This window comes from Salmo trutta, chromosome 4, assembly GCF_901001165.1.
Source record: "Salmo trutta chromosome 4, fSalTru1.1, whole genome shotgun sequence".
Classification (NCBI taxonomy): domain Eukaryota; kingdom Metazoa; phylum Chordata; class Actinopteri; order Salmoniformes; family Salmonidae; genus Salmo; species Salmo trutta.
In genome coordinates, this window is record NC_042960.1 from 5,310,425 (window position 1) to 5,382,513 (window position 72,089).

A 72,089-nucleotide genomic window follows, 5' to 3' on the forward strand; every position below is an offset into this window, starting at 1 on the left:
CAACTGAACTGACATCATATTCATTAAGTCCCAACACATATTTTCAACTGGTTGGATTACAGAAATATGGTTCCGTTTCCCATCTTTTGATGTCACCAGACTCTCTATGTTAACAAAGGGATTTTCAATAGTCACATCGGTAGAGTAGAGAGAGGAAAAAGGGGGAAGGTATTTATGGGGGTCATAAACCTCCCCCAACAGGCCAGCGTCATGACACTTATTTACATAAGTATTCAGACCCTTTGCTATGAGACTTGAAATTGAGCTCAGGTTTATCCTTTTTCCAATGATAATTCTTGAGATGTCTACAACTTGATTGGAGTCCACACCTGTGGTAAATTCAATTGATTGGACATGACACACGTCTATATAAGGTCCCACATATGGCAGTGCATGTCAGAGCAAAAACCAAGCCATGAGGTCAAAATAGTTGTCCGTAGAGCTCAGAGACAGGATTGTGACGAGGAACAGATCTGGGGAAGGGTACCAACACATTTCTGCAGCTTTGAGGGTCCCCAAGAACAGTGGCCTCCATCATTAAAATCAAATTGTATTTGCACACATGCACCAAACAGGACCTTACAGTGACCTTACAGTGAAATTCTTACAAGCACTTAACCAACAATACAGTCAAGAAAAAAAAGTGTTAATAAGTAAAAAATAAAAGTAACAAATAATTAAAGAGCAGCCGTTATCAGGATATGACCCAGATGCAGGCACGGGAGGCGAACAGTACAGTTCTCAGATGATTAGAAACACGGGAAAGCAAAGGGCAGGTCGAGGGCAGGCAGAGGTTTGTGTTCAGGTCAGAGACAGGCAGGTACAGGACGGCAGGCAGGCTCTAGGTCAGGGTCGGCAGAGGTTCATAATCAGGTCAGAGACAGGCAGGTACAAGACGGTAGGCAGGCTCTGGGTTAGGGTCGGCAGAGGTTCATAATCAGGTCAGAGACAGGCAGGTACAGGACGGTAGGTAGGCTCGGGGTCAGGGTCGGCAGAGGTTCATAATCAGGTCAGAGACAGGCAGGTACAGGACGGTAGGCAGGCTCGGGGTTAGGGTCGGCAGAGGTTCGTAATCAGGTCAGAGTCAGGCAGGTACAGGACGGTAGGTAGGCTCGGGGTCAGGGTCGGCAGAGGTTCATAATCAGGTCAGAGACAGGCAGGTACAAGACGGTAGGCAGGCTCTGGGTCAGGGTCGGCAGAGATTCATAATCAGGTCAGAGACAGGCAGGTACAGGACGGTAGGCAGGCTCGAGGTTAGAGTCGGCAGAGGTTCATAATCAGGTCAGAGACAGGCAGGTACAGGACGGTAGGTAGGCTCGGGGTCAGGGTCGGCAGAGGTTCGTAATCAGGTCAGAGTCAGGCAGGTACAGGACGGTAGGCAGGCTCGGGGTTAGGGTCGGCAGAGGTTCGTAATCAGGTCAGAGACAGGCAGGTACAGGACGGTAGGCAGGCACTTTTTCAAGGTCACATAGCTGAAACACTTTCACTCAAAGATTAATTCACGAAATTAAACCCCAAATCTCATCACATTATGGTAACTAGAGATTTTCTTGAAAATAAGGGAGAGCCGCACACTCTAGGAGCTGTCGTGTCTCGGGATACCATTAAACTGAAGACATGTTTATCAATTAACTCCCTGTAATTATTATCACGCGATTAAACTGATTAATCGTTTAATTGTAATTAACTAGGAGATCGGGGCACCAAGGAAAATATTCAGATTACAAAGTTATAATTTTCCTAATATAACTTTCCTATATTATAATATAGGCCGATTATCTTCTGGTTTAAATGGCGTATTTTACCTCTCGTCCAGTCTCATTCCAAACGTCGTAAATTGTTGTATCTGCACGAACCCAGTCTTTACTAAAATCATCCATACATCAATTGTCTTAAAATCATTTATTTACTACACTAAGTAATTAACAGAAAACATATAAACAGTAATTATCGTCACAAAGGATTGGTATACTAATGTGCCCTAATGGCTAACAAGCATGGCTGGTCTGTTAGACAATGGGTCATAAACGGTCAGCTGAGGAGGTACACAGAGTTCATTAATATTAACAATTGACAATTGAACGCTCACTCATTCGGGAACAATTGCAATCAATCTATATTTGTGTCATCAGTGTGTCATCGGGATCCTTGTTGAAGAGTTCTGTTCTGTTGGGGAGTTTTGTCCGCGTTCTCTCTCTCTCTCTCTCTCTCTCTCTCTCTCTCGGTTAGAATGGATCTTTCAGAGCAACATTCATTAATGTCTTCATAGAATGGATGTTTCGTTGGTCTTCGCGTTCGATGATATAATTTACTTAGCTGCAGACTAATAATTAATATCAAAGACTTGTTCTTATTCTGTCGGTCTCGATAGTCTAAAAGTTAACCACGTGGTGTAGTTCACTTTCAGTAGAGGAGTTGATGGTAAAACCTACTGGCCAACTCACTAATGGAGTGGAGGCCTGGTCTGAAGAAAGTAAATCAGGGTGGGGGGTTTTATAGGTGACCCTAGAACAGGCTTGTCAAATGACGCCTGGTCCTGTCTGTGTCCCTGGGGGGTGTGCCGATGACTGAGTTAAGCTTGGTACAGAAATCCAATTCTATCACATTAACATCAGTACATAGCATCTCAATGTATTACAAATAGCTTTATCCTTATTAATACATTTTATACAACCATTATGATGCAAGTCTCATCGCTGAGGCTATTATATAAACAGTTTTATGGTAATATGGCTATATTATCTTCTGAGTATCACAAAATTGTACCAAGTGGACCAGTTCGTAGCTGGATTCTTCACCAATCTTCCATACCTTCTCCAGAACATAAAATGTCGTTCGGTTCTCCAATTCTATGAGTTGGAAGAATTTCCTTTGTCTCTCTATGAAACATGTGGTAGGAGATTCTCCTCTTAGAGTTTTTACAACCCTTTCACACAGGGCCTGGGTGGTTGGGGAAGGTAGGTTGGGGATGGTACAAAGGGGAGGGGGTCAAATGTCCTCCCTGTACCCAAAGAGGCCAACGTCATGACAGAGCTCAGATGCAAAAATGTAATATCCAACATTTCGACAGCCAACCTGTCTTCATCAGGGTATGATCACAAACACTGCGAGATGACTCGTTTATATAGTGTCAAAAGACACACAGGTGTCTGTAATCATGGCCAAGTGTGGCCTAATATCATGGGTTAATTCTCAAATATAACAATGGCATACAAAGAACAGCATACAAAAAAACAAATGGATAACATACGATCATAGATTCGTTTTAGACTACACAAGCTTACAAACAATTACAATGGCAAAGTCACAATAATGGCTTAAGATCAAAGTCTATGTTGAGACCGAAGGGTGCAAGGGTCTTTAAATTAAAGATCCAGGCATCCTCTCGTTTTAACAATAAATTATCAAGGTCACCCTCCAGGATCTCCATCTGAGAATGTCTGAGCCCTTTTCCAGAGATTCCATAATAGAAATATACCATGGCTTGCCTATTAAAGTTGTGCACACAACGAGGAATGAGGAGAGAGAGAGAGATTGGGAAGAGGAGACTGTTTAGACTGAGTTGAACACACATGGCTTCACCTTTCTTGTGCAACTGTCAAATAGAGACTACCAGAAGTCTCTGGTCATGCGGTCCATGACAGTCAAAGAACTGCCTCGCTAGTGGGACGCTTTTTTCAGTTAGAGGCGCATGACAAGATTTGTTTTTGTTTTCTGTTGGAAATGATAAAGTACGACATGCAGGTCAGGAAGGTCAGCATTGGGGTTAAGAGGTCGCAACTGTTTTGGTACCTGAACAGTCAGTCCTGTGTTTACTGAGGACATGCCCAGACCTATTTACTGAATAATGAGAAGACTTGAGGGGAATGCTAGTTATCATGCCGGTGGCCCACAGCAGGATTTCACCACTCTGGTGAGGGAACTCTGTTTCTGACTTTTTCAGCTACTGACAGTTAGCACCTACAGCAATCATTACACGGAGGAGCATGCACCAATTTGTAAGTCGCTCTGGATAAGAGCGTCTGCTAAATGACTTAAATGTAAATGTAAATGTGAGTAGTTTGTTTATTCTCCTCTCTTTATCCTATGCACCCTTCATGGAATGGAGGGCAGACAAGGTGCTTGTATACTTCAGGGGAATTATTCTGACACATTCCAACAGTATGCAACATATGAGAGGATGTTTACAAGGAAAAACAGAGGAGGAATTGTGTGTCACTTCCACCCTCTTATTTACGCTGCTTGTGGAAAACAAAAAACCCATTTGACAATCCTCCTGAGAGATCTTGAGATTTCATGATACACAGAAGATTGTATTTGTTCAGCTTGCTGTAGACCAGACACCCTGAAATATTTAATCCCCTAAAACCTTAAAACCAAACCACGTTCAGGTGTCTTGGTTAATGCTCTCCAGTGGACCATTCTGGAGGAGAGTGCTTTCGCCCGATTGACCACGTCCTAGTCTCTTTGAATGAATGGCTCAGATTAACATTCTCATTTACGAGGTTTTCAGTGCCGATGAATGACAGAGCCTTTGGTTGGTCTGGAGAGGCAGGCCCATTGATGCCCATAGTGATTTATGAATGATGAAGTGCAGGGCCAGCCACTATCAGAGGTACAAAACACTGCTCTTAATAGAAAAGCACTTCAAATCAAACTTTGTCACATGCGCCAAATACAACAAGTGTAGACTTTACTGTGAAATTATTACTTACAAGCCCTTAACCAACAGTGCAGTTCAAGAATAGTTAAGAAAATATTTACCAAGTAGACTAAAATAAAAAGTAATAATAAAAAGTAACACAATAAGAATAACCGTAACGAGGCTATATACAGGGGGCACCAGTACCGAGTCAGTGTGCGGCGGTACAGGCTAGTTGAGGTAATATGTAGGTGGGGGCGAAGTGACTTGTCATAGATAACTATCAAACAACAAGTAGAAGCAGTGTACAAAAGGGAGGGGGGTCAATGTAAATTGTCCGGTGGCGATTTTATGAATTGTTCAGTAGTCTTATGGTTTGGGGGTTGAAGCTGTTGAGGAGCCTTTTGGACCTAGACTTGGCACTCCGGTACCACTAGCCGTGTGATAGCAGAGAGAACGGTCTATAACTTGGGTGATTGGAGTTTGACAATTTAATGGGTTTTCCTCTGACACCGCCTATTACATAGGTCCTGGATGGCAGGAAGCTTGGCCCCAAGCCGTTCGCACTACCCTCTGTTGCGCCTTACGGTCAGATGCTGAGCAGTTACCATACCAGGCGGTGATGCAACTGCTCAGAATGCACTCGATGGTGCAGCTGTAGAACCTTTTGAGGATCTGGGGACCCATGCCAAATCTTTTCAGTCTCCTGAGGGGGAATAGGTTTTGTCGTGCCCCTTCACGGCTGTCTTGGTGAGCTTGGACCATGTTAGTTTGTTGGTGATGCGGACGCCAAGGAACTTGAAGCTCTCAACCTGCTACACTACAGCCCCGTCGATGAGAATGGGGGCGTGCTCAGTTCTCCTTTTCCTGTAGTCCACAATCATCTCCTTTGTCTTGATCACATTGAGGGAGTGGTTGTTGTCCTTGCACCACACCTATAGGCTGTCTCATTATTGTCGGTGGTCAGGCCTACCACTGTTGTGTCATCTGCAAACTTAATGATGGTGTTGGAGTCGTGCCTGGCCGTGCAGTCATGAGTGAACAGGGAGTACAGGAGGGGACTGAGGACGCACCCCTGAGGGTCCCCCGTGTTGAGGATCAGCGTGGCGGATGTGTTGTTACCTACCCTCACCACCTGGGGGCTGCCCATCAGGAAGTCCAGGATCCAGTTGCAGAGGGAGGTGTTTAGTCCCAGGGTCCTTAGCTTAGTGATGAGCTTTGAGGGCACTATGGTGTTGAACGCTGAGCTGTAGTCAATGAATAGCATTCTCACATAGGCGTTCTGTTTGTCCAGGTGGAAAAGGGAAGTGTGGAGTGCAATAGAGATTGCATCATCTGTGGATCTGTTGGTGCAGTATGCAAATTGGAGTGGGTCTAGGGTTTCTGGGATGATGGTGTTGATGTGAGCCATGACCAGCATTTCAAAGCATTTCATGGCTACAGATGTGAGTGCTACGGCTCGGTAGTCATTTAGGCAGGTTACCTAAGTGTTCTTGGGCACAGGGTCTATGGTGGTCTGCTTGAAATATGTTGGTATTACAGACTCAGACAGGGAGAGGTTGAAAATGTCAGTGAAGACACTTGCCAGTTGGTCAGCGCTTGCTCAGAGTACACGTCCTGGTAATCCGTCTCCCCAGCGGCCTTGTGAATGTTGACCTGTTTAAAGGTCTTACTCACATTGGCTGCGGAGAGCTGATGGAACAGCTGATGCTCTCATGCATGTTTTGGTGTTACTTGCCTCGAATCAAGCATAGAAGTTATTTAGCCCATCTGGTAGGCTCATGTCACTGGCAAGCGCTAAGCTGTGCTTCCCTTTGTAGTCTGTAATAGTTTGCAAGCCCTGCCACATCCGATGAGTGTTGGAACCGGTGTAGTACGATTCGATCTTAGATTGACTCTTTGCCTGTTTGATGGTTCGTCGCAGGGCATAGCGAGATTTCTTATAAGCTTCCAGGTTCTGCTCCTTGAAAGTGGCAGCTCTACCCTTAACTCAGTGTGAATGTTGCCTGTAATCCATGGCTTCTGGTTGGGGTATGTACATACAGTCACTGTGGGGACGACGTCCTCGATGCACTTATTGATAAAGACAGTGACTGATGTGGTGTACTCCTCAATGCCATCGGAAGAATCCCAGAACATATGCAGTCTGTGCTAGCAAAACATTCCTGTAGTTTAGCATCTGCTTCATCTGACCACTTTTTTATAGACCGAGTCACTGATGCTTCCCGCTTTAATTTTTGCTTGTAAGCAGGAATCAAGAGTATAGAGTTATGGTCAGAAATGGAGGGCGAGGGAGAGCTTGGTGCACCTCTGTGTGTGGAGTAAAGGTGGTCTAGAATTTTTTTCCCTCTGGTTGCACATTTAACATGGTGATAGAAATTAGGTAAAACTGATTGAAGTTTCCCTACATTAAAGTCCCTGGCCACTAGGAGCGCAGCCTCTGGATGAGCGTTTTTTGAGTGCGGTTTTAGTGCCAGCCTTAGTCTGTGGTGGTATGTAGACAGCTACAAAAAATACAGATGAAAACTCTCTAGGTAGATAGTGTGGTCTACAGCTTATCATGAGATACTCTGGCGAGCAAAACATTGAGACTTCCTTAAATATCGTGCACCAGCTATTGTTTACAAATATGCATAGGCCCCCGCCCCGTGTCTTACCAGAGGCTGCTGTTCTGTCCTGCCGATAGTGTATAACCCGCCATCTGTTTGTTCTTAATGTCGTCGTTCAGCCACTACTCGGTGAAACATAAGATATTACAGTTTTTAATGTCCCATTGGTAGGATATACGTGCTTTCAGTTCGTCCAATTTATTTTCCAGCGATTGAACGTTAGCTAACAGTGCGGCTGGCAAAAGCAGATTAGCCACTCGTCGCCTGATCCTCACAAGGCATCCTGATCTCTTTCTGTGAAACCTACGTTTCCTTTTCCAGCGAATCACAGGGATCTGGGCCTGGTCGGGTGTCTGTAGTATATGCCTCATGTCCAACTCATTGAAGAAGAACTCCTCGTCCAATTTGAGGTGAGTAATCCCTGTTTTGATGTCCAGAAGCTCTTTTCGGTCATAAGAGACGGTAGCACCAACATTATGTACAAAACAAGTTCCGAACAGCACGAAATAACAAACAAAATAGCACGGTTGGTTAAGAGCCGATAAGGCTCTTTTGGTTGTTGCTGAGTATCATTAGTCACAACGGTTAGTGCAGGCAACAGACGAGGGTTTAGCCTATTGTTGTACACTGTTCTCCCTATTATAATTCTATGTACAAACATTTTCCAACATTACCATGGGTGGACGAACTGAATGTGGCAATTTTCTGAATGAATCAAACCAGCAATTTCTTTCTTTCGTAAAGGCTCTCCAAACTGTTTTTTTATGATAATCCTTGAGATTTCTACAACTTGACTGGAGTCCACCTGTGGTAAATTCAATTGATTGTACATGATTCGGCACACACCTGGCACACACCTGTCTATATATAGGTCCCACAGTTGACAGTGCATGTCAGAGCAAAAACCAAGCCATGAGGTCGAAGGAATTGTCCATAGAGCTCCGAGACAGGATTGTGTCAAGGTACAGATCTGGGGAAGGCTACCAAAAAATATCTGTAGCATTGAAGGTCCCCAAGAACACAGTGGCCTCCATCATTCTTAAATGCAAGAAGTTTGGAACCACCTAGACTCTTCCTTGAGCAGGCGGCGAAGCCAAACTGAGCAATCGGGGGAGAAGGGCCTTGGTCAGGGAGGTTTAACCTACAGTGTTAAAACAAAACCCCCTAAAATACTGTAACACTACATGGCATTCCCTAACACTGAGTAAGTGTAACAGCATCAGCAATAATAAAGTGGTTATTTATGTCAGAATATGAAACACCCAACACTTTTGCTGTGTACTGGGACAAACCGAGCCAGGCTGTACTGAGATGGCCTGGTTACATTGTTGGAACCAGTTTGGTTCGGGTCGGTATGATAAAGGTGACTTTAAACAAGCAGGAAATGAGAGTATAACTTCATCATTTTATGCATTTATTTTTTATTTAATACATGAGATGGACAGGGCTTCAACCAAAATGAGATGTGGCAAATATCACAAGAAGAATGGAAACAAACAATTATTAGCTTTTAAATGTAAACGAGAGTCACGCCTATTGTTCTCTCATATTATTCTGACACTTGTTTAATGTTCATCAACATTTCAGTGTCACATCATTTAGCAGGAGAGCTCATTTTCACCAACAGTCCCTGTAGTCCGTAGTTATATGGCACCAGAAATGAGTCCGTAAGAAAGACCCTGTATTTCTTAACATCCATTAACACATACAAATTTAATAATAACATCAACAAGTTTTCTTTGTCCGTGAGAGGGACACCATGTGGAGGTGTGTGTTGGTTTAACACAGTTAACACTTCTGATACAGCAATAACATTCTGACTGAACCCATAGTGGGATTTCCCTTTATCTGATTGAATTAAGACATTCGTTTATTGAAGCCCCAAACATGATCATGCTCAATAAAACATTTTATAGATTGAAACATGTTTACTAGCGCATGTTTCCAGAATCATTGGGTCATGTTCATCAGGGCACTCAATGGAAAACATTTTAAAAAGCTGCACAAAGGACAACAAAAATAAACCTTATTGGAAAAGTCCAGGTAAGTCCTCAGTTTTCTTCCAATTAGTGCCTAATGAACTGGACCCTGGTCTAGGCCCTTGGATTATCTAAATAGCCACGCTGTTCTCCACCACAGCAGGGTCCATGTAGGTGTAAGGCACTGGTAGCCCAGAGTTCCTGGCATTGACGGTCTCGCTGAAGTCCTTCAGCTCCGTCTGGAATTTCTGAATCATCCTGCAGGGTGGTATCTCGTTGAAGTGCTCCTCTGGGTACTGGCCAAGGGTCACCTGCATATGGAGAATAATTGAAGTTAGCAAAATATTGCAAGTTACAATATCATTAACATTAACCTGTTGGGGATAGAGGGCAGTATTTGCACGGCCGGATAAAAAACGTACCCGATTTAATCTGGTTACTACTCCTGCCCAGTAACTAGAATATGCATATAATTGTTTGATTTGGATAGAAAACACCCCAAAGTTTCTAAAACTGTTTGAATGGGGTCTGTGAGTATAACAGAACTCATATGGCAGGCCAAAACCTGAGAAGATTCCAAACAGGAAGCGCCCTCTCTGACCATTTCTTGGCCTTCTTTGTCATCTCTTTCCAAAACAGAGGATCTCTGCTGTAACGTGACACTTTCTAAGGCTCCCATAGGCTCTCAGAAGGCGCCAGAACGTTGAATGATGACTCTGCAGTTACTGGCTGAAAAACAGTAGCGCATTTGGATAGTGGTCGATCTGAGAACAATGAGACAGGTGCGCGCATGCACATGAAGAGTCCATTTTACTTTCTCAGTCTTTGAACGAAAACAACGACTCCCGGTCGGAATATTATCGCTATTTTATGTGAAAAATCGAATTAAAATTGATTTTAAACAGCGTTTGACATGCTTCGAAGTACGGTAATGGAATATTTTGAATTTTTTTGTCACGATATGCGCCGGCGCGTCACCCTTCGGATAGTGTCTTGAACGCACGAACAAAACGCCGCTATTTGGATATAACTATGGATTATTTGGAACCAAACCAACATTTGTTATTGAAGTAGAAGTCCTGGGAGTGCATTCTGACGAAGAACAGCAAAAGTAATCCAATGTTTCTTATAGTAAATCTGAGTTTGGTGAGTACCAAACTTGGTGGGTGTCAAAATAGCTAGCCTGTGATGGCCGGGCTATCTACTCAGAATATTGCAAAATGTGTTTTCACCGAAAAGCTATTTTAAAATCAGACACAAACGTCCCAGGCTAAAAAGCACACGTAAATAGGATATTTTGTAGCTAAATATAGTATTTTGGGCCTAGATGATATTGATAATAGTTCATGAAAGATGGCAGACTCACAAAGTCACTGGATTGCTTGCTAAGGAGCCACATAGTGGACATGCCCTGTGCTGTTGTGCCGACATCTGGGAAAGTCTTCAGCATGGTGCTCTCAGTAGACTGCCCCTTAGTGGTGGGAGGAGGCTGTTGCAGGGAGATGGGGGTGTTGGGCATCCAGCCACCATAGTCATACTGTAACATGAAGAAGAATGACTGATTATTACTGACATCCAATATGGTGGTATTGTGAAATGATGATATGATAGTGACAAGGAATTACAGCAAAAACCTTGCAACATTTTTACAAATATGTCTCTTCCTAAATGGTAGATGAGGCAGATAATGTCAGGAGTGCTTAGATTTAGATTAATAACAGACTTGAAAAAACAGTATGGGCTATGCTACACCCACCTGTCCAGAGTTGACAGCAGAATGTTGGCCTGAGCAGGTGAAGATCACCACGGTGACAAACTTGACGACCTCTGGCACAGTGGAGAAAGACTGAGGGATTCCTGGACAGAAAGATAAGAACCGAGAGAGGTGTGTGATGAATGGAGTTATGCCAGGGGAGCTGGGTGGACTGTTACTATAGGACAGTCACGTCCATGGAAATTGTGAGTTATGCCCAGGGAAGTTATGGTCCAGAAACAAAAAAAACATACTGGTAAAAACAAGACATTTCACCATACGTCATTACCACCCCCCCCCCCCCCCCCCCCCCCTATTACCCTGTACATCATCACCTGTGCATTCTTGGGCCAAGAAGCCATGGTCAAAGATATCCTTGATCCAGTTCTGTAGTTCCTTGTCTTCCCGGACCTCTGAATCACTCTTGTAATAGAAACCAATCACTCCCTCTACAAACCTATACCGAAGACGACAACGAAAGAACGAGGAAGAAGAAGATATCATATCTATGTAGAGCTATGCTTTCACTGTAGATTCTACCAGCGGATGATACTGTACTACCACCATGTAGGTCTGCTCTGTCGTAGCCTACCTGTAGATGATGTGCCACAGCTTGAGTCCATCATCCCTGTAGTAGTTGTTGGGGATTGACTCCAGACCTCGTGCAGTGATGTCTTCCGGCACACAGAGGGAGGTGTAGGTCAATGAGGCCACAGATCTCCTCAGGATCTCAATCATCCCCTCTCCGCCCGAAGCAGCAAACTACAACGTCACTTAAAGTTACTTGATTGCATAATTCTGTAACATCATAATGTACTTTAACTAAGCTGCAATATTACACTGGTTCTATGAGAGATAGTGAACCTACCAGCAAATATGTTGACCCGGAGGGCCAAATGACCATACTTGGGGGTACTGTAGGTTCACTAAAAGAAATACAACCGCACGTACCTGTATGCTGACTCTGACACAACTTCCATGGGTGTGTGATTCCTAATATGGACACCACACACTTCTATGGAAACAGTCCACTCAGTAGCCTACCTGAGTGAAAACTCCTTCATCAGCTATTAGAAATGCCCGGGCCAAGAGGTTGATCTGGAGGGAGTAGCGGGTGTGTGGAATCAGAAGCTAAAACAGTAAACCAGGGTGGAGAGAAGGATGGATGGTCAACAATCCCAAGAGAGAAACTGGCATTAGTAAGGACAGTCTGGAGGACCACATTGGAAATAAGTGTATTATACTTTCATGTGTCATTATCCTCTGTCATGGTCCAAACACACCAAGACAGTCGGGAAGAGGGCACGACAATGCCTATTCCCCCTCAAGATTTGCCATGGGTCCTCAGATCCTCAAAAAGTTTTAAAGCTGCACGATCGAGAGCATCCTGACCGGTTGCATCACCGCCTGGTATGGCAACTGCTCGGCATCCGACTGTAAGGCGCTACACAGGGTAGTGCGTACGGCCCAGTACATCACTGGGGCCAAGCTTCCTGCCATCCAGGACCTCTATACTAGGCGGTGTCAGACGAAGGCCCCAAAAATTGTCAAAGACTCCAGTCACCCAAGTCATAGACTGTTCTCTCTGCTACCGCACGGCAAGCGGTACCGGAGCACCAGGTCTAGGTCCAAAAGGCTCATTAACAGCTTCTACCCACAAGCCATAAGATTGCTGAACGATCAATTAAATGGCCAGCCGGACTATTTATATTGATCCCACCCCTCACTTTACCACGGCCTACATGTACAAATTACCTCAATTACCTCGATTAACCTGTATCCCCGCACATTGACTCGGTACCGGTATCGCGTGTATATAGCCTCGTTATTGTTATTTTATTGTGTTATTTTTTTTTACTTTAGTTTATTTAGTAAATATTTTCTTAACTCTATTTACTTAAAACTGCATTGTTGGTAAGTAAGCATTTCACAGTAAGGTCTACAGCTGTTGTATTCAGCACATGTGACAAATAAAATAGTATTTTATTTGATCCTCGGAGCACTATACTTTTCAACTGGACATGCTATGCTATATTTTGTTATTCTATGCTATATTATGCTATATTATGTTATGTTATTCTATGCTATATTCTGTTATGCCATATTCTGTTATGTTATGCTATGATATATTATCTTATCTTATGCTATATCATGTTATGCTATTCTATGCTATGTTATGCTATACTATATTATGTAATGCTATGCTATATTATGTTATGCTATGTTATGCTATGATATGTTATGCTATATTATGTTATGTTATGCTATATTATGTTATGCTATGCTATATTATGTTATGTTATGCTCAGTGGAGGCTGCTGAGGGGAGGACGGCTCATAGTAAAGGCTGGAATGGAGTGAATGGCATCAAACACATGGAAGCCATGTGTTTGATAACATTCCACTCCAGCCATTACCACGAGCCCATCCTACCCAATTAGGGTGCCACCAACCTCCTGGGGTTATGCTATGCTGTGCTGTGTTATGTACCTTGTAGAGGGGGTGCACCATGGGAATGTTGCGCAGCAGTGCTATGGCGAACACCTCAGCCAGGAGGTGAGTGCGCAGCAGGTGGACGTTGAGCTGGTGCTCTTGAAAGTCAGCGCTCCTCACAAAGATCTTGGCCAGGAGCCAGTCATACTCAGAGTCAGTAGGAAGGAAGATGGGGTTGTCTTTTGCAGGCTTCTGCTTCAGCTGTGGAGAGAGAGAGTGTTAGGGACCTCATAGATGGCTACCAGCAACATTATCCCTGTTTAATGGAAAAATACAAATAATAACAATAGCGGATTCCTTTTTGGGGCTACATAGAACCCTTTTTTGAAGGTTCTATAAATAACCATGAACATAAGGTTATAAATGGAATGTTAATGGTGCTATAAAGAACCCTGTCCTAAGGTTCTATAAATAACTATAAAATAAATGTTCTATATAGCACCAAAATGGGTTCTGCTATCGTTACAAACCTTTTTGGTTCAGGGCTTGACATTGACATTTTTACTTGTCCAAAAGCTCAAGACACAAAAAATGGTCTGTAACACCATTTGTACATCATTGTATGATGCAAGGAACCACTTTACAAAATGAAATGCATTACTATATTTTTTTACCAAAGAGAATCAGACAAACATGGAGGCTACACTCTGTCTATTGGCTTCTTTGCATATTCAATCCAGTCTCAAAGTACAACACTGCCCCTTTAAGGCTCTCCTGGAGGATGGTTGGACACAGTGATGCCAACTTAGCAATTTTGTTGCTAGATTTAGCAACTTTTCAGACTACCTGGCAACTTTTTTTTCAAACAGCACCTAGCAACAAATTTAGCAACTTTTAAAAATGTATTTGGAACTTTTAGCAACTTTTGAAAAGTGACTCAAACGCTAATATGCACGCATTTCCCCTCTAAATGACACAAAAACGATTTTCACTGTCACACTCAGTTACAACACACGTGCCTGGCTGCAAGTGCATTGTGCGTGACGTCAGCAGCAGGCGCTCAGTTCATGCACAGGCAGCAGCAATTTCAGTAAATTGCAAATGTGGGGTTATTTTTTGGTTTTATGCTCCTGCAGATATTGAATGTGCAACTATAATTATGGTTTATAAAATATCAGAACTTAAACAGGACAGCATAATGGGTAGACAAAGAGAACATTGTGTAACAAGGTGTAGGCACCTGACTTAGTGATAGGAGGTTGTGAAACCCATCACAAGGGGAGCATGTGAGGAACAGATAGAGTGGAGAAATGACTGTATAAGTAAATCACTGGAAATTGAGTGGTTGCTGACTCTTGAGTATACACTAAGAAGATAAGATCCAACACCTGGCAACATGTGATGCGCCAGGAGGCTTGGACCAGCCTGTGCGCCTGCGATAGGCTGAGTAAGTCTAAACCACGCTCAGCCTTTACTCTGATAGTTCCCGCTCAGAGCGGACCCATCTCTGTCAGAGTATTAAAGAAGAACTTTGTGCTTAAACAGTGAGTTCTCTGTATACCCTGCGAGGTGGTGCAGTGAGCCCGTATATACGAACATCATATTTACCATTTGTACTATCATTCTATTTACTTAAAGATGAATTAAATAATCATTGCAAAACTAAGTTGCATGGTTTGTTTATATCGTAATACCAGATTCGATTGACGCAACCCAACACAAATCATTGTTGGCTGACTGCAGTAGCAGTAGTACGGGTTCGACTAGCCAAACCCAATGAATATAGTTGGTCGCGTATGTTTGATCTTGAACAGAACTTACAATATCAATCAACATGTCTCAATCAAAATTGTTCAGCCAGAAGTACAGAAAAGAGTGGGAGTCTGTACCTGAACAAACGTCAAATTATATTTTTTGCCGAGATGGCCAGTCAATTTGAGTAACGTTATTGTGTATTCTACGTAATGACGCAGTTTTACGTTATCAGGCAATGACATCACAACGTCATTTAGCAACTTTTAGCAACAAATCAACCTGCCACTAGCAACTTACCCTGAAAATGTGTTGGCAACACTGGTTGGACACCCTTGGTAGTCTATAAAATGTTGCAACATTACAATACAACCATATAGCCTACTTGATATGTCTTTATAATTAAGGGCTTCCCGTCATCACTGGGATGATACAAAATATGTCTACGGTTCAAAAGACTGACAGATTCAAAATGCATACAACCACTACACATGAAAAATGTAAAAATGCAATAGGCTGACGCAACAGATCAGACCGTTTGGCTTAAAATGTTGCTACATTTGTTTAACTTTTTTTTAAATTCATATTATAAGCTCAACAATGCGCACATGGCTGTAGGCTAATGTTATTGGCATTGTTGAATTTGAATTCATAATAGCAAGCTAGGACTGATGGTTTGGTTAGCTAAACTAGCGAGTCTTTTTGGTTACCCGGGCAACCAGTGTCACTATCTAGTAAACTTGCTAGCTATTTCAGTGGATTTTGTTCTCATTTATCCCTGCAAATGAACACATTTCTAGCAGTAAATGTGCTAAATTATAGCCAAGGTATAAAAGGGATAATCAACTCGGGGCTCTACGCGTACTCTGGAAAATTATGTAACTCTGTGGAAGGTTAGTTCCACTCTGCCAGCGCGTTGTGGAACACCTCATTATTGATTATTTTCCAGAGAGCACATAGTCGTTGATTATCCCTTATGTATTTCACAAGACACTTTCACTGGCCATAGTCACATTTAACATGTAATGGCATAATAACACAACAGATAAACTGGAATGACACTCTCACTCGAAAGGAGCCTTGAGCAAACCACACCCCCCAAAATAATTATGAGCTGCTGCCCCCCCCCACACACATTTGAATTATCACAAAAAGAGGAAAGAACCCTTTTCTGAATCCAAAGAAGCATTGAAGGACTCAAAGGTTTCACATAAAACCATCACCCTTCCCAAAGAACCCTTGATGAACCATAAGTGTGTAGCGCATTAATTAAAATCATTTGAAGACAATATCAAACATATTTTCTTTGGGTGCTGTCAGATACAGTGGAGGCTGGTGGAGGGAAACATGGGGAGGACGGGCTCGTCATAATGTTTGGAACGTAAAGAAGGGAACGGTAGTAATGAGCCCGTACTCTCCATTTCTACCTCCACCAGCCTCCACGGGTAAATGGGCTCTCTAAAGGAGATTGAAACATGATGGGTTTACAGACTCTCTCACTTGTAATGGTCTCTGTGACTGTAGTCTTCACTTCAACGTTAGTTAGGTCAACCTTACCTGGATGGCGATGGGAATCAGTTTGTCATCAGGGGTTCTGTAGAGCAGGACCAGAGGAGCCGCCATGTACTGTTTTTTCTTATTGATCACGTTTGCCTTTAATCCATCCAGGTTCTTGTAGTCAAGCAGGAATATGTTGCCGCTCTGTTTGGGATTGGATGACATGGGAGAATAAATCCAAAAGTTACAATGCAACAGGTTAGGATTACGGTTCACTTTCTTGATATTTTGGAATGGGACAGATATTGTAGCTCTGTGTTTTACTAGGATTATCCCAAAAAATATCCAATAAAGTTGTTTGTTTGATTACTTTCTTGAATTTTAGGGTTACCATCCCCTCATAAAAACATAAATTAAAGTAATACTGGGATGTTTTTCATTTTTTTCCGTAACCAGGTTTCCATCCAACATTTTTGAAGTACATGTCAGATAGAAAATGTCACGACAGGCCTGCAGGAAACAGAACGTTAGTCTGTAAACTTTCAGCATGTCAACAAAACAAAATATGCTAGACAAGTTGGGATATTTTTGTGTCTGTAAAATGTATTATGCGAGAAATGGTGGTGGAATGGCACTTTTATGTGCAAAAATTGATATAATAACCATCATATCTAAGTAAACTTGGAGTCACATGATGATATGTTGTGTGGTCCTCTCACTACGACTCAGGAAAACATGCAGTTAATTAGGCTACAGATGAAATAAGTTATGATGAACTTCACAGGGTGGTGAAAGTGCACAGTGATGAGCTTGAAGCTCCTTTCCAAGAAATTTTATGTGCACTACGTCATCACACAGCCTTATATCCGCAACAGGTCAATTTGATGGAAACATCTATGGTGGGGAAATATGCATATAGTTTTTATGCGGGTTTGAGAATATTTGCATGAAAATCTGTCACCAATTGGATGGAAACCTAGCTATTGAGAAACATACTGGACGGACCTCCACAAAAGTCATCTGGTGGTCCAAAAAGGAATCTGGTACATGCCTCTGATGGTCCAAGAAAGTGGACGTCTAGACATCCAACAAATATCTAAGATATTCACCTAGGTCCAAGAGGACTGCCCCTAGTCCAGCGCCACCCATAAAATAAGTGGTACTGCAATAATTTAGGCAACTTTTAACAATTCATTTATTTTACCAAAGAGTCCCATTTTGATATACTGTATAGTACCTGCAATTCCCTTAGGAGGCTGGACGATCCACGAAGAGAGGGCTTGACCATGTCTTCTGTGACAGGGAAATTTGCCGGCAACACCGAGCAGCGACGGATCAACATGGGGTTGCAGCCGTTCAGATACTGGTACCCGAAAAACTCATCTTCCTTCCAGTGCTCCTGTGCGTAGTCTGGAAGGAGGAAATTCTGGGTCATATTAATTAGTGCACACCGTAGCAAAACCTTTTGCAACAGAAATAAAAATCAAGAGTTTCTTATTGGACAGGTATTCCCTCCCTGTTTAAGTCTGTTTTCTTCCAGATAATGCCTAGTAATCCAGGGTCGTTTTCAGTATATACAGCACCAGTCAAAAGTTTGAAGCTGGTTGAGAGAATGCCAAGAGTGTGCAAAGCTGTCATCATGCCAAAGGGTTGCTACTGTGAAGAATCTCAAATATAAAATATTTGTTTAAAACCTGTTGGGGATAGGGGACAGTATTGAGAATTTTGAAAAAAATATGTGCCCATTTTTAACTGCCTCCTACACCAACTCAGAAGCTAGGATATGCATATTATTAACATTTTTGGATAGAAAACACTCTGAATTTTCAAAAACGGTTTGAATGGTGTCTGTAAGTATAACAGAACTCATATGGCAGTTAAAACCCTGAGACAATTTCTAACAGGAAGTGTGTATCTGATGTGTTGAATTACATTTAAGCCTATGCCATTGAAACACACAGGGACGTATTAATCATTGAGCACTTCCTACGCCATCCACTAGATGTCACCAGTCTTTACAAAGTGGTTTGAGTCTTCTACTGTGAAAACTGACCGAACAAGAGACTTGGAACGTTGGTCATAAGCGGATGGCCGATACTGCTGTGGCGCGCGAGTGCATGTTTGGGTACTCTCGTTCCAAAACATTTTAAAAGAGAATGCAATTGTCCGCCTTGAATATTATTGAAGTTCTGATTGCAAAAGGCCCTAATGGTTTATGCTATACAACGTTTGACATGTTTGAACGAACGTAAATATTTTTTTTCCCTCTTTGATGAAGACAAGTCCGGCGGGCGTCGTTCATGTTTTTGAGTAGCCTACAGGACGCGCTAACGACACGGAGCTTTTTGGACATAAATTATGAGCTTTTTCGAACAAAACTACATTTGTTATGGACCTGGGATTCCTGGAAGTGCCTTCTGATGAAGATAATCAAAGGTAAGGGATTATTTACATAGTATTTTTGATTTTAGATGACTCCAAGATGGCGCCTAGTCTGTATCGCAAAGCCTATTTTTCTGGGCGCAGTGCTCAGATTATTGCAAAGTGTGATTTCCCAGTAAGGTTATTTTTAAATCTGTAAATGTGGTTTCGTTCACGAGATGTTAATCTATAATTCTTTGAATGACAATATAATATTTTACCAATGTTTTCGAATAGTAATTATTTAATTTGTTGTGCTGATTGACTGGCGGTATTGGAGGGAAAATATTTCCTCAACATCAACGCCATAGTAAAACGCTGTTTTTGGATATAAATATGAACTTGATAGAACAAAAAATGCATGTATTGTCTAACATAATGTCCTAGGAGTGTCATCTGATGAAGATTGTCAAAGGTTAGTGCATCATTTTAGCTGGTTTTCTGCTTTTGGTGACGCCTGTCTTTGCATTGACAAAACATTACACACAGCTATTTTCAATGTACTGTCCTAACATAATCTAACTTTATGCTTTCGCCGTAAAGCCTTTTTGAAATCAGACAACGTGGTTAGATTAAAGAGATGTTTATCTTTCAAAGGGTGTAAGATAGTTGTATGTTTGAGAAATTTGAATTATGACATTTAATTGTTTTCAAATTTGGCGGAGTTGATATTTCACCTGCTGTTGATAAGGTGTACCAGGCGTGGGACGCTTGCGGTTAATACTTTTTTGGTTACTACATGATTCCATATGTGTTATTTCATAGTTTTGATGTCTTCACTATTATTCTACAATGTAGACCTTGGATGAGTAGGTGTGTCCAAACTTTTGACTGGTACTGTATGTATATTTTTATTGGACAAATTCAAGTAGTATTACTTCCCCCTTTCACTTTGTTTAAAAATGTTTACCATCTAATAAACAGGCCCCTGGAGTTAATACTGCAAATGCACCTATGAAATGCACTCACCTGAGATGACAGTTCTATTGAGGCAGACTTTGCTGATTTCATCAATGTTTTTCCAGTTCTTCTTGCTGTCAGAATACCCCATCAGTTTCAGCTCAGTTATCCTACAGAATGGGAGACAAGGAACTATGTCAAGGTGAGCCAATAGAGTTTCACAGAGCAAATGTAAAACTCAACAATACAAATGAATAGAATACTTCGAAGAGCTTTAATGATCAGCTGCAGGAAGTACTATCTGAACTGTCCTTAGAGGATGAATTATGCCCGACGTACGCAACGCAATTAGCTACGCAAAAATGGCTGTCCTGCATAGTCGCAAAAATATGCAAGTGTGTGCAACCCAAAATGTTAAAATCGCCACGTACTGGACAAAGGAAAAAAGCTCAAATCCGCACTAAACTATTTGTACGTTTTAATGTAATTATCAGCAGGAGAGGTCAGAGCAATCAGACACATTTGGGTGACAGCCTTCATCAGCGTTTGGAGAAAAATAGGCATTCACACATAGTTATAAATGATGAAACATTGTAGTATATTTTTTCACAGTCATAATTTACATTCATTATTTACATACATTGTTCTATTATTTTTAACAACTTCTAGTGCCTAAAAATACATTAAAACGTAAAGAATATTTTAGTGAATGAGGGTTTTGGGGGGTTTTCCCCCCAGTGTATGCCTTTTGAACCCGGCACCCAACAACTTTTTGTTACTACAGACTTTCGAGTTGAGCACCCCAATTCCTCATTCTGCCACTTATCACATAGGGAAGCCATTATGAGTAGCACATTGCATTCTCGTGTTGTGTACTGAAGTTGGGTATACATTTGGCTTCGGTGAGGAACTCACCCGGTGGCGGCGGTGAAGAGGAACTGGGAGGCCTTGGTGAACGAGAATTGGATCTCGCTGGGAAGATCTAGAGGGTTGTCTGCCTTCATGCTGCCAGGGAAACCCTCCTTGTAGGTATCCCAGCTGAGTAGGAGGAGGAGCAGGAGGAGCAGGAGAAAGAGGAGGAGCAGGAAATAAATGGAGGTTGGTCAGATATAATGGACAGACTGGGCAGCTAGGACGAAAGACCACAGCACCTACCAGTACTGCTCAGTTCTCGTCTTCATCTCCTTTTCCCTGCTGTACCTGGCAAGATGATTAGTTTCATCACAGAGTCTTTTAGCTGAAAAATATAAAAAATAATAAATTAAGTTAATCACACTTGTTATTGCACTAATCCTTCAGAACCAGTGTTGCATGTATTACTGTATGTACGGTGGCCCTAGGAGGCAAAGTAGCTTTTAAAACTTAGTGACATCGTACACACACAAAGAAAATGCCTCCCCCTCACAACGGCTGAAAGTATCCACTTTTTTTCCATGCATTACTCATTCTAACATGTCCGCATGTGATGCTGTTTCATAACGTCACACCGTGCTGACCTGTGCCCTCTCTGAACAGGTGCACCTCCGTGTCCATAATCCAACAGTAGATAGGGAACTGGCATGTGCCTTTCTCTGGCGTCGTTACGACAACCTTGGACGGGAACCAGGTGTCCTGGGGGAAGAGTGGGAGGGGCTGTTTGTCCAGCTCTATCAGCACCAGCTTGCCGAGGGAGGAGGGGCACACCACTTCGAATTCAGAAGATGCCTGCAGAGAGAGCAGGGGAGAGAGAGAGAGAGAGAGAGAGATGGAGGGAATGAGAGAATGAGATAGAGGGAGGGAGTGAGAGAAAAAGGGAGGGGCAGAGAGAGAAGATGAGAGAAGAGAGAGCGAGAGAGAGCGGAATCTGGACTGTGTGAGAAAGCAAGTAACAAAGGCAAATATAACTAATCCTGTAGTACCAGTATTATTACGTAAGGGTCCAACATAAAGGCAACAAAGTCTTCACGTCATATACACTATATGTGTATGAACATATTGGTTGCTTTTGGGTGTGTTTTGAGTACAGTAATTGAAAAATGCAAATGTTAAGTCTAATTGAAGCTAGAATAATTTGTTGCTACATCCATTTTTAGAATTATAAATTATATATACTCAGATTCTTGAAGAATATAATTTATAATTGCTTAGTTCAACTGTCGTACCCAATCAGAACCCAAAATATAAGCTTGTTTTACTCCAATGTTTGTAAACAATGTAAATGTAAACAAACACTAAGCTATAGCTGTCACGTCCTGACCATAGAAAGCTGTTATTTTCAATGGTAGAGTAGGTCAGGGCGTGACAGGTTTTTTTTCTAGTTTATATTTTCTATGTTGTTATGTTCTAGTTTTTGTATTTCTATGTTGGGCTTTTTTGGGATGATCTCCAATTTGAGGCAGCTGGTCATCGTTGTTTCTAATTGGAGATCATACTTAAGTAGTTTTTCCCACCTGGGTTTGTGGGAGATTGTTTTTGAGTTAGTGTATGGTGCACCTCTTCGTCACAGTTTGTTGTTTTTGTTCTTTTGTTTATTTGTGTATCTTGCATAGTTTCACAGTTCAATAAAATATGTGGAACGATACACACGCTGCACTTTCCTCCGCTCCTTCTGACGAACGACGTGACAATAGCCACAAAACATGGATAAAAGTATACATTTTTTCTATGAGTTTGAGAATGGTGACATTTCTACAAGCCCATCCCTCAGATATTTACTACAACAGAGGTGGGGTGCCTCTTTGTTATTGTTTCAATTAAGGATTCTAGCTTTAAAGATAAATATCTCTTAGTACTGATAGGAGCATGACTGACTTACCGTGTCTTGATAGAAGCCTCCCCTCAAGCTAGCGAGCCACGTGCGCTTACTCTCTCCTTTTTCGCCAACCAGCTTGATGAAGACGTTGTTCATCGTGGTGGCAGTTGCGATGTTGTGTGTGTGCACAGTCACCTTGTATTTTGCCATTTTGACTCTGAAAAACACTACGATAGGCTTACCTGCACACACCAAGACTGCACAGCAAACAACATTTCATTCAATGTAGACGGTGCAAACATTTCTGAATATATTAAGACTTGCATGATATCTATTGACCCATTTTAATATAACAAAATCATTTTTTTGAGGGTATTCTTGCTTGAATAACAAACTTGCAAAGCCACAGTTATTGCATACACACAGCATGTGGGGGGACATTTTTCACAAGCAAATGGCAGTGAGCGAATTAACCATAGACAGGAGGAATATGCTTATTCAATGTACATATTATCCAATATACCCATTGCATTGTGTGCATTGCATTCATGGCTCAGTACACTGATCTCTGGTTAAATAATAGCCTCCTCATTCTACACATAGTTGAAGAAAATAAAACATGAAATCACGCTGCACATCAAGTTTAACTGTGTTTTTTGCACACATCTGTGCTCTTTTGCTTGATGAAAATGTCTCCCATATTATAAAAAATAAAACATTCAGAGTTCCCTTACCTGATTGGTTGATAGTTTGTAGTACCCTGTTAACTGTGCCTTAACATGCATGTAATGATCCCCTTCCCTACTGCTTGTTTTATACCTGGCTGGAGGTGTGTGCAGAACCCTGTGTACATATCTGGGTGTTACTTCCCTCCATTGATCTTGCTCATCCTGCATGATAAATTCTGGCACTGTTGATAGCGAAGCGTTGCCCATTCACCTATTGTAAATACACAGTAGAAGTGTTGAATCTGCTTGTAAAGGTTGAGCCATGGTTGAAAGGGTGTTGTAATGCCACTTTACAAGTTCTGAGGGCATGTGGTTAAATGTTTGCTCAGCACTGCAATGCAAGTTACATGTGGGAAATTGCATTGTTGTCACAGACTATGTTTAGGTGGACTGCAAAATATCCAAACAGGATTTCACAAGTCTTGTATAGTCACTATATGGAGTTAGTACTATATCTACTATACTGTACAGTATCTCAAGGACATCCTCCAAATCCTTCCTACTCACACTGATGATGCAACTTCCATTGTGCTTCTTTGGCAGGACACATACGGTCAATATGTATCACTAACTTGCATCTTATCGCATATCCTTCTTGGCAAATTCCAAAGAATAGTTGAGGCCAGAGGAGGCTGGTGGGAGGAACTATAGAAGGAACGGCTCATCGTAATGGCTGGAATGGAATCAATGGCTCATTTATCACAATACCCACTGATAATGCCAAATACTTGAATGACTTTTTCATTGGCAAGATAAACAAACTTAGGGATGACATGTCAGCAACAAACGCTGACACTACACATCCAAGTATATCTGACCAAATTATGAAAGACAAGAATTGTACTTTTGAATTCGGTAAAGTCAGTGCGGAAGAGGTGAAAAAATGATTGTTGTCTCTCAACAATGACAAGCTGGATGGAAAATTACTGAGGATAATAGCGGATGATATTGCCACTCCTATTTGCCACATCTTCAAACTACTAGAAAGTGTGTGCCCTCAAGACTGGATGTAAGCTAAAGTCATTCCGCTACCCAAGAATAGTAAAGCCCCCTTTATTAGCTCAAATAACTTACCAATCAGCCTGCTACCAACCCTTTGTAAACTTCTGGGAAAAATGGTGTTTGACCAGATACAATGCTATTTCACAATAATCAAATTGACAACAGACTTTCAGCACGCATATAGAGAAGGACACTCAATAAGCACAGCACTTACACAAATGACTGACGATTGGCTGAGAGAAATTGATGATAAAATGATTGTGGGGGCTGTCTTGTTAGAGTTCAGTGCAGCTTTTGACATTATTGATCATAGTCTGCTGCTGGAAAAACTGATGTGTTATGGCTTTACACCCCCCTTCTGTAATGTGGATAAAGAGTTACTTGTCTAACAGAACACAGAAGGTGTTCTTTAATGGAAGCCTCTCAAACACAATTCAGGTAAAAGCAGGAATTTCCCAGGGCAGCTGTTTAGGCTCCTTCCTTTTTTCAATCTTTACTTACGACATGCCACTGGCTTTGAGTAAGGCCAGTGTGTCTATGTATGCGGATGACTCAACACTATACATGTATATTCTGGTTAGAGCCAGTTTGCGCTGTTTTGTGAAGGGAGTAGTACATTTACATTTAAGTCATTTAGCAGACGCTCTTATCCAGAGTGACACAGCGTTGTATGAGATCTTCAGTTTCTTGGCAATTTCTCACATGGAATAGCCTTCATTTCTCAGAACAATAATAGACTGACAAGTTTCAGAAGAAAGGGCTTTGTTTCTGGCCATTCTGAGCCTTTAATCGAACCCACAAATGCTGATGCTCCAGATACCCAACTAGTCTAAAGGCCAGTTTTATAGTTTTTTTAATCAGAACAACAGTTTTCAGCTGTGCTAACATAATTGCATCTCTGCGTACTTAGAGAACATGCAGTTGTCTAGTTTCTGCAATGTGCATCTGATACTGGCCCTGATGTAGGTATCATCTGATACTGGCCCTGATGTAGGTATCATCTGATACAGGCTCTGATGTAGGTATCATCTGATACAGGCCCTAATCTAGGTATCATATATGCATAGTCCCTTCACCCCCAACTACATGTACAGATTACCTCAACCAGCCTGTACCCCCGTACACTGACTTGGTACTGGTGCCCCCTGTATATAGCCTCGTTATTCTTATTGTTACTTTTTATTATTACTTTTTATTTTAGTCTACTTGGTAAATATTTTCTTATCTCTTCTTGAACTGCACTGTTGGTTAAGGGCTTGTAAGTAAGCATTTCACGGTAAAGTCTACACTTGTTGTATTCGGCGCATGTGACAAATAAAGTTTGATTTGATCTGACACAGGTTCTTATCTAGGTATCATCTGATACAGGCTCTTATCTAGGTATCATCTGATACAGGTTCTTATCCAGGTACCATCTGATACAGGCCCTGATGTAGGTAAGGGTAAAACTTGTTGCTTCAACGTAATAAAGAGCAACACGCTGTTGAAAATACGCTCTAATACCACATCTATGGCATCACATAGTATCCAAGATGGTGTAGCAGTCAGATGTCTTTTGTCCTCGTCTTGTCGTGTCCCGTGTATATATATTTTTATATATTTTTTCTTTGCATTAATTTTTTTATATTTTTCTTAACCTCAACTTCAACATACTCTCCTGCAATCCGCCTAACCCAATGTGGTATGGATCTGATATTTTCTTTACTTTTGAACCGGAAACCCCAGCAGAAGCTACCCAGCTAACTAGCTACTAGCTAGTAGTGAGCTAGTCACTGCTAGCGGTCATCAGCTACCTTTAGCCCGGACAACTCTCGCCAGTCTGCACAGCGCGACTCAAACCAAAGCAAATCAGACTTATTTTTCTCCACATCTCCAGATTCCTACCGCAAGCTCTGAACCTTTTCCCCTGGATCATCGCAGCTAGCTAGCTGCTATCCGAGTGGCCACTCCTGGCTAACGTCTCTGTCCCGAAGTAAGAACCAATTAGCCTGGAGCTAGCCTTTGCTAGGCCCACGACCCGGCTAGCCAGAGGCCCATCAGCCGCTCCTTGGGCTACAATACCTATTTTGTCAATTGGCCTGGACCCCTGCCGACCCATCACGACTGGACTACCGACGGTTTTTCAACTGGCTCCTCCATCGCAACGTCCACTGAATGCCCATCGTGGCCCGCTAGCTGTCTAGAGCATATCGGACTGTTAGCTTAAGAGGCCCATCGAACAAATTCTTTGGCCACTATACATATTTTGCTAATTGGCCTGGACCCTTTTACCACATGTAGCCATGCTGATCCACAACGACTGGTCTGCTGACGTAACAGCACGAGGGGCTACAACAGACTTCTTCCGTCGCTACGTCCCTCTAAGGTTCTTCTGCTATCCCCGGCCCACTAGCTGCCTGAATCGCAGTGTCTCCGGCCCGCCGAGCCACTCACCTTCTGCCCCCAGCTGTGCCCTGGACACCATATGTGAATTGATTGCCCCCCATCTATCTTCAGAGCTCATGCTGTTAGGTGACCTAAACTGGGACATGCTTAACACCCCGGCCATCCCACAATCTAAGTTTGATGCCCTCAATGTCACACAAATTGTCAATGAACCTACCAGGTACAACCCCAAATCCGTAAACACGGGCAACCTCATAGATATCATCCTAACAAACCTGCCCTCCAAATACTCCTCTGCTGTCTTCAAACAGGATCTCAGCGATCTCTGCCTCATTGCCTGCATCCGTAATGGGTCTGTGGTCAAACAACCAACCCTCATCACTGTCAAATGCTCCCTAAAACACTTCAGCGAGCAGGCCTTTCTAATCGACCTAGCCCGGGTATCCTGGAAGGATATTGACCTCATTCCATCGGTAGAGGATGCCTGGTTATTCTTTAAAAGTGCTTTCCTCACCATCTTAAGCATCTCCAATCCAAAATTAAATCTAGAATCAGCTTCCTATTTCACAACAAAGCCTCCTTCACTCATGCTGCCAAACATACCCTCGTAAAACTGACTATCCTACCGATCCTCGACTTCGGCGATGTCATTTACAAAATAGCCTCCAACACTCTACTCAGCAAATTGAATGCAGTCTATCACAGTGCCATCCGTTTTGTCATCAAAGCTCCATATACTACCCACCACAGCGACCTGTATGCTCTCGTTTGTTGGCCCTCGCTTCATATTCGTCACCAAACCCACTGGCTCCAGGTCATCTATAAGTCTTTTCTAGGTAAAGCCCCGCCTTATCTCAGCTCACTGGTCACCATAGTAGCACCCACCCGTAGCACGCGCTCCAGCAGGTATATTTCACTGGTCACCCCCAAAGCCAATTCTTCCTTCGGCCACCTTTCCTTCCAGTTCTCTGCTGCCAATGACTGGAACGAACTGCAAAAATCACTGAAGCTGTAGACTCATATGTCCCTCACTAGCTTTAAGCACCAGCTGTCAGAGCAGCTCACAGATCACTGCACCTGTACATAGCCCATCTGTAAATAGCCCATCCAACTACCTCATCCCCATACTGTTATTTATTTGATTTATTTGGTCCTTTGCACCTCAGTATCTCTACTTGCACACTCATCTTCTGCACATCTATCACTCCAGTGTTTAATTGCAAAATTGTAATTATTTCGCCACTATGTTCTATTTATTGCCTTACCTCCCTTATCCTACTTCATTTGCACACACTGTATATAGACCTTTTCTATTGTATTATTGACTGTATGTTTGTTTATTCCATGTGTAACTCTGTGTTGTTGTTTGTGTCGCAGTGCTTTGCTTTATCTTGGCCAGGTCGCAGTTGTAAATGAGAACCTGTTCTCAACTGGCCTACCTGGTTAAATAAAGGTGAAATAAAACATCTGGCAAATTAAGTTGTTCCCAGACTCTGGTTACAGTAGTTTAGGTGCTTTGCAACACATCCAGTCTTGTCCAGTTGTCTACAGTAGGTACAGTATCTAGTGTAGCTCGAGGACAACCTCCAAATTCTTTCAAATAACACAGACGATTCTACTGTGGTGTTTCCTTTAGCAAGTTGAATTTGTTTGCTAGCGTTGATCAATGGCTGAGAGAAGAACAAACATGGCGCAGACTAACAAGCAAGGTGAAATAGTAACCAAACATCACACCTTGGAGTATAACATTACAGCCAAAACACTGGAATTGTTTCAGGGAAGCTTGGTAAATAAGGAAAGATACATTAATGTCTGGCCTTGACGTCACAGAGACCCGAGGATGCCGTTAACATTTAGAAACAGCCCCTGGCCCTGTATCAATAGGACAGGGACGAAGCAAAAACACGCTGTGCATTAACAACCTTTCTTTACAATTGCTAAAAGAGCCTATACTTATTCCAATAAGTGGATCAAATATGAGAAGATGTGGACATATGAGACGGTTCTATTCCACCAATAAAGCTATGTTTAGAGGTTTCTGTGCACTATATATATGGAACAGGGTGGCATTTCAGACCAACTGGACCAGCTGGCGTTCTGTGTAACTGAGACATCAAAGACAGTGCTGATTGAACCAAATAATGAAAAACAGATATTATATTCCTGAATGCCCTTCTAGCCAATCGGAAACGAGTATTCAACAATGCTGTGGTATAAACATCTCTATTATGACATGTCTCTATGGGTGGAACATCGTATTTCTGTGTTCTTCACTCCTGAGGCTAGGTAGCAGCAGGCTTGTGTCTCTGTATATATAAACTGTTATATTTACAGTCATGTTTTCATGCTTGTTTTGATTGTAAACAGACTTTTCAGTTAGTAGGTACAAAACAATATTTATCAGACATTAATGATATAGAAGATGACTAAAGACCTACCTATGTGTTATACATCTCCAATCTCACTGAGCCATGTATAGGTTGCATTCCAAATGGAACCCATTCCCTACATACCGTAGCACATTTCTTTTCACCAGAACCCTATGGGAATATGGTACCATTTTGAACTGACCCATAGACTGGGAGAGAAGGCACACTAAGCAGTAAACAAACATTCATCACTAATGCATTAGGGTCTGTGGACGTTGCAGTCCTTCTACAAACAGCATTTCTCACACACACACACACAGACACACTCACAAAACATTCCCATGTTTGCCTGCCAGGTCAAACACATTTCTCATGGCTACATCTTCTATCTTCTCGACCAGAATGAATCGCAGGTGCTTTAATTCCCTCACCACTAAACCTTGTGGGGACACAACATTCAGTCCCATTCAAAATCCTATTTTCCATAAACCCAAACCATAACCCATACTCTTACCATAACCCAAAACCCTAAACCTAACCCTAAAACGAACCCTAGCTCCTAACCCTGAACATAATTCTAACCCTAAAACTAATTCTAACCTTAACCCTAAACCCCATAGAAATAGCATTTCACCTAACTACTTGACCATGGTTACTGATCAAAACCTTTGAAAAACCTTGACAAAGTACAGGCCCAGTGAGCACAGCCTTGCTATTGAGAAGGGGAGACACAGGAAAACCTGGCTCCCTGTAGAGGAAAGGCTGTGCAACCACTGCAACATAGCAGAACCTGAGAGCGAGCTGCATTTCCTGACAAAATGTAAAAAATATAAAACAATTAGAGAGAGTGTGTCATTTCCCCAAATTTGAAACCCTTATTCAAGGTTTCAAAGACCTCTCTGATGAGAATAGGCTACCCGTCCTGTTGGGGGAGGACACAGAGAGCTGTGGGTTGGCAGCGCACTACATTGCTGGCTGCCATAAGATGAGGGACAGTGTCTGACAGACCAACCAACCTGCAAATGTCCACTATGCTTATTATTATTGTTCAATGTATGGTTATTTTGATCCTTGATTATTGTTGTTACTGTTGTCCCGTTAACAAAATTGATTATTATTATTTTTATTCTGTTAATACTGAAAATCTCCAAAGTAAGCTTTGGCAATATGTACATTGTTACATCATGCCAATAAAGCAAATTGAATTGAAATGAGAAAGAGATGATAGAGAGAGAGAGAGAGAGAGAGAGAAAGAAAGACAGAAAGAGAGAGAGAGGGAGAGAAAGGAAGATGTGTTGAGAGAGGGAGGAAAAGGAAAGGAAAACAGGGAGCGAGAGAGGGGGAGAGAAAGAGGGAACGATAGCGAGAAAGTTTGAATCAGAGAGCAAGAGGGAGGGAAACTCACAACAACAAGACTGAAGCAGCACACACATTCTAAGGAAGCATTTAAGCGAGGCTCCAAACAGGACAGTCCAAAGCTCCCTCCCTTTAATCATGTCGTGATGCCCGAGAAACCAGTCTGTGACTAAAGCACACACAACATCCATGCATGGTTAAATCCCAAATGAATACACCGCCGAGGTAAAGGACAAAAAAAAGAGAGATGGATACAAAGAGGAAGGGAAGGTTATGAAGGAGAAGAGTTTGCCTTTCACGCTATCCAGGTGGATGTGGGCTCTGGTGGGGGAAGATAAGATGACAGGAAACGGAGCGAGGAGGTAGGAGTACAGTGGAAGTGGCGTCAGGTAGACAGGGCCGCTCAGTAGGGCCTTCATCTAGAGTAACAAGGCCATATTCCTGTGTATCCGTCTGTAGCACTGGGCTTTATCCTCCCTGCTCTGCAAATTGACTGAGACATCTAAGAGCTACTGTGAGGCAGAGTCTCACAACAGACGTCGTTGTGCCAAAATATGTATTCCGTTGTGGGATGAGGCTTTATCCACTTGTTAGGATCATCAATATAGCGGTCTGAGTTGTTGAGATGTGTCGACTTTGCTGTTGTCTGCTTGCTGTATAGCACAACTCCAATTTCTGGCCCCAACATTCAGGCGATGAAGGAAAATTATATGTAACAACTTAGAACTTATTGCATGAAAAACTAAATGTGACTTTGAATAGTCATCGTAGACAGGTTGTTTTCCTATTGGCTGCAAAGGCTGGAAGATGCCTGTGCAGACTGGGAGCTGTCTTTGCAGAAACACCAGTGTAGATGGGTAGGTCGACTTTATCATGGCAGTTTATCTCTCCTCTGACCTTGAGCCACACGTCACATACACCCCGGACTGACTAGGCTGTCTGTGGTATTTCTTCTAAATGGATTACTCTACCCCCTGTCAGTCAGTCTGCCTGCCTGTCTGTCACTATCTCTGTTTGTTACCATCTGTATCAGTCTGTCTCACTGGTCTGGTCTCTCTTTTACAGGAGGTCAGATACACAGTCAACACAGAGCGTTTGGTAAGTATCTGGTTCACAGGCTAAGTTCATTCAGGTTGCCCATTCATTTCAATATGAATACATGTCTTACTTACTGCAGAGTAAGTATGGTCTCTCACCTTTTCAAACTGCTCATTAAAAAGGGGATGAGGGCCGATAGACCCCACAAATAATTAACTCATTCTCTCTTTTTGGAAGTACATACCTGCCGTAACGGAAGTAAATGATGAAGAAACTTCATATTTGGTGACCATCAAACATATTTTGGCATAACGCTTGCAGAGCTGGTTAATGGGAGTTTGAATCTGAGCTTTCTGGGTGTTAGAGAGGTCTCCAATGCACAGATACTGGTTCATGTGACGCTGTGCGCTGACCTAAGGAGTTGTGACATCCCAGATATCCCCTCTTAAAGCCCTCTGATCACTGTGTGGATCTGAGAGGATCCGATCAGAACTATACCCCCTGAACTGGGGCTTCCAACTGGGGCTTCCCAGGCAAGAAGGCCAACCTTTGAAGGAGGCCAACTGTCATCTTGGGCCAACTGCCAAGAAGAGATGCAAGGTGATGCAACAGAATGCCACATGAATCATATCTAAACCTGCAGTACATGTAGCCTAATACATTGTTCATAATAAGGAGTTCAGGTGTACTATTCTGATTTGATGGATTATACTGAGGTGAATTATACTAAATATGGATTATACCAAGGGGAATTAAACTAAAGATGGATTATATCGAGGTGAATTAAACTAAAGATGGATTATATCGAGGTGAATTAAACTAAATATGGATTATAGCGAGGGGAATTAAAGTAAAGATGGATTATAGCGAGGGGAATTAAACTAAATATGGATTATAGCGAGGTGAATTAAACTAAAGATGGATTATATCGAGGTGAATTAAACTAAATATGGATTATAGCGAGGGGAATTAAAGTAAAGATGGATTATAGCGAGGGGAATTAAAGTAAAGATGGATTATAGCGAGGGGAATTAAAGTAAAGATGGATTATACCGAGGGGAATTAAAGATGAATTATACCGAGGGAAATTAAAGTAAAGATGGATTATACCGAGGGGAATTAAAGTAAAGATGGATTATACCGAGGGGAATTAAAGTGAAGATGGATTATACCGAGGGGAATTAAAGTAAAGATGGATTATACCGAGGGAAATTAAACTAAATATGGATTATACCGAGGGGAATTAAAATAAATATGGATTATACCGATGGGAATTAAACTAAATATGGATTATACCGAGGGGAATTAAAGTAAAGATGCTGTCTATGTACATGAGGTTTGAGAAGCAATTGGGTTCTATAAGAAATACATATGAATACCAAAAACCCATAACAGTAAGAATGGTCATTTATAGCAATGTGACTATCAATTATTCCATACAGCGAAAAACAGAACCAAATCATACGTTTATGCTTCATTTGGAAAAATGGTGATGCACTTCAATTACAGTTCACAAATATGCTGAGAAGTTTGAATCCTAAACAGTCTGGCTTGTTGAACTTTTAGTTGGAATAAATTAAATTGCTCATTGTGCAAGTTAACCATCCTAGCTGCAGACACAGTGTGTGTGTGTGTATGTGTGTGCGTAGGGTGCACATGCATACATGTGTGTTTGAGCGTGTGCAGATGCATGCACTTGTGAATCAGGTTTCCCTTGTAAAAGAGAAATTGGTCTCAATGGGACTTTCCTGCATGAATAAAGGTTCAATGTGTGTGCATTTGCGTTCATGCATGCATGTCTGTGTATCCCTAAACACGTGTGTGTTTTCTCTCACCATGGCGTGGCTGATGACCACGATGACACGTCCCTTGAAGCGCTGGAGGGTGCCGGTGGCGGGACACTGCACCAGCTCCCCGTCCGGAGAGAATGCCGTGCTGTAGGGGATGCTGATGCTGCCCGAGATGTGGCCTCTGCCGAAGCTGAACACCCTGGGTTAAGAGTCAACAAATGTACACCAGTCTATGTAAAGTCTTTATGGTCTTAAAGTGTCTTATTAGATGGCTGATGAAGTCAGGATCATTATGAGATGGTAATACATTGAGATTATCTCAGATGTCCTCAATATCTTAGGGTGACCAATAAGTCATTAGAAGAGGACAATACATGCTTATGTCAAACAATGCATTATAACCATAGTTTGGGGGTGGGGGTGCTGGCTGGGCCACTGCATAATATCGTCTCTTAAAGGCCCAGTCCGTTATTTTACAGTCGTTTTTGATCATTCAAATTAATGCTGTTTGTTTTTCAAAGGAAGGAGTAGGCCTTTAATGCAGAAAGCTAGATACATTATTATTGTTGTTTTTCAAATGGAGTAGGTCTTTATTGCAGACAAAGTGCCAGACAGCTTCCTCGTCTATAGTTTGAGAGCCATTGCAAAACATAGTCATTGCTCCTGGTTGTTTTTACAACTTCAACTGTCTTATGAATTTCATTTAAATCAGAACGCCCATTTTCTGGATGCAAGAGTAGAGTCAGCAAACTATAATTTCTGTGACTTATACTGAACAAAAATATAAATGCAACAATTTCAAAGATTTTACTGAGTTAAGGTTCATATAAGGACAAGCCCAAATCTATGGATTCACGTGACTGGGCAGGGGCGCAGCAATGGGTGGGCCTTGGAGGGTATAAGCCCACTCACTTGGCAGCCAGGCCCACCTATTGGTGAGCCAGGCCTAGTCAATCAGAAATAGTTTTTCCCAACAAAAGGGCTTCATTACAGACAGAAAAACTCCTCAGTGGGTGGGCCGTATATGGAGGTCCTGGGCTGGCGTGGTTACACGTGGTCTGCGGTTGAGAGGCCGGTTAGACGTATTGCCAAATTCTCTAAAATGATATTCGAGGCAGCTTATGGTAGTGAAATTAACAATTAAGTTCTCTAGCAACAGCTCTGGTGGACATTTCTGCATTCAGCATTCCAATTGCATGCTCCCTCAAAACTTGAGACATCTGTGGTATTATGTTGTCTGACAAAACTGCACATTTTAAAATGGTCTTTTATTCTTCCCAGCACAAGGTGCATCTGTGTAATGATCATGCTGTTAAATCATCTTCTTGATATGCCACACCTATCAGGTGGATGGATTATCGTGGCAAATAAGAAATGCTCACTAACAGGGATGTAAACAAATTTGTGCACCAAATTTGAGAGAAATACGTTTTTTTAGTATGGAAAATTTCTGGGATCTTTTATTTCAGCTCATGAAACATGGGACCAAGACTTTACATGTTGCACTTATATTTGTGTTCAGTGTAATATTTAAGTGAGTTCAACAGAGTTCAACAGTGGTTGTTGTGGTTGTTGGCAGTTTGAGCTTTCTTTTACAAAATGTCCGACACTCCATAAACATCAAGGGATGCATTAATCACCTGAATTAGTTTCCTGGTTCCCCATGGTCTTTTGAGGTAAATCATCATTATTTGAACGAGTAGGTGGCTTGTAAACATTTAATGAGGCTCTTGTGAAAGACGTGTGAAGAACCAATGAAATGCGTTCAGTAATTGTAATATATTGTCTGAAATGTAAATAAGACAAGCTGTCATATCTCATCTCTCGTCACGGTTTTGAACAGCAGGCCCTGTTGCGTGTCGTCGACATCCACTGAAGTGCTGCATGGGTAGAGACAAATGCAGAAGAGCCGGGCCTCTTGCAAAGGTAGCTGAGCTGTCTCTACGGCGATTGGTCCAATACAGGTTCCTGGACCACCCACCAAGAGGACTAGTGGGCCTGTGGAATGCTTTATACTGATTGCATGTCTGTCTATGTCCACCCGCCCCCCATCTCATCTCCTCCTGTGGCCGGCTCACAGCTGGGATGGTGGTGGGGGTGGTGGGGTGGGGGGCGCTAGTGTCATCACTACCTGGGAGAGTGAGAGGGTGTGTGTGTGCTTCTATCACAGGAGGCTTCTGAGGGAAGGACGGCTCATAATAATGGCTGGAATGGAGCAAATGAAACAGCATCAAACACAGTCAATACCATTCAATTTATTCTGTTCCAGGCATTACGATGAGCCCGTCCTCCCCATTTAAGGTTCCACCAACCTCCGGTGATGCCAATACCTAAGACCTTTTTTCTGGTCAGTTCAGTTGGTCATGGATCCTATTCATGACTCATACATGGGCAGGAGCCATCAGACCAGATCAATGGAACAACTGATAGATTACAGCTGAGCAATAGAACGGAGATGTTTGAATTTCTAAACGGTATGCGAGTGTACAAACACAGTCCATGTACATCCCTAACAAATCCTCCACCTGTATCCAAAGAAACCTCTAGATGAACATACAACAGGCAACATGTTAACTTTCCTGCTTGGATAAGCCCCCGCTCCAATAGGACAACAGTGTTGGTTATGCTGTTGCCCACAGTGTATCAGTGTTTGCAGATCAGGTCAAACAGTGGCGTGCCACAGTACCAGGATGTGTCTATATTTGCGGTGATCAGCTCTGTGACAGACTGACAGACACCTGGCAGAGGGCCAGCACACACAGAGATGTGTGGCTGTGTGTGGTGATAGGCTTCAGTGACATTGAAAGACTAGAGCAAGGTGACTCAGTGCTGTACAGTCGTGGTCAAACGTTTTGAGAATGACACAAATATACATTTTCACAAAGTCTGCTGCCTCGGTGTCTTTAGATATTTTTGTCAGATGTTACTATGGAATACTGAAGTATAATTACAAGCATTTCATAAGTGTCAAAGGCTTTTATTGACAATTACATGAAGTTGATTCAAAAAGTCAATATTTGCAGTGTTGACCCTTCTTTTTCAAGACCTCTGCAATCCGCCCTGGCATGCTGTCAATTAACTTCTGGGCCACATCCTGACTGATGGCAGCCCATTCTTGCATAATCAATGCTTGGAGTTTGTCAGAATTTGTGGGTTTTTGTTTGTCCACCCGCATTTTGAGGATTGACCACAAGTTCTCAATGGGATTAAGGTCTGGGGAGTTTCCTGGCCATGGACCCAAAATATCGATGTTTTGTTCCCCGAGCTACTTAGTTATCACTTTTGCCTTATGGCAAGGTGCTCCATCATGCTGGAATAGGCATTGTTTGTCACCAAACTGTTCCTGGATGGTTGGGAGAAGTTGCTCTCAGAGGATGTGTTGGTACCATTCTTTATTCATGGCTGTGTTCTTAGGCAAAATTGTGAGTGAGCCCACTCCCTTGGCTGAGAAGCAACCCCACACATGAATGGTCTCAGAATGCTTTACTGTTGGCATGAGACAGGACTGATGGTAGCGCTCACCTTGTCTTCTCCGGAAAGCCTTTTTCCGGATGCCCCAAACAATCGGAAAGGGGATTCATCTGAGAAAATGACTTCACTTCAGTCCTCAGCAGTCCAATCCCTGTACCTTTTGCAGAATATCAGTCTGTCCCTGATGTTTTTCCTGGAGAGAAGTGGCTTCTTTGCTGCCCTTCTTGACACCAGGCCATCCTCCAAAAGTCTTCGCCTTACTGTGCGTGCAGATGCACTCACACCTGCCTGCTGCCATTCCTGAGCAAGCTCTGTACTGGTGGTGCCCAGATCCCACAGCTGAATCAACTTTAGGAGACGGTCCTGGCGCTTGCTGGACTTTCTTGGGCGCACCGAAGCCTTCTTCACAACAATTGAACCGCTCTCCTTGAAGTTCTTGATGATCCGATAAATGATTGATTTAGGTGCAAATTACTGGCAGCAATATCCTTGCCTGTGAAGCCCTTTTTGTGCAAAGCAATGATGACGGCACGTGTTTCCTTGCAGATAACCATGGTTGACAGAGGAAGAACAATGATTCCAAGCACCACCCTTCTTTTGAAGCTTCCAGTCTGTTATTCGAACTCAGTCAGCATGACAGAGTGATCTCCAGCCTTGTCCTCGTCAACACTCACACCTGTGTTAACGAGAGAATCACTGACATGATGTCAGCTGGTCCTTTTGTGGCAGGGCTGAAATGCAGTGGAAATGTTTTTTGGGGGATTCAGTTCATTTGCATGGCAAAGAGGGACATTGCAATTCATCTGATCACTCTTCATAACATTCTGGAGTATATGCAAATTGCCATCATACAAACTGAGGCAGCAGACATTGTGAAAATGTATATTTGTGTCATTCTCAAAACCTTTGGCCACGACTGTAGGGTTGGCCTACTGTTTGGATGGGTCTGTGTCAAGGGAGTGTTCGTATGTGTGTGTGCACACATGCATGCGTGTATGAGTAGTTACATGTATGTATGTATATGGGTGTGTGTTTGCGGTTGGAGAGGGTGTGTATTTGCTTGAGCGACATGGAGACCTGGAAACTTCCAGATGGAAAGAAGAAGAGGGAGAGCCTGGCGGACTGATGACAGACTGTGGGTGGGTAGCATAGCGATGCCACACACTACAACGACAACTATCAATCATCTGGTTGCTTTAACCTCCCAAACACATATGCCAATACACTGTAGATCAAACAAGCTCAAATGTTGCTCGCCTGTCACTGACATTGGCTGTGATTGGCTGTGACCTGAAACTGAGCAACTGGCTTCAACAGAAAACAGGAGGAGCCTACACGTTACTGTGAAAACATATTTTGGAGTTCCATGTGTGTTTAATGTGGTGTTAGTGACAAGCCTCTGAACTTTCCTCACTTTGTCATTCTGTCAGGTATCCCATATCACTTTACCCTGAGGCCTGATACTGTACCTCCAGAAGACAACCTGAGGCCTGATACCTCCAGAAGACAACCAACCTGAGGCATGATACCTCCAGAAGACAACCTGAGACCTGATACTTCCAGAAGACAAACTGAGGCCTGATACCTCCAGAAGACAAACTGAGGCCTGATACTTCCAGAAGACAACCTGAGACCTGATACCTCCAGAAGACAAACTGAGGCCTGATACTTCCAGAAGACAACCAACCTGGGGTTTGACACCTCCAGAAGACAACCAACCTGAGGCCTGATACTTCCAGAAGACAACCAACCTAAGGCCTGATACCTCCAGAAGACAACCAACCTGGGTTCTGATACCTCCAGAAGACAACCAACCTGAGGCCGAATACCCCCAGATAATATTGCGCTATACTGTATCGCTCCTTTATCAAATAGACATCCAGGAGGATTTCAATGAAGGAAAAATAATACTGACAGAAAAAATAGAAATGTGCACTTCATAGATACAAACCACAGTAGACCAAACCACCTGTGGCGCATACAACCCCTTCTCCCTTCACAAAACACATACCCACCTCGGCCCAGCCAACCCACACCCACCCAGTCACACAACAACGATAAAATGGGTGAAATGGGTAGTTTGGGGGTGCTGCGATTTTCTTCGTCCATGGGGGGAGGGTTTTATGGCCCGTGCTGCAGACGGCTATATTGGTCCGCTAATACAGGACTATTAAAGGCCCAGTACACTACTTTTGTGATCTTTTTTATATAATAATAATTAATAATAAATATATGTGATTTTTATTCTGATTTTTCAGGGGGTGCTCTAGCACCCTCGGCACCTCTACTTCCCGCGGCTATGATTATAACCACATCATAATTCCTTCATTAAGTCTATTAGCATTCAGTAGTGATACCGTGAGCTCCAATACAGTGTTTAAATCCCTGCATACCACTACGGGTATGAACATCTGTATAGTGCTGTTCAGCTAAACTGTTACCTAATTTCACAAGTTCACTTTTAACTTCTTGAAGGTTCTGCAAGTGTTTTACATGTATCCTGTGCACTGTATTTTTTAAAATAAATAATGTTGATTCAAAGCACAATTTTATGGCAACCAGCAGCAATAGGATTCTGAGTAAAAAAAAAAAAATGTTGTTGAGCAAACTCAACCAAAACTTTGTGTGAAAGTTTTGTTGAAAAAAACTCACAATCGTATTGCAGCTGGTTGCCTTACAATTGTATGTCAAATCATTATATATAAATATTTTTTACAGTTTTGGGATAGGGAGACAGAAACTGTTTCCAATCCCTCATCCTGATAAAAGTCTGTTTAACACTGCTACAGTAATAGAACATGACTGAGTGGAGGGAAATGTCCCACAGCCTGCAGTTTCACTGTTATGGGCCTAAAACCGTGCAACTGGATATGATTTGGGGCTCTGATACGGTGATGAATCTCAGGCTCCGAATGCGGTCGGTTCAAATTTACAGGGCAATACATCTCCAGGCCATGTGTTCAAAGTCTGTCTATTATAAAATACAGGGATCTACAGTGGACTAGGCCTGTCGAGGGCTAGCTAACACACCAAGGCCATGGTAGCTTGCTTGCTCCAATCAGATTCATTGCAGTCATCACTTAAAATGTCTGTGCGCAATTGGGTGTAAATATGCTTGATGTCCACAATTTGGAAAATGACTGAAAGTGATGCTAAAGAAATGTTTAAATCAATAATTTCTCCACCTCTGTTTACTCATACATAATGAATACTACAAGACAATACAAGATCACTGATTAAAAAATACCTTCTGGGTAAGTGCAATCATGGACACAGAACACTATACAGTGCATCACAGTATACAGTGCATCACCCCCCCAGAGTGTAATAATTTAATGTGTGCATGTCATTGTCTGTCTGAGGTGAACTTGACACAGGGGGTCTGTCTTGGTCTGTCAGCCTAACAGAGTCTACCAGAAGTTTCTATTATGAGACAGCAGCTGCTCTGGCTGCCAAAGACAGTCTCCAGAAATAGGAGGGAGGAGGAGGAGGAGAGGAAATATCAGGAGCCAGGCAAATTAAAGTAATAACTCAATCTCAGGGTCAGGGGGTTGGGTGAATGGGAGGAGGACATGGAGGATGGGAACTGGAAGCGTGCTTAAATTGACATAATGAGGGGAAAGAAAGAAATCAAAAGACAATACGTCTGTTAATTAAGCTCTGCTGAGTTCCAGGCAGCTCACGCTGAGGGAACAGTGTTAGCTATCTGCTGAGTGCCAGGCAGCTCGCGCTGAGGGAACAGTGTTAGCTATCTGCTGAGCGCCAGGCAGCTCACGCTGATGGAACAGTGTTAGCTATCTGCTGAGTGCCAGGCAGCTCACACTGAGGGAACAGTGTTAGCTGAGTGCCAGGCAGCTCGCGCTGAGGGAACAGTGTTAGCTATCTGCTGAGTGCCAGGCAGCTCACGCTGAGGGAACAGTGTTAGCTATCTGCTGAGTGCCAGGCAGCTCACGCTGAGGGAACAGTGTTAGATATCTGCTTAGTGCCAGGCAGCTCGCGCTGAGGGAACAGTGTGAGCTGAGTGCCAGGCAGCTCGCGCTGAGGGAACAGTGTTAGCTATCTGCTGAGTGCCAGGCAGCTCGCGCTGAGGTAACAGTGTTAGCTATCTGCTGAGTGCCAGGCAGCTCGTGCTGAGGGAACAGTGTTAGCTATCTGCTGAGTGCCAGGCAGCTCACGCTGAGGGAACAGTGTTAGCTGAGTGCCAGGCAGCTCGCGCTGAGGGAACAGTGTTAGCTATCTGCTGAGTGCCAGGCAGCTCACGCTGAGGGAACAGTGTTAGCTATCTGCTGAGTGCCAGGCAGCTCGCGCTGAGGGAACAGTGTTAGCTATCTGCTGAGTGCCAGGCAGCTCGCGCTGAGGTAACAGTGTTAGCTATCTGCTGAGTGCCAGGCAGCTTGTGCTGAGGAAACAGTGAAAGCTAGGCGCAAGCGAGCCAGAGAGAAGAACAAAAAACATACTTGTATAATTTAATAATCATTCTCTGGCTTGCTCCGTTTCCGAGTGTAGTTATCGACATTATTGCTACATCATTTTAAGACGAATGGTGCTCAACTGCTTTCCTGAAGCACTTTAGGCCACGTACTAAATTATTCCTGGGAAGAGAGAGGCCATTATACACACTGACATATTTCCCTTTAGTCGATTTAACTTGACTTACTGAATCTGTGCTCTAGAACTCCTAAATGTAAGGTAGTCTACACAACTGTTGTTTAAAACAGCTGTGCACTAACTCCTTAAAAAGGTAGTCTGAAATCTGGGACTCTGTTCAATTATCATTTACATTCTTCAATATATCCAGGCATGGAAACCGACCACTAGTAAAACACTGGATTGGTGTAATCAGTTGAATAACTTTGTGACCAACTGGAGACCCAACACTGTATTTTATCTCACAATCATCACAATGCAGGGTAGCCAGCTCTAAGTGGCCCAAATTCTTCTTTGTTATTCTGGGTCAGGAGCCCTGGGGACCGCTGTCTATCAGGACTCTATAGAATGGGGAGGACTTAGTCTGAGGGAGGACGGTTGCCAGGTATTCTACCACTAATCCCCCCCCTGATTAATGGAGCTTTAACTTCCCCCCAAAACAATTATCATTCCACTGACCTCCGACAATGACTCTTGAGAGAGTGGCTCACTTTTAAGATGAAAGAGTATTGGTTACTTTGCTATGGAAAGTCTACTCCTTATAAACTGAACAGCTGTCAGGGAAATAGAACTAGAAGAATACAAACAGTCCATCTGTGCAGACAAACTGTGTTTTTGTTTTGTGATATTGCACTTTTATGAATAGCCAAAATGGATTACTGGGTTATTGATTCTGGCAACCCATTTTAATCTAAGGGATTTATCAGGTGTATCCACCAGGGAGTGTGTGTGTGCGCTGAGTGTGTGTCAGGCTGTGTCATGCACACACACACACACACACACACACACACACACACACACACACGCACACACAATAATGAATCAATAATTGAGCCGCACCCGCTGAGGGACCAAATCACATCCCACTTAAGGAGTCTGACTTTTCTTTCCTCCAAGAAAGGTAAAGAAACGTAAATAACTCTATGTAATTATAACCAGAGGTTAAGTTGGACTTCTAATCAGATCTAGCCCCCTGCACATTCACATCTAACCCCCTGCACATTCACTGTCCTTATTTTCTTAGCACACTCTTATCCAGGGTAACTTTGTCCATTGGCTGTCAAATGTGCCAGACGTGTTCACACCCAGTGATAGGGCTGGAGGTTTTTCTAGAAGAATTACTTCAAGGACTTCAACAATGTTACCTTGTACAAGGTCAATTCACAACCCAGAAAGTCTCACTTTAGTAATAGATTCCCATGACTGAACGGCAGATGAAAGCAGCTTCTCCAATCAGCAGAGCAAATTAGTCCATCTCACACTTCTGATATATGAATTTCACAGGTATTCTCCACCCTGTAACAAAAAATACCAAATGTTTTTCAGTTAACCCATAAACCTCCCACACAACTTGAGTAACTTTAGCCCACAAAAGTAGTTTTTGCTAGTAGGTGGCTAACAGGATAGCAGGTAGCTAACAGGATAGCAGGTGGCTAACAGGATAGCAGGTGGCTAACAGGATAGCAGGTGGCTAACAAGATAGCAGGTGGCTAACATGAGGTGGCTAACAGGCTATGGGGTAGCTAATATGCAGGCAGAATGGATTCTCCTCAGGTCCAGACCGTGGGGCCCCTCAGGGATGTGTACTTAGTCCCCTCCTGTATTCCCTGTTCACCCACGACTGCGTGGCCAAACACGACTCCAACACCATCATTAAGTTTGCTGATGACACAACAGTGGTAGGCCTGATCACCAACAACGACGAACAGAAAGAACAGGCCCATTGGGCACAGACGTCAGTTCAACATCTAGTTTTGATTTACACTAACCTTGAATTCAACAACAACTGTCACCATGTCATTGGATAGATGTTAAAGGTTGATTGAATTATACTTTTTTTAATCCTTAGGTTGATGACTTTTTGCAAATCCAATCTGTTTTCCACAATGAATCAATGTAATAACAATGATTTTTGGGGGGGTTGAAATTACATGGAAAGAACATTGATTTAACCAGTTTTATCCCAGTGGGGTGTTTCATTAAATCACCAGGTAGTTTTGATGTAGTGAACAACATGGGCACAAACTGGTTGAATCAACTTTGTTTCTGCGTCATTTCAACAAAGGATGTCACTATCACATAATTGTATTTAAAAAATATTAGCAATGTAAAGGAACATTTGGATTTTGTCTTTTCTCACTCAACTTTTAACCTAAATCCAATTACAAGGTTCACATTTTGTGGGGTTTCACGTTGAATTCTCACAACTCAATCAAATGTAAATGAGAACTAAACGTTGAACTGACGTCTGTGTTTTTTGGAGCTGGTGTTCACCAAATGTCTCCTTCTTCCCTCTGGCCTCGGAGAAGAACTGGACATTTGGTCAAGCAAGAATTTTACATTGGATAATATTTGAAAGAGCAAGATTTGAAAGGGATGCTCATAATACTAGAGAGTGAGTGAGTGTGAAGGTAAGTTATTTGATATTAAAATACAGGACATACGGTGGTTTAGAGCAGGAATGAGAGTGGCGTAACAAAAACATCTGAAATGTATCTAAGCTCATGATTTTCTTTGTATTGACAGGTTTTTTTTAATTGAGACGAGCTTAAAGTTCTTTGCTGACCATCATTTTCACTTGTCTGACCGCTTGCATGATGATGAGTTTCTCACACGACTGGCCTATCTGGGTGATGTTTTTTTATCTGAATCTAGGATTACAGAAACACTGCACAAATATATTCAATGTCCGGAACAAAATTGAGGCTATGATTAAGAAGTTGGAGCTCTTCTCTGTCTGCATTAACAAGGACAACACGCAAGTCTTTCCATCATTGTATGATTTTTTGTGTGCAAATGAACTCAAGCTTATGGACAATGTCAAATGTGATATAGCAAAGCACCTGAGTGAGTTGGGTGCGCAATTACGCAGGTACTTTCCTGAAACAGTTGACATTCCTTTCATGCCCTGCCTCCAGTCCACTTACCGATATCTGAACAAGAGAGCCTCATCGAAATTGCAACCAGCGGTTCTGTGAAAATCGAATTTAAATCAGAAGCCACTGCCAGACTTCTGGTTTGGGCTGCGCTCAGAGTATCCTGCCTTGGCAAATCCCGCTGTTAAGACACTGATGCACTTTGCAACCACGTACCTATGTGAGAGTGGATTCTCGGCCCTCACTAGCATGAAAACTAAATACAGGCTGTGTGTACACTGTGTGTGGAAAATGATTAAAGACAGACTCTCTCCAATACAACCCAACATTGCAGAGTTATGCGCATCCTTTCAAGCACACCCTTCTCATTAACCTGTGGTGAGTTATTCACAATTTTTGATGAGCAAATAAGGATTTATATGTAAGAAATATAAAGAATAAAGAGCAAAATTAATGATTATTATTATTTGTGCCCTGGTCCTATAAGAGATCTTTGGCACTAAGAGCCGTGTTGTGACAACTCATTCTTATGTTTAATAAGTATATGGTATAGTGTGTGTGGCAGGCTTACAATGATGGCAAAAAACAACATTTGAGAGTGCGCTGACCCTGGTGCTAGAATGGGTACGCAGCTGGAGGTTGAATGTTTGAAGGGGACTATAAAAAGTTTGGGAACCACTGCTTTAGACCATGCGTACACACAGTTTCTAGTGGGAATATGATGACACGCTTATTCATAACAAACGAGACAGGTAAATGCAATTATAAGATGCAATCATTTGCCATTAATGAGAAGAGCGAGGATATTTTTTTGCGTCTTTGTATTCTAAAATAGTTAGAAATAGGCAACTATTTCCTATTTCATTTCCATGAGTTCCTCACCTTTTCTGACTGTGATGGCTACTCAAGTATAGGCAGTTAGCTCATGCTAGCTAGATAGCCAGTTAACTCATGCTAGCTAGCTCCTGAAGTTGTATTTTTCCTTGTGGTAAAACATTACTGGATATTGTTGTACTTTTAGTTATTACTGGAGTCACCATCTTAACATGATGGAGATAGGCACAGCTTGGCAGGCTTGCTAGCATTGGCATAGACCTATTCTTATGAGATACTTAATTTGTATGCTCTAACTCTGCCATGGCTCGTTGGCCAAAGCCTATGGGGATATGAATGATTTTTTTTCTAGGGTTTTGGATAAATTCAGAAAGAAAAGTTCAGTGGTAAACACAGGCTTACGAGATCTTATACGTTTTGTTCTATGAGATCTTCAGCTGTCATCATTTTGAAGCATTTAGGTAATAAAAAACAAGCACATATAGCACTTAAAGGCTTCATAATTCATAAAGGTCATGGTAACCAGGTCAACTCTGAGCAGTTGTTTTGGGCCCTGTACAGGGCCCAGTGAGTTTGTGGGGTACCCCCCCCCCCCCAAAAAATATATATAAATCAGAAAATAGATAGTGACATATCATTTGAAAGCTATAAGCGATGTCTTTTCAGAAATCAAACTCAAATCTTGCTGCTGGCAATGTCATAAGAACCCCAGTCCCCCTCATTAAGGCCATAAATAATGCAGTATGGACATTCTCATGGAGTATGCAATGTAGGTCAAGTCACCAAAAGTACAAGCATTTAGTATGAATGGAAAGGGTACACCCTGATGGTCATTGTAAAGCAATGCATTTTCTAATCCATCCACATTACCTTATATGCATCCTCCACATGCTCCGTTTAATTAGCTCATCGTTTACAATAGGAGAAGTGAATAGGAGAACAAGTTCAAAGTTTCTTCACCTGTCTTTCAAATTTTTTTTAAATAAATATCAGTAACTTCAAAGCCCTGATTGCTAAGGTCATTTTAAGTTGTCAAGCTTGAAAACTCTGTTCAGCAATTTTGGCATAGTGACTCACTACCCAAACCAAACACAACTAGTTTCAACTACACAGGAGACATCATGTGATCTTTACCGCTATCTAGTGGGCAAACTGGGAATTAGGATTTATTTAAATCAATGGATAGACAGACTTCAGCTTTCTCTTCATATCTACAGTACCAGTCAAAAGTTTGGGCACACCTACTCATTCAAGGGTTCCTCTTAATTGTAATATTTTCTACATTGTAGAATAATAGTGTAGACATAAAAACTATGAAAACACATACGGAATCATGTAGAAACCCCCAAAAAGTGCTAAACAAATCAAAATAGATTTTAGATTAGAGATTCTTCAAAATAGCCACCTTTTGCCTTCATGAGAGCTTTGCACACTCTTGGCATTCTCTCAACCAGCTTCACCTGGAATGCTTTTCAAACAGTCTTGAAGGAGTTCCCACATATGCTGAGCACTTGCTGGCTGCTTTTCCTTCACTCTGCGGTCCAACACATCCCAAATCTTCTCAATTCTGTTGAGGTAGGTGATTGTGGAGGCCAGGTCATCTGATGCAGCACTCTATCATTCTCTTTCTTGGTCAAATAGCCCTTACACAGCCAGGAGGTGTGTTGGGTCATTGTCCTGTTGAAAAACAAATTATTGTCCCATGAAGCACAAACCAGATGGGATGGTGTATTGCTGCAGAATGCTGTTGTAGCCATGCTGGTTAAGTTTGCCTTGAATTCTAAATAAATCAGACAGTGTCACCAGCAAAGCACCCCCACATTCATCAAACCTTCTGCTCCATGCTTCATGGTGGGAACCACAAATGCAGAGATCATCCGTTCATCTACTCAGTATCTCACAAAGAAAGGATGGTTGGAACCAAAAATCTGAAATTTGGACTCATCAGACCAAACTACAGATTTCCAATGGTCTAATATCTATTGCTTGTGTTTCCTGGCACAAGCAAGTCTTCTTATTGGTGTCCTTTAGTTGTGGTTTCTTTGCAGATGTGTCTATTACGGGAACTCTGTGAAGCATTTTTTGGGGCTGCAGTTTCTGAGGCTGGTAACTAATGAACATATCCTCTGCAGCAGAGGTAACTCTGGTTCTTCATTCCTGTGGCGGTCCTCATGAGAGACAGTTTCATCATAGCGCTTGATGGTTTTTGCGACTGCACCTGAAGAAACATTCAAAGTTCTTGAAATGTTCCAGATTGACTAAACTTAATGTCTTACAGTAATAATGGACTGTCATTTCTCTTTGCTTATTTGAGCTGTTCTTGCCATAACATGAACTTGGTCTTTTACCAAATAGGGCCATATTCAACTGATTGGCTCAAACGCATGAAGAAGGTAAGAAATTCCACAAATGAACTTAAGGCACACCTGTTAATTGAAAATTAAAAATTGAAATGCATTCCAGGTGACTACCTCATGAAGCTGGTTGAGAGAATGCCGAGAGTGTGCAAAGCTTTCATCAAGGCAAAGGGTGGCTACTTTGAAGAATCTCAAATATAAAATATATTTTGATTTGGTTAACACTTTTTTTGGTTACTATATGATTCCATATGTGTTATTCCATAGTGTTGATGTCTTCACTATTATTCTACAATACAGAAAAATAGTCCAAATAAAGAAAAACCCTTCTGTCGAAACTGTTGACTGGTACTGTATATCATTCCAATAAAATGAAAACGACACGTTGGACAAGCCCTGCACTTTTAAAATGCCTGTGTTCCAACGGGAATTTGTGCATGTTTAAGGTGTCACCATTTGGTAAAAGATATTAGAAATATTTGTACTTTAATTCCTTTTGGAACAGTAATTGCTGACATTTTCTCAAACCTAGGATTTCAAATCGCTTATTCTCCAACATGGGGACAATTGCGGGGATCCCCAACACCCAAAAGAAATTCTGCTCAGTCTCGGGCTCTGTAGTAGTCACATTGTAGGAATATTTATAGGAATCCCACAGTTCTTACCTTCCTAATTCCTAGCAGTACTAAGCATTTGTTTGCAAGACATAGTTTTGAAACGGAAATGTACTTTATGAGGGTAGTATACAATGCGTCGTTTAGAAATGCTACCAGAGGGAGTCAGAGTTTAACAGGTTAAATGACTGATATTATCTGATCGAACAAAACGGATCAGGTCTAAGCCTATGTTAAACACAGACCAACCCTTACGTGGCGATACTTACTTAATTCTCGACTTGGAAGACGCCAGTGTCTTCTAAACTCCCATGGCTAGTTAAAGGTTGAATGTTGGAATTTACGAAATGTATTAACATTTAAATTAAAATTACACCATGAAGTAATCTAACAACAGGCTGTTCACTTCCGGTCCGGAGCGAGCAGTCGCACTTCGCTTCGCTCCACAGGTAATATTACACTTCTTTACATTACAACGGTTTGGTTTGTTTGATCTGAGCAATTTTTCTTAGCTATCAAAGATAATTGTGTAGTTTAGAGTAATTCGAGTAATTATCGAGGCTAGCTATTTTTTCGTCCTCCTAACGTAGTCAACACTGCTAGCTGCTAGCTAGTCATCACTGCTAGCTAGCCAACCTCTACCGACTAGCAGCACTGTAGAAACTATTACATTACAACGGAACGACTTCATTAGTGTAGTGTTAGTGTTAGTTAGCTAGCTACATAGTTGGCTTTGCTGTCTTTGTATCTAAGATAATTGTGTAGTTTAGAGTAATTATCGAGGCTAGCTAGCCAGCCGCGACGCGACGCCTTGTCCTGACTCCGGACTTAGTCAACACACCTAGTCATCAAACCCACTGCTAGCTAGTGGGTTTGCTAGCTAGCCAACCGTTACCGACTAGCAGCGCTGTAGATACTAATACATTACAACGGAACGATTTGACTAGTGCAGTGTTAGCTAGCTAGCTACATAGTTGTCTTTGTCATAGCTTGATAATTGTGTAGTTTAGTAATTATTGAGGTTAGCTAGCCAGCTATTTCCGTCCCCCGCGACGCCATTGTTCCATACCTAGCCAACTATTACCGACGAGCAGCATTGTAGAAACTAAATACATTACAAAGGAACGTCTTGATTAGTGTTATGTTAGCTAGCTACAAAGTTGCTTTTGTATAATAGCCAACCTCTACTGACTAGCAGCACTGTAGAAACTATCACATTACAACGGAACGACTTGATCAGTGTAGTGTTAGTGTTAGTGTTAGTTAGCTAGCATTTTCGTCATTTTAGTCAATAAGATTTTCGCAACGTAAGCTTAACTTTCTGAACATTCGAGACGTGTAGTCCACTTGTCATTCCAATCTCCTTTGCATTAGCGTAGCCTCTTCTGTAGCTTGTCAACTATGTGTCTGTTTATCCCTGTTCTCTCCCCTCTGCACAGGCCATACAAACGCTTCACACCGCGTGGCCGCTGCCACTCTAACCTGGTGGTCCCAGCTCGCACGACCCACGTGGAGTTCCAGGTCTCCGGCAGCCTCTGGAACTGCCGGTCTGCGGCCAACAAGGCTGAGTTCATCCCAGTCCCTAGACTTCCTGGCGCTGACGGAAACATGGATTACCACAGATAACACTGCTACTCCTACTGCTCTCTCCTCGTCTGCCCACGTGTTCTCGCATACCCCTAGAGCATCGAGCCAGCGGGGTGGTGGCACTGGAATCCTCATCTCTCCCAAGTGGACATTCTCTCTTTCTCCCCTGACCCATCTGTCTATCTCCTCATTTGAATTCCATGCTGTCACAGTTACCAGCCCTTTCAAGCTTAAACCTCTTACATCTACACGTTCCGCTAGCGGAACGTCTGCTCCAATATCCAATGATGGGCGGGGCGCGAAATTCAAACTCCTCTAAATCCGAAAACTTACACTTTTCAAACATATGACTATTTTACAGCTATTTAAAGACAAGACTCTCCTTTATCTAACCAAACTGTCCGATTTCAAAAAGGCTTTACAGCGAAAGCAAAACATTAGATTATGTCAGCAGAGTACCCAGCCAGGAATAATCACACAGCCATTTTTCAAGCTAGCATATCATGTCACATAAACCCAAACCATATCTAAATGCAGCACTAACCTTTGATGATCTTCATCAGATGACACACCTAGGACATTGTGTTATACAATACATGCATGTCTGTTCAATCAAGTTCATATTTATATCAAAAACCAGCTTTTTACATTAGCATGTGACGTTCAGAACTAGCATTCCCACCGAACACTTCCGGTGATTTTACTAAATTACTCACGATAAACGTTCACAAAAAGCATAACAATTATTTTAAGAATTATAGATACAGAACTCCTCTATGCACTCGATATGTCCGATTTTAAAATAGCTTTTCGGATGAAGCACATTTTGCAATAATCTAAGTACATAGCCCGGCGTTACAGGGCTAGCTATTTAGACACCCTGCAAGTTTAGCCTTCACCAAAATCACATTTCCTATAAGAAAAATGTTCTTACCTTGCTTGTTCTTCATCAGAATACACTGCCAGGACTTCTACTTCAATAACAAATGTAGGTTTGGTCCCAAATAATCCATCGTTATATCCAAACAGCGACGTTTTGTTCGTGCGTTCTAGACACTATCCCAACGCTAAATCTCGGCCACGAGCATGACGCAAAATATGACAAAAAATTTCTAAATATTCCATTACCGTACTTCGAAGCATGTCAACCGCTGTTTAAAACCAATATTTATGCAATTTATCTCGTAGAGAAGCGATAATATTCCGACCGGGAATCTGCCTGTCTGTAAACTGAGGAAAAAACCGAAAGCCGGGGGCGGGGCGTGTCACGCGCCTAAGGCTTAGTCCATTGACTGACCACTCAGCTTTCGCTCTCGTGTGCTTCAGCCAGGGCTTTGAATTACGTCATTCCTGTTTTTTCCCGGGCTATGAGAGGCCATTGTTGACGTGCGAAGTGTCACGTAAGAGCAGAGATCCTTTGTAAACGACAGAGATAATAAAGAAGGGCAAGAAATGTTCAGACAGGGTACTTCCTGAACAGAAGCATCTCAGGTTTTTGCCTGCCATAGGAGTTCTGTTATACTCACAGACACCATTCAAACAGTTTCAGAAACTTTGGAGTGTTTTCTCTCCAAAGCTAATAATTATATGCATATTCCAGTTTCTGGGCAGGACTAATAATCAGATTAAATCGGGTACGTTTTTTATCCAGCCGTGAAATTACTGCCCCCTAGATGTAAGAGGTTAACATCCTTATCATTTATCGCCCTCCAGGTTCCCTTGGAGAGTTCATCAATGAGCTTGACGCCTTGATAAGTTCCTTTCCTGAGGATGGCTCACCTCTCACAGTTCTGGGTGACTTTAACCTCCCCACGTCTACCTTTGACTCATTCCTCTCTGCCTCCTTCTTTCCACTCCTCTCCTCTTTTGACCTCACCCTCTCACCTTCCCCCCCTACTCACAAGGCAGGCAATACGCTTGACCTCATCTATACTAGATGCTGTTCTTCCACTAATCTCATTGCAACTCCCCTCCAAGTCTCCGACCACTACCTTGTATCCTTTTCCCTCTCGCTCTTATCCAACACTTCTCACTCTGCCCCTACTCGGATGGTATTGCGCCGTCCCAACCTTCGCTCTCTCTCTCCCGCTACTCTCTCCTCTTCCATCCTATCATCTCTTCCCTCTGCTCAAACCTTCTCCAACCTATCTCCTGATTCTGCCTCCTCAACCCTCCTCTCCTCCCTTTCTGCATCCTTTGATTTTCTCTGTCCCCTATCCTCCAGGCCGGCTCGGTCCTCCCCTCCTGCTCCGTGGCTCGACGACTCACAGCGAGCTCACAGAACAGGGCTCCGGGCAGCCGAGCGGAAATGGAGGAAAACTCGCCTCCCTGCGGACCTGGCATCCTTTCACTCCCTCCTCTCTACATTTTCCTCTTCTGTCTCTGCTGCTAAAGCCACTTTCTACCACTCTAAATTCCAAGCATCTGCCTCTAACCCTAGGAAGCTCTTTGCTACCTTCTCCTCCCTCCTGAATCCTCCTCCCCCTCCCCCCCCTCCTCCCTCTCTGCGGATGACTTCGTCAACCATTTTGAAAAGAAGGTTGATGACATCCGATCCTCGTTTGCTAAGTCAAACGACACCGCTGGTCCTGCTCACACTGCCCTACCCTGTGATTTGACCTCTTTCTCCCCTCTCTCTCCAGATGAAATCTCGCGTCTTGTGACGGCCGGCCGCCCAACAACCTGCCCACTTGACCCTATCCCCTCCTCTCTTCTCCTGACCATTTCCGGTGACCTTCTCCCCTACCTCACCTCGCTCATCAACTCATCCTTGACCGCTGGCTACGTCCCTTCCGTCTTCAAGAAAGCGAGATTTGCACCCCTTCTGAAAAAACCTACACTCGATCCCTCCGATGTCAACAACTACAGACCAGTATCCCTTCTTTCTTTTCTCTCCAAAACTCTTGAACGTGCCGTCCTTGGCCAGCTCTCCTGCTATCTCTCTCAGAATGACCTTCTTGATCCTAATCAGTCAGGTTTCAAGACTGGGCATTCAACTGAGACTGCTCTTCTCTGTGTCACGGAGGCTCTCCGCACTGCTAAAGCTAACTCTCTCTCCTCTGCTCTCATCCTTCTAGACCTATCTGCTGCCTTTGATACTGTGAACCATCAGATCCTCCTCTCCACCCTCTCCGAGCTGGGCATCTCCGGCGCGGCCCACGCTTGGATTGCGTCCTACCTGACAGGTCGCTCCTACCAGGTGGCGTGGCGAGAATCTGTCTCCGCACCACGTGCTCTCACCACTGGTGTCCCCCAGGGCTCTGTTCTAGGCCCTCTCCTATTCTCACTATACACCAAGTCACTTGGCTCTGTCATATCCTCACATGGTCTCTCCTATCATTGCTACGCAGACGACACACAATTAATCTTCTCCTTTCCCCCTTCTGATAACCAGGTGGCGAATCGCATCTCTGCATGTCTGGCAGACATATCAGTGTGGATGACGGATCACCACCTCAAGCTGAACCTCGGCAAGACGGAGCTGCTCTTCCTCCCGGGGAAGGACTGCCCGTTCCATGATCACACCATCATGGTTGACAACTCCCTTGTGTCCTCCTCCCAGAGTGCTAAGAACCTTGGCGTTACCCTGGACAACACCCTGTCGTTCTCCACTAACATCAAGGCGGTGACCCGATCCTGTAGGTTCATGCTCTACAACATTCGCAGAGTACGACCCTGCCTCACACAGGAAGCGGCGCAGGTCCTAGTCCAGGCACTCGTCATCTCCCGTCTGGATTACTGCAACTCGCTGTTGGCTGGGCTCCCTGCCTGTGCCATTAAACCCCTACAACTCATCCAGAACGCCGCAGCCCGTCTGTTGTTCAACCTTCCCAAGTTCTCTCACGTCACCCCGCTCCTCCGCTCTCTCCACTGGCTTCCAGTTGAAGCTCGTCCATGGTGCTTGCCTACGGAGCTGTGAGGGGAACGGCACCTCCGTACCTTCAGGCTCTGATCAGGCCCTACACCCAAACAAGGGCACTGCGTTCATCCACCTCTGGCCTGCTCGCCTCCCTACCTCTGAGGAAGCACAGTTCCCGCTCAGCCCAGTCAAAACTGTTCACTGCTCTGGCACCCCAATGGTGGAACAAGCTCCCTCACGACGCCAGGACAGCGGAGTCAATCACCACCTTCCGGAAACACCTGAAACACCACCTCTTTAAGGAATACCTGGGATAGGATAAAGTAATCCTTCTAACCCCCCCCCCCCCCTAAAAGATTTAGATGCACTATTGTAAAGTGGTTGTTCCACTGGATATCATAAGGTGAATGCACCAATTTGTAAGTCGCTCTGGATAAGAGCGTCTGCTAAATGACTTAAATGTAATGTAAATGTAACAAAGTATACTGTACGTTTGTTTATTCCTCTGTGTTGTTGTTTTTGTCGCACTGCTTTGCTTTATCTTGGCCAGGTCACAGTTGTAAATGAGAACTTGTTCTCAACTGGCCTACCTGGTTAAATAAAGATATATATATGCATCTTTTGGTCAAAGAAACCTTAAGAAAATGGTAGGGGAGTGGATTATTATTATTTTTTAAAATAACTGTCAATTTGTGTGTAATATATATATATATATATATATATATATATATATATACACATTTATATACACACACAACAATATATATATATATATATACACACATATATATACACACACACAACAATTTATATACACAACAATTTATATACAACAATGTTACCATAAGCCCCCTTCAACAGTTTTTGAGAATTTGTTAGTACGTCCAACCGGCCTCACAACAATTTCCAAGATTTTACTGACTTACAGTTCATATACGGAAAACAGTCAATTGAAATATATCTACTAGGCATTAATCTATAGATTTCACTTGACTGGGAATACAGATATGCATCTTTTGGTCAAAGAAACCTTAAGAAAATGGTAGGGGAGGGGATAATTATTATTATTTTCTTTTAGATAACTGTCAGTATCTGCTGTGACCACCATTTGCCTCATGCAGGGCATCACATTTCCTTTCCTTCGGATAGAGTTGATCAGGCTGTTGATTGTGGCCTGTGGAATATTGTCCCACTCCCCTTCAATGGGTGTGCGAAGTTGCTGGATATTGGTAGGAACTGGAACACGCTGTTATAAACGTTGATCAAGAGCATCCCAAACATGCTCAGTGGGTGACATGTCTGGTGAGTATGCAGGCCATGGAAGAGCTGGGACATTTGAAGCTTTCAGGAATTGTGTACAGATTCTTGCATTATCATGAGGAAACATGAGGGGATGGCAGCAGATGAATGGCACAACAATGGGCCTCAGGATCTCGCCACGGTATCTCTGTGCATTCAAATTTCCATTGTGTTCATCATAGCTTATGCCTACCCATACCAGAACCCCACCATGGGGGACTCTGTTCACAATGTTGACATCAACAAACCACTCACCCACACGATGCCATACACGTGGTGTACGGTTGTGAGGCCGGTTGGACGTACTAACAAATTCTCAAAACTGTTGAAGGCGGCTAATGGTAGAGAAATTAACATTAAATTATTATCTGGCAACAACTCTGGACATTGATACAGTCAGCATGCCAATTGCACGCTCCCTCAAAACTTAAGACATCTGTGCCATTGTGACAAAACTGCACATTTTAGAGTGGCCTTTTATTGTCCCCAGCACAAGGTTCACCTGTGTAATGATCATGCTGTTTAATCAGCTTCTTGATATGCCACATCTGTCAGTTGGATGGATTATTTTGGCAAAGTAGAAATGCTCACTAACAGGAATGTAAACAAATGTGTGCACAAAATTTGAGGAAAGATTTTGTTCATACAGACAATTTTTGGGATCTTTTACTTCAGCTCATGAAACATGGGATGAACACTTTAAAATGTTGTTTATATTTTTGTTCAGTGTATATGCCGCGATCTGTTCGAGATCTGATCGCCTCTCATTGATCGATACAGGTGGGAGTCATTCAAAGCGATACTTGATTTCGGAGTCACGCTCATGACATGCATCACATTTGGGTGGACCGTATCTATGGGGTGGACACCCACCGGTCTTGACCATGGAAATGTAGAAGACACTGGTGCCTTCCAAGTTGAGAATTAAGTATTGCCTAGTAAAGTTTGGTTAAAGAATGGTCCCCTATTCAATATCCTAAGCCATAACCCTGTTCATGGGAGGATAAGCCATCACATTGCAGGTTATTTCCATAGTGAATCATAGTGTAACATGAAGAAGAATGACTGGCAACTGAAAGGTATTAACCACTAAAGTCTGATGGATATATACACTCACGTTTCACCATCTGTACCTTTAAATCCTTGTGTGCTCCTCAGTATAAGGCGCCGGTATGTAAGGGTCAACCAGGTGAACAAAACTGCTTGCGCCACATGGACCATGAACAGTGAAAGAGACAAGGATGAAGATTAACTAAGACTTCATTGCATGAAATCAAAAATCTCTTGATCAGCCAGCAAATAGAGTTACAAAGCAGAGGTACAAAAATATAATCTCTATCTTAGCTGTATGGACAGAAGTTTTCTTCGGGCTACAATTTAAAGCTACACTGCTAATAAATCAGGAACGTCACTTGCAGCTTGCTCTCAGCAACAAGGCCCTATGGGAAATGACGTCTGTAGTTTTTGTCCATTTGGTAGTTTACTCTCAACACTCCCCTTTTAGAGGGAGGCCGGTAGCTGAAATAAGTTCTCCTTAAGGTCACCTGTCTTTATAGGAACCACATACCACACCTCCTGCTGGTTAGCTGGAAAATGGAAGGCCATGGGGAGCAGCAATAGTAGCTTCCTGTTTTGCATACAAGATTAGGTTTTGGCATTAACCATGAACAGGAAGGGAGCCAAGGCACAAACAATTCAGTTATACAAGGGTGAAAAACCCAACTAAAACACTCAGCTTGTGGCATACAAAACAGAAGTAGAAACATGTAACTTCTCATCTTGGCTGCATGGCCAGCTGTAGTTATGTGGCTATGGTGCTATTAAAAAGAAGAAAAAGTGGACCGAACCGCAATAGAGTAAAGTGCCTGGGTCGTAATGATTGGCACACCATAAGATAAATGTTTTAAAACAGGTTTCAACAGAAAAGAAGGTAGTCTCCCCATTTCAGTGAGTTTCCTTCCGTTTGGGGCCTAATAAACACAGCCCTGACTCATTACAGGGTCCCACTGTTCTCCACGCCGTTGGGATTCAGGTAGGTGTATGGCAAGGGCAAAGAAACATTCCTGCCTTGGATTTCAAAGTTGTATTTCTCCAGCACATCTTGAGTTTCATGAATCAGTTTCAGAAGGATCTTCTCACTGAAGTGATTCTGATAGCCATTTCCAAGAGCGACCTAAGTAGGCAAGAGTTGATGAAATTTGAAATTCATGAACCACTGATATACTAATTATGACTACTAAGGAAGCAATTCGATCGAGATTAAACATTTAATTACAAACGTCAGAATATAGTTTATCTCGTATACTCACAAACTCAGTGGACTGCGTGCTCAGAAGGTACACCACTGCCATGCCATGGACGGTGGTATTGATGTCAGGGAAGGTCTTCAGCATGGTGCTCTCAGTACACTGCCCCTTAGTGGTGGGAGGTGGTTGTTGCAGAGCGATGGGGAAGTCGGGCATCCAGCTTTAGAGAACCGTTGTGATTTAATATTATACTTTGAGTTGCAGCGATGCAACAGTATCACAAATTTTGAAATGTCTAGTCTGTCAAATTGTACCCTTTTCCCTATATAGTGCACTAGTTTTGACCAGAGAGCTGTTGCCATTTGTGACGCAGATTGTGTCATTTTATTGAGAAAAGTGTAACCTGTGCTGGTTTCTGCCAGGAACCCATAGAAGAAGATATCCTTGATCCAGTTCTGCAGTTCAGAGTCCTTCTGGATGTCTGAGTCACAGGTGTAGTGGTGACCAATCACATTGTGAACAAACCTATACAAAACAACATCAGGCATTACCCAAAACACGATGACAAAATGGCAAAAGAGCACAGACACAGTATGTGCAAAAGACAATGTAAAAGTCAATATAATCTGACAGCATGACAGTATTCTAGAGTTTAGTAAACTGGGCAATGCAAAATGTAGTTGCATGAATGTACAATCCTTAATACACAAATCATGCTGCTTTATGAGGTTTACAGAATTTCTTTGTGCAGATCTGGGCTTTTTGGCACCATGGAAATCTTTTGGCCTGTACAAACATTACCTGTGGACGATGTCCCAAAACCTGAGTCCATCATCTCTGTAGAAGAAGTTGGGGATTGACTCCAGACCGCGTGCAGTGATGTCCTCCGGCATACAGAGGGAGCTGTAGGTCAATGAGGCAACCGCTTTCTTCAGGAACTCCATCATCCCTGGACCTCCTATACTGGCATTCTTCAAGATGGGTTAAAGGGATAGTTCACCTTTTTTTAAACTTTAGGGCAGATACTGGAAAATTTTTTGCTCTGTCTGTGGACTCCCGATGAGCATTTCTGAAATCGCAGCTAAAGTAAACTCAGGGGCGAACATTACATCGCAGCCCACTTTCCTGGAATTTAGATTTTTACAGGCTCCCGGGCACTCTACAGCATACCTAAAAAAAAGGCTGAGATGTTAGAAAAATTCTGCCTCAACTTTAGTGAGAGTAGTGCCAATCTAGTGTCAGTCAATCAGATACTCAAAACTACCATACAACTTCCATTTCACAAGTTTAAGGACCAGACATGAAAATTAGTTTAGAAAATGTATTGATGAAATGGATGTGAGAATGAGGTGTAAGGAGGGAAATGAGAATGGATCGGAGGAGATAAGGACAGCAGATGAAGGGTTGACTGTAGGGTTTGGCTTTGCGTCTCAGGTAGACAGTCAGGCTAGGCTGCTGTGGTGAAGACAAATCCTCAATAAGAGAACTTCAAGTTAGATGGACCCTGGAGAGGAAGTGAGCTGTTCTGGACTGCAGGTGCTGAATGGTTGGCGATATATTCGAGGTAGTACAGACATACGAACAAGATGCCCATGAGTGAGCCAACAGACCCCAGGAGAGCAAGCAGAAGCGACAGTGGTAAGGAAAAAAATCTCTTCAAGGAAGGCAACCTTGAGGAACCAGGCTCAGCTGGGGAGCCAATCCTCTTTTGGCTGGTTGGGTACGATATGGTGCGTGAGGTAGATGGTGTCTGAAATGAGGCATAGACTGAAGGACTATGCCAGAGTGAATGCAGTTTCTGAGAGGTGAGCATGTTGTGGGCTGTCCTGATGTTATTGATGTCAGAACAGATGTAGGAATGATAGGCTTGAGAGGACCAGCAGCCAAGGAGTTGTACAGTGTGGTCTTCGATGCCATGGAAGTGGCGTCGATGCGGAATTATTGTCCGGAGAATTAGTCAGCAGGATAGCCGGACAGGGATAGTATTTGTCTCAGATGGAAATGGAACCATTGGTGATGGAACCGGAATCTGTGATGAATAGTGGATCGGATGGAGAGGCATGTTGAGATTGAGCTGCAGGAAGTAGAGGAGTGGTTCGTAAGGGATGATGGTAGCTGGAACAGGTACACTGGTGTGGTTCTGCCAAAGTGATCAGTTTTGCTATGTTTGATGGTGAAATTTTTGTTGAGGATGGTGACATATGACATGCTGGGATGACAAGGGTTGTAGATAACAGATGTGGACATTGACGGAATCCCAAAATAAACATGTATTCTAATGTGGAAGAGACTGCGATTGAGATGTAACCAGACCACAGCTTCTGGATTCAAGCAGACGATATTGAGTGTGATGGGCTGGTGAAGAGGGGGGTGGTGGACTTCGGTGCATTGGAGGCCCTTGAGAAGGGAGGCTTGTGGGAGAGAGGAGGAACATGAAGACCCAGTAAGCAACTTGAGAAAGATTTTGATCCCGGCCAGGTATGTCCAGATGGAGGATGTGGAGAGGGATGACAAAAGGCAGACATGGTGACCAAGTTGAATGCTAAAGGCAGGTAATAGATGGTATGGAAACATCTCCAGGCTGTCCAGTAAGAGGACCATGTCATTGGTGCAACGGCTGATAGGATGGAATGGCTGGGAGATGAGAAGGAGTGGATGGTTCATGGGAAGATCGTCATGGAGTAAGGAGGGACTGGGGTTGGTAGGTATTCTCCATACGGGGCCAAGCACCCGAATCTCTGAAATTGGAAGCGGGACAGAGAGTCAGCGATTGAGTTACATTGACCTGGAACATGTGCAGCTCTGAAAAGGAACTGATGGGTGACGGATAGCCAGGTTAGATGTCTTAGGAAACGCCTGATAGGGAGGCAGTCAGAACAGCCCTTGTTAATGTGTACCATGGAAAGTTATCGGAATGGTTGAGTATGGCCCTTCGACCAGTGATAAGAGAATTATCTAATAAAGGTAAATTAATCAATAATCCATTATTAATTAGTAGTTATGTAGCATGGATATATATAGCCTGTAGCATAAGTAACTAAATGGTTATGCATAAGTCTCATGAGATTGACGAGGATAGGAGAGGAATGAAGGTCTGTGGGTTTAAGTAAACATCAAGAACTGTTAAACTGTGGTTGACCTGACCTAGCTTGAACCCTCCAGGTTTCCCTAATCTCAGAGTACTGAAACTGTTGGCTGGGTAAGAATTTACGGTGTTGAGAGTACTATTTTGACAACCAGTCATTCCCCCAGAGAGAAGCAGCTACAATTAGGTAAGACTAGAAAAGGGCGGAGGAGGGGGCTGCAGGAGAAGAAGCAAGTTTGGCAGGCCATGTGGCAGCAAACCAACAACCACTGTAGAAATCCCCTAACCTGATGGAAGGGTGAGCATCAGAACATAAATGGAAGCCTGTTGACGTTCAGCAAAATCCAAAACAGGGCCTTGGCTAAGGTGTCGAATATTCAAGGGATGCTTTGGCATCCAAAAGTCAGGAGGACAGAAGTAGTATCACCCCTCCTGGCAGACTACAAAGAGATGCCAGGTTTCGGGATAGAGGGGCAGCACCTTCAAGGCGGAGATGGATGTCAGCCTTGGCAAGCCAGGCTCCACGGCAAGCAAGTTTAATGAGAGTGATGGCATGGTTAACTGTGTTGTACTGTAAGGAGATGTCAGGACTGGGGATGAGGTTGTTGACACTGGAGACTGAAGTTTTTCGCTGTGCTAACATAATTGCAAAAGGGTTTACTAATGATCAATTAGCCTTTTAAAATTATGAACTTGGATTAGCTTACACAACGTGCCATTGGAACACAGGAGTGATGGTTGCTGATAATGGGCCTCTGTACGCTTACATAGATATTCCATTAAAAAATCTGCTGTTCACAGCTACAATAGTCATTTACAACATTAACAATGTACTTCTGATCAATTTGATGTTATTTTAATGGACAACAAAATGTGCTTTTCTTTCAAAAACAAGGACATTTCTAAGTGACCCCAAACGGTAGTGTATATTTTCAGCTTTCTTATAGATCCTAGATATAGGACAGACACTTCAAAATCGTATTCATTATGATTTACAGTATCAATGTGTTTCTATGAGCTACAGTAAAGGCTAAATTCTATATTTTATTTAACCTAAAGGTGTCCTAAAATTCAAAATTCAGAAGGTTTTCGGGAAAGTATTTCTGTCACCAACGCTCTAGATAACATTACTCGCCCTAGCAGCGCTGGTTAGGCTGTTATGTTCAGTGAGCTGTTCACTCACACTTAGATGTCTGGAAGTAGCTAGCAAGTTATCTTGGGTGCTTGACTGCTGTTAGTACATTTGGATCAACCCTTACAGAGATGGGTGGGGCTAAAGCTTATGAGGGTGTGAACGATGCGGAATGGGTGTAAACTAAGGGCTCTAGTACCAAAACATTGAAAGGCCATTTCCACAGAAGTGAGTTTACAAGTTTATCAACTTTCAAAGCAAAATTACTTTCTCATTGTTCCTCAACTGTAGTGTCTGAAATACCCTTTTGTAGCTCTGACTCTACTTTTATCCAATGTAAAAAAACACAATTTCAAATTGCTCCATAAGACTGATTTGAGCCGGTCAGTCACATATACATAAAATATAACATACACTGAACAAAAATATAAAATGCAACAATTTCAAAGATTTTACTGAGTTACAGTACACATAAGGAAATGAATTAGGCCCTAATCTATACAGATATACATGGATCAGAAAGCCAGTCAGTGTCTGGTGTGACCACCATTTGCCTCATGCAGCGCAACATTTCCTTCGCACAGAGTTGATCAGGCTGTTGATTGTGGACTGTTGTCCCACTCCTCTTCAATGGCTGTGCAAAGCTGCTGGATATTTGCAAGAACTGGAACACGCTGTCGTACGTCGATCGAGAGCATCCCAAACATGTCCAATGGGTGACATGTCATGCTGAAAAATGAGATGATGGCAGTGGATAAATGGCACGACAGTGGGCCTCAGGCTCTCATCACGGTATCTCTGTGCATTCAAATTGCCATCGATAAAATGCAATTTTGATCGTTATCCGAAGCTTATGCCTGCTCATACCATAACCCCACAATGGGGCAAAATGTTGACATCAGCCACCTGCTCGCCCACATGACACCAAACACAGTCTGCCATCTGCTGGTACAGTTAAAACCGGGATTCATCCACAAAGCAAAGAGCACACTTCTCCAGCGTGCCAGAGGCCATTGAAGGTGAGCATTTGCCCACTGAAGTCGGTTATGACGCCAAACTGCTGTCAGGACAAGACCATGGTAAGGACGACAAGCACGCAGATGAGCTTCACTGAGACTTTTTCTGACAGTTTGTGCAGAAATTCTTTGGTTGTGCAAACCCATAGTTTCATCAGTTGTCCGTCCTGGTGGCTGTTTTCAGACGATCCCATAGGTGACGAAGCCGGATGTGGAGTTCCTCGGCTGGCGTGGCTACACTTGGTCTGCAGTTGTGAAGCCGGTTGGACATACTGCCAAATTCTCTAAAATGACATTGAAGGCTACTTATGATAGAGAAATGAACATTCAATTCTGTGGCAAAAGCTCTGGTGGACATTATTGCAGTCAGCATGCCAATTGCACACTCCCTCTACTGTTTTGTGACAAAACTGCACATTTTAGAGTGGCCTTTTATTGTCCCCAACACAAGGTGAACCTGTGTAATGATCATGCTGTTTAATCAGCTTCTTGTTATGCCACACCTGTCAGGTGGATGGATTAAACACATTTGTGCACAAAATCTGAGAGAAATAAGCTTTTTGTGCATATGGAACATTTCTGGAATCTTTTTTTCAACTCATGAAACCAACCCTTTACATGTTTATATTTTTGTTCAGTGTATATAACATATATAACATTTCTGCTAAATGGCTAAATGGCTTGTTAGATATACAATTTTAGATATGAGTTGAGCAGCTAAAAATAATATATAATTTAGGCAAACCTAGCCTGAGATATCATTCTTGTCATCATTGCCATATTCCACACTTCACAATCCTGGCAGCCAAATTCCCCTCTTCTCGTGATCTTGCAATTACCTGAACAGGTCTAGGAGAATCACATCTCACTTAAAAGGAAATATTTTCACAGGTATGTTGGGGACATGCCAACATAGATTATGACAGATCGAATGCATTTCCTGGTGTTGCCTCGTGATTCTCAACCTGGGGTCAATGTACTGGGAGAGAAATTATGTATTTACTAGATTTGTTTCATATTAATAGATAAAATATGTACTTAACAAATAGTACGATTTCAGCCTGCATTCCACAGACAAGATGTGGTGGGTGTAACAGAGAGCCTGGAGGAGTGGAACCAATCCCTCATTGTGTCTAATCATCCTTGCATCTGGGAGTCTTGGGAATTATTTTAGATCCCAACTAAATGTATCTTTTCCCTTCGGAATTGGCTGATGTATTTTGTGCATTACATGTTAATCTTATAATAATAGACATTCAATAAGTGTGAAGCAGAGGATGGTATTCAAAATATAGAGTAATATTGTTAAGGTAGACATTGCCTTCTAGTAAGGAGTGAAAAATTATGTATTTTATTTTCTAAACCTTACGATGGGAGACAGTGACGAAAACGTTGATAAGGAGGGTTGATGTAAACTTAATTAGTGTTGATAATATGTGAATGGTAATATGTTTAGTGGGTTTTTTCTATAGCTCTAATAATGCAATATTTATTCATTTGAAGAAGCTGAGGTTTCAATACAAGGTTAAATGATTGAACCTTGAGATGGAAAAATAGATCAGCTGCAGTTGAAATCGAGCGGGCTGTAAGGGACGAAGTGGGTTCAATTTGGTGTAGAGGTATGACTAAGTTGAATGCGGAGATCATTTCTTCTTATTATTACTAAATTCTGTAGTTTAGGTAACACCAGTGATTTAAGCAAGCAGTTCATGTATTCTAAAATGATAATCTGTTTCCATTACATGGAACATGGTCAGGTAATTGAAGTGGATTGCAGGTCGTTTTGACTATTACGCTGATGAGAGCACCAACTTTTTGAAGGTGCTAGATTTGTTACAACAGGTTTTATATTGACTAAATGAATGCATCAGGTTAAAATGATAGGATTACCAGAAAGCGGCTCTGGGATTGTTTACTTTAGAAGGTGTCTATTCCACTAAATGGAACACTGTATTATCTGATGTGTTTTGAGTAGGATTCTTTTTTCCAGGATTGATGGAAGTCCACTACAGTATGTTAAGGCGAACTGAATGATTTTTAAAAATGAGCAATTGATTAGAGTAAGTTTAGTATGTTAATAATTATATGAGTGAAACAATGAATGTATTAAGGATTGATTGTTGTGCTGATTGTAACATTGTAAAACAACAAAGAAGTTGTGTACTAAAGATGTTGACATTGTTTTCACCATGCCCTGGTGAATGGAGAGGGTGAACTCTGATCCTGAGAGTGAATCTGATCCTAATCTGTTACTGAAATTACATTTGATGATAATGATAATACTCAGGAACTATAGCAGGTTTATGCTAATGGACATGGATTCCATAGATGTTACCTTGATGCTTGTGCTGGAACATGTTCATTAAGCACCAAAAGAAAGACATTTTACTTAAACCGGGAATCACTACCTTGATTTGTCCAACAAGACATGCTAATTTCCGTTTCTACAGATGGTGCTATAAGGATGAAAATGGCTACTTCCATCATGCTGACCCCTATCATTGTGCATGGTGCCAGCGTGATGACTGTCCTATTTGCAGTAATGAAACTTGTGATCAAAAATGGTTTGCTTCATTTCCTGTTCCAGATTGACTGTTTTGATAAGGTCAAACTCAGCAATTTATATGCACTTTGTTTAAATGTATGTATAACAATAATTATGTAACGCTTGTACCCTTAAATGTTTCTAGAAGAAACTGAGTTTCTTGAGAGGGGATATGTGAGAGAAATGATGTATTTACTAGATTTGTTTAATATTAATAGTTTAATTATACACTTAACAAATAGTAAAAGACATTTCTGTTCTACTAACGCAGTGTTTTAATGGTCTCCACTTTAGCTCGCTGCAGCTAGTCTGGGAGTATGGTCACTAGAGATAGCTTGAGCTGACAACTGATTTCATCCTGCATTCCATAGACAAGATGTGGTGGGTGTAACAGAGAGCCTGGAGGAGTGGAACCAAACCCTCATTGTGTCTAATCATCCTTGCATCTGGAGGACTATGCCAGGTTGGGTGATAACCACAAGATGAACCCAAGATGGCTTATGATTTTTAGTGTCAGATATAAGAACCATGATTCCTCTGCTCATTGGTCTCTCAACGAATCACCTACGGGTGAGTCATTGACCAGCCTCATTACTGCAGAGCACTCCCATTGTTCACCTGTGTGTGGTGTGGCCTGCTCCTGTATTAATATGTTCTGAATGAAGTAATATCCTGATTGGTGATTGACCTTGTCTCTCCTCATTATTGATTAGATTTCCCACGACAGTACCCCTGGGGGTTCTTGGCTCGTACTTGGGAAGACCCATAAGAAAATAGGCTTAAAGGTGAAATTCACATGAGGGCGGTACTTCAGGTATACTCCACACAGAGCTAAATGTGATTGGGGTACAGTAAGCAAATTTTTTTGGAGAACCAGTGCTCTAACTTACGCTTTGGCTGCTGTGAACTTGAACTCCAAGTCCTTGGTGAAAGAGAAGCGGACCTCAGCAGGGAGATTAGAAGCACCGTCAACTTTCATTATTTGGGGTTGACCCTCTGCATATATACTCCAGCTGAAGGGAATAGACATGGTAAATCAAGATGGGATACCCAGCCTGTCATTCACTATTACACACTACCATAACAGACCTGGGTTGATTCTTTTAAGTGCAAACCCCGCCCACCTGCTACTCCAGGCAGGCTAAACTAAATGCTCAAAGTATTTGAAAGATTTCCAATAGTATTTGAACCCAGGCCTAAACCATTCAAGGGAGGGGGCTTATATAATAATTATATTGTTAAGCAGACACACTTATCCAAGCAATTAGGGTTAAGTGCCTTTCTCAAGTGCATATCAACAGTTTGTTCAACTAGTCAGCTCAGGGATACAAACCAGCAACATCTCGATTTCTGGCTTAGCGCTCTTAACAGCTTGGCCACCCGCTGCTTTTATTACAATTGCACATCAATTTATCTGTGTCTAAGAGTTATGTTTTTATTTGGATGTTTTTTTAAAGTTGTTACTGTATCTTTACAAATTAGTAATGTTTCCACAAAGCTCACCGGTACACCTCATGGCGACTCTGCAGCTCCTTCTTTCTCTCCTCTATGGCCTTTTGGCAGGTCTCATTGAATATTAGCTTACCTTATATACAAAAGACCAGAAATGTTGATCATTTCATGTTTTTATGTATTGGTCAACATCTTAACAAATCCACTGCGTATATCGACCATTATTCCATAAATATGGCCCCTTTCACACACATTTCAAAATAAACTATGACTACCCAGACTATTTTCAATGAACCCCTCTTTAATCTTAATTATTAATACATTCACATATGCTGCTGCTATTCTCTGGTTATTATCAATGCACTTTCCCTTCATGTGCGTAGTACCTCAAATACCTCGACTAACCTGTACGTTGACTCGGTACCGGTATCTCTTGTATATAGCCTCGTTATTGTTATTGTGTTACTTAGTCTAGTTTATTTAGCAAGTATTTACTTCATTTTCTTTAAATCGGCATTGTTGGTTAAGGGCTTGTCAGTAAGCATTTCACAGTATTCGGCACGTGACAAATAAAATTAGATTTGAAACTACAAATGACATTCAGCTAGCTGACCAATAGCTATGTGTCATAGGCACAGCAGTTCTACCCAAAACTAAACCTAGACAATGATCTATATACCAACATACTGACCAGTGGCCTCTCTGAACACCAGACGCTCATGGCCTGAGATCCAGTGGTAACAGGGGAAGTTGGCCGTGTCTCCTTCTGGTGTGGTCACCACTACTTTAGAGCAGAACCAGTCATCGTTGATGTAGCGGAGCAGGGCACACGGCTCTGTTTCCAGCACTACAAACTCCAGATTGCCCAGGGAGGAGTGATTGAGCACGATGTGTTCTATCACCTACAGAGAAATAGATTAAATGTTATAATGATCCTGCAAACAAACATCCTTTCAGCTTAGACTCTAAGTTGAGCCTGTTTGTTTAGTTGTTTTACGAATACCAGAATGTAGCTTTAATTTGGCCATTTTTACAGTATAGGTGGTTTAATACTTTGTTAGACTTCCACACCCAGATGGATTGTGGCATAATACAACATACTTTTTTTGACTTACCGATCCTTGGCAGGCGGTTTTAGGGATGTACATGTGTTCACTTTCTCCCTTTGTGCCGACCAGTTTGACGTAGACACTGTTCAATGTGCCAGCAAGCAGCATTTCTCCAGGAAACACTTTCACTGTGTACTTCACCATGATGATTCTACAAGACAAATAATTCTACACACACAGCAAGACAACATATTAGACATAGTGCATTACAACTTGTGCCAAGATGATCAACTGCAACTAAATGTTTGCCACGATAAATGGGTTGTTCCACAAAAAGTCCCTTTGATAACTTAAGTAGAAATTGTGCACCAATATTGAATTTTAAAAGCCTGTTATACTTAATGAAGTGCCCTTTAATTATAGACCACCTTTTAAAAATGAATAAAGACTTTCTAAAGTGCCAAAGTTCAGCATTTGGACATGTCCCTCTGCGTACCCTCTGACTTCTAGGAAGATTTTAACCCACTTAACCAACAAAGTTGTCACCACCATTGTAAAGCTCTACATATTACTTTACTTTGACAAATTTCTGAAGATGATTATTTATTTAATGTGATTAGTGATTCATACAAATCAAATGTCTGTTCCTCATTTTAAGGTCAACTCTGTTAAGTGAACTGAACTCTCATTTTAATTAGGTGAAACTATTCCTTATTAAATATTCATTTTTAAAAGAAAGGTTGAACATCTAATAGTCAAATCATAGAGTGAAAACAGGTGAGCTTGTTATATGCTTTTTGACCTTTTTCTGATGTTTTGTGGTAGAAAACTGAGTGGGTCAAGCATAACACATAGACATGTTGTAAAAAACAACAACAAACAAAGAAAAACACATGAAGCTTGCATTCAATTGCCCCGCTCTGTTGCACAAAACAAGCTTTGATTCCTTCTGTCACAAGGGGATTTATGGCTAATTTAAGATGAAATTGTCAACCCTGTTACTTAGACATGTAACTATAGTGATTTTGTTATTTAAATGTGTTTATTAATTTGAACATTAACTCTTTATAAAGTTAAAAATAGGTGCATTATTATTCATTTCATTTGTTGGAACAGCCCAAATATTGGTAGTCTGATGAAAATGTTGCTTCGTGTATCTACCAGAGGTGGGACCAAGTCATTGTTTTACAAGTCCCAAGTAAGTCTTGGGACTTGTGTCACGTTACAGCAAAGATCCTAAGTTTTCAATAAACAGAGCCAAGAAGCTCAAGGAATGGTCAGAGACGGCACTTCCTGTACAGAATCTTCTCAGGTTCTTGCCTGCCATATGAGTTCTGTTATACTCACAGATACCATTCAAACAGTTTTAGAAACTTTAGGGTGTTTCTATCCAAAGCCAATAATTATATGCATATTCTAGTTTCTGGGCAGTAGTAATAACCAGATTAAATCGGGTACGTTTTTTATCCGGCCGTGTAAATACTGCCCCCTAGCCCTAACAGGTTAAATCGGGTAGGTTTTTTATCCGGCCGTGAAAATACTGCCCCCTATCCATAACAGGTTAACCTCTTACATCTACACGTTCCGCTAGCGGAACGTCTGCTCCAATATCCAATGATGGGCGGGGCGCGAAATACAAACTCCTCTAAAATCCGAAAACTTCAATTTTTCAAACATATGACTATTTTACAGCTATTTAAAGACAAGACTCTCCTTTATCTAACCACACTGTCCGATTTCAAAAAGGCTTTACAGCGAAAGCAAAACATTAGATTATGTCAGCAGAGTACCCAGCCAGAAATAATCAGACACCCATTTTTCAAGCTAGCATATCATGTCACATAAACCCAAACCACAGCTAAATGCAGCACTAACCTTTTATGATCTTCATCAGATGACACACCTAGGACATTATGTTATACAATACATGCATGTCTGTTCAATCAAGTTCATATTTATATCAAAAACCAGCTTTTTACATTAGCATGTGACGTTCAGAACTAGCATTCCCACCGAACACTTCCGGTGATTTTACTAAATTACTCACGATAAACGTTCACAAAAAGCATAACAATTATTTTAAGAATTATAGATACCGAACTCCTCTATGCACTCGATATGTCCGATTTTAAAATAGCTTTTCGGATGAAGCACATTTTGCAATAATCTAAGTACATAGCCCAGCCATCACGGGCTAGCTATTTAGACACCCAACCAGTTTAGCCTTCACCAAAATCACATTTCCTATAAGAAAAATGTTCTTACCTTGCTTGTTCTTCGTCAGAATGCAGTCCCAGGACTTCTACTTCAATAACAAATGTAGGTTTGTCCCAAATAATCCATCGTTATGTTCCATCAAGACGTTTTGTTCGTGCGTTCTAGACACTATCCCAACGCTAAATCTCGGCCACGAGCATGGCGCAGAATGTGACCAAAAAATTCTAAATATTCCATTACCGTACTTCGAAGCATGTCAACCGCTGTTTAAAACCAATTTTTATGCAATTTATCTCGTAGAAAAGCGATAATATTCCGACCGGGAATCTGGCTGTCTGTATACTGAGGGAAAAACCGAAAGCCGGGGGCGGGGCGGGTCGCGAGCGTAAGGCTTAGTCCATTGAGTGACCACTTAGCTTTTGCTCTCCTTTGTTTCAGCCAGGGCTTTGAATTACGTCATTCCTGTTTTTCCCGGGCTCTGAGACTCCATTGGAGACGTGGGAAGTGTCACATAACAATAGAGATCCTTAGTTTTTGGAAGAGATGTCAAAGAAAGAAAATAAAAGGTCTGACAGGGCACTTCCTGAACAGAAGCATCTCAGGTTTTTGCCTGCCATAGGAGTTCTGTTATACTCACAGACATCATTCAAACAGTTTCAGAAACTGTGGAGTGTTTTCTCTCCAAAGCTAATAATTATATGCATATTCTAGTTTCTGGGCAGGACTAATAATCAGATTAAATCGGGTACGTTTTATATCCAGCCGTGAAAATACTGCCCCCTAGCCATAAGAGGTTAATGGGACTGGACAGGCTATCTGCTGAAATGAAAAGTGTAGCAGGGGTATACTAGGGGAATTGGCTGAACATCTTTTTTGGTAAGTACACATCTATGGTGGTTACTGGATTTCTGACCCTGGTGCTTGTGTTCTTATTATTGTTGTGTTGTGCTACCTGTATAATCCCTTGCTTGAGAAAATATCTTACAGATGTTGTAAGAGCAACCGGAATGATGCCTTTGAGGGAAGTGACCTTGGAGGACACTGAATCCAGCTCTGGGCAAAAGACGGGTCTGTCTGAGGACAATCCTTGGTTTGCTGTTGGGGAAGTGGTTGAATAAAGCTTATCCAAAATGTTCTCATATGTATTGAATGTAGTGGCAGGTGGATGTGAAGGTTTTAAGTACTGGGACAAAAAGTCTGTCCCATACATGTCAGGTGTAGCCACTGTCGCAAAAAGGTCTTCTTTTTATACGTTTTTTTTAATAATATGTTCTGAATTTATCCTGTGTACTATTTGTCTTTCCTTATGTCCAGGTTTGAAGTTCCTGGGTGGCTGGTAGTCAACCTAGTACAAGTGAGGTGTAGCCGGAAGGACTTGAGGGTTTTTAAACTAATCATCTCATCATTAAAATGGGAATTTAAAATTGTGTTGAGTGACACCCTAGGGGGTGTCAAAAGGGGGAATCTCAAAATTTCCCTGAAATTGAAGAACTTATGTATTCACACCTATCAGGTGTGAAAAGGGGGATTGTTAGGGTTTAACCAACTATTTGTTTGCATAACCAATATAATACAACTATTTAAAACTATATAATAAATTAAACCTATATAATAAAATTAGTTGTGGTGCATAACTTATGAATACTAATGCTAAACATAAGAGGTTTATATTGTATTAACATAGATTGAGCGACATATAATAGACATGACTAACTGGAGGGTTGTTGGCTAGTAGTGTAGGCTGAGTAGACTCGTGACACACACACACAATGCCTGGTTGTGGGGCCGCTCAATGACAGGTGTATGTGAGGAACTGATAGAGGGGAGAATGGCTGTGGCACAAGAACAGGCACTGTCCTTGGGTGTCTGACTCTCGGGTACACACACGAAGATAAGCTAGAAGACAACTATGCTTGGCAACAAAGATGTGTCTACAGCGTGCACGCCAACGATAGGCTGGAGTAAGTCTAAACCACACCCAAGCCTGTGGTTGGATGCAGTGTAAGGAATTTAACACAACAAGGTTGTGAAATTGACATAATATTATTATTATATTTAGCCAGAATAAGCGTAATAATGGTAGACTTAGGTTAAGTATATAGGATATATTCTAAGCCAACAGGACAGGGATATATGACATCTGTGGTGATCATGAAGAGTATGGAGATACATTTAAGTAGCTATGGAATCATCTCAGGGATTACTATTATAAGACATGTGGATTTTTCTAAAATACATGAGAGCCATGTGTCAAAAGGGTGGGCCAGGAGGAGAGCAAGATAGAGAGCAGAAGGTAAGAATCCCATAATAAGTCAGGATTGAGAGAAGATAGAAGTGATACAGAATTGTTAGATAACAGTTACTGAGTGAGAGCAGCATAGTTAAGTTATAGGCAGGTATAGATGAAAACTGAATTGTA

General features: G+C 42.2%; 1 protein-coding gene across 1 annotated transcript; it reads right to left on the bottom strand.

Annotated features, from left to right (window-relative positions):
• Nucleotides 1-8,648: 8,648 nt before the first annotated feature.
• On the bottom strand, nt 8,649-23,524 carry LOC115191719 (hydroperoxide isomerase ALOXE3-like). Its single transcript, XM_029749576.1, has 15 exons — nt 23,451-23,524; nt 22,780-22,933; nt 21,482-21,689; nt 21,141-21,222; nt 20,901-21,023; nt 20,055-20,155; nt 17,902-18,074; nt 16,725-16,868; nt 13,473-13,676; nt 12,028-12,114; nt 11,576-11,745; nt 11,319-11,440; nt 10,987-11,087; nt 10,597-10,767; nt 8,649-9,541 (listed from the first exon to the last, which is right to left on the bottom strand). The coding sequence occupies exons 2-15, from the start codon at nt 22,924-22,926 to the stop codon at nt 9,362-9,364; spliced, it is 2,013 nt and encodes a 670-aa protein (XP_029605436.1). The 5' UTR covers nt 22,927-22,933; nt 23,451-23,524; the 3' UTR covers nt 8,649-9,361.
• Between the last annotated feature and the right edge of the window lie 48,565 nt (nt 23,525-72,089).

Excerpts from the sequence above, each read along its gene's own strand:
- LOC115191719 (XM_029749576.1), bottom strand. The coding sequence starts at position 22,926 with ATGGCAAAATACAAGGTGACTGTGCACACACACAACATCGCAACTGCC. Across the intron at positions 11,088-11,318 it reads CTTGGCCCAAGAATGCACAG|GAATCCCTCAGTCTTTCTCC; the intron begins GTGATGATGTAC and ends CTTTCTGTCCAG. Across the intron at positions 9,542-10,596 it reads GCAAGCAATCCAGTGACTTT|GTGACCCTTGGCCAGTACCC; the intron begins GTGAGTCTGCCA and ends CTCCATATGCAG.